This window comes from Thalassophryne amazonica, chromosome 9, assembly GCF_902500255.1.
Source record: "Thalassophryne amazonica chromosome 9, fThaAma1.1, whole genome shotgun sequence".
Taxonomy (NCBI): Eukaryota; Metazoa; Chordata; class Actinopteri; order Batrachoidiformes; family Batrachoididae; genus Thalassophryne; species Thalassophryne amazonica.
The window spans coordinates 88,497,363-88,565,545 of record NC_047111.1 but is presented as its reverse complement, the minus strand read 5'-3'; the positions used below and the strand labels follow the sequence as shown (position 1 = coordinate 88,565,545).

Sequence of the window (68,183 nt, the reverse complement as noted above, 5' to 3'; positions counted from 1 at the left end):
ATTTACAAAACAAGTCATGAGAAAACAAAATTTAAAACATATAGAACAAAACTCAAACAATTTACCAATTTAGTGCGGCTAAAAGGGTGTGGGCAGAAGCAAAAGCTTATAAACGCCCACTCCGTACATCAATTTCTGTGTACAAACAAAAATAAACACAAAAAACAATTACCAGTCAGCAATGTAACGCAGTGAAATATACAAAGTAATACAAACAAACAAAAAAATAGCCACACAGTCAGTTTACTTAATTATGCAAACTATAACAAGTTAATGTATTATTTTATACAGTCTTTTAAAACAAGCCATTGTACTGGATACTTTAATACAATCCAAACAGTCATTCCACACTCTAACACCCTTTACAGAAATGCAATGACTTTTAGCAGTAGTTCGAAATCTTTCTTCTATCAAACACCAAAGATCCACACAAATTATAACTGGAGTCTCTCATTTTAAACAGCTCCTGGACATGATGAGGCAAGAGTCCATTTTTAACTTTATACATTATCTGTATTGTAAAATAATCAACCAAGTCATAAAATTTCAAAAACTGAAGACGAACAAACAGTGAATTTGTTGGTTCACGATATGGTTTTTTACTTATCACTCTTATAGCTTTTTTTTTGTAACAGAAATATTGGATTAGTATTTGTTTTATATGTATTTCCTCAAACTTCAATGCAGTATGTCACATAAGGGACAAGTAATGAGTGATACAATGAAACCAACAGATGTTGGGGGAGAAAGTATTGTACTTTGTACAAGATAGCAATAACTTTTGATATTTTGGACTCATGTTTTATATGAGTTTTCCAACTAAGCCTGTCATCAACAAAAACTCCAAGAAATTTATACTCAACAAAAATATAAACGCAACACTTTTGGTTTTGCTCCAATTTTGTATGAGATGAACTCAAAGATCTAAATCTTTTTCCACATACACAATATCACCATTTCCCTCAAATATTGTTCACAAACCAGTCTAAATCTGTGATAGTGAGCACTTCTCCTTTGCTGAGATAATCCATCCCACCTCACAGGTGTGCCATATCAAGATGCTGATTAGACACCATGATTAGTGCACAGGTGTGCCTTAGATTGCCCACAATAAAAGGCCACTCTGAAAGGTGCAGTTTTGTTTTATTGGGGGGGATACCAGTCAGTGTGACCACCATTTGACTCATGCAGTGCAACACATCTCCTTCGCATAGAGTTGATCAGGTTGTCAATTGTGGCCTGTGGAATTTTGGTCCACTCCTCTTCAATGGCTGTGCGAAGTTGCGACGACGAACTGGAGTCAGGTCGAGACCCCGATGAGGACGACGAGCATGCAGATGAGCTTCCCTGAGACGTTTCTGACAGTTTGTGCAGAAATTCTTTGGTTATGCAAACCGATTGTTCCAGCAGCTGTCCGAGTGGCTGGTCTCAGACGATCTTGGAGGTGAACATGCTGGATGTGGAGGTCCTGGGCTGGTGTGGTTACATGTGGTCTGCGGTTGTAAGGCTGGCTGGATGTACTGCCAAATTCTCTGAAACGCCTTTGGAGACGGCTTATGGTAGAGAAATGAACATTCAATACACGACCAACAGCTCTGGTTGACATTCCTGCTGTCAGCATGCCAATTGCACACTCCCTCAAATCTTGCGACATCTGTGGCATTGTGCTGTGTGATAAAACTGCACTTTTCAGAGTGGCCTTTTATTGTGGGCAGTCTAAGGCACACCTGTGCACTAATCATGGTGCCTAATCAGCATCTTGATATGGCACACCTGTGAGGTGGGATGGATTATCTCAGCAAAGGAGAAGTGCTCACTATCACAGATTTAGACTGGTTTGTGAACAATATTTGAGGGAAATGGTGATATTGTGTATGTGGAAAAAGTTTTAGATCTTTGAGTTCATCTCATACAAAATGGGAGCAAAACCAAAAGTGTTGTGTTTATATTTTTGTTGAGTAGTTTGAGATACAATTTCAATTTCATCACCATCACCATCCCCAGCAACATTTTCTACCTATTGTTGAAATTTTACTTTGCCATTCTGTTGTGTATTTTGTCCGCGGTTGCTAGCTTGTTAGCTGATGCTAATGTAAAGGCGTGTGCCAGTGCACCCCTGACACACACAATGTGCACAGTGTGCAGCAGGTGACAGACAAACTACATGTAAATTCAGCCATTCGCCCTATTGAGGTTTCAAATCTCGCAAATTCTTGCAAATGTTCAGAGTTCGCCGCTCTGCGAGATGTCATTAACACTGAGAAATGCATTGAGATGGTCTGATCAGGCTGCACACAGACAACAGCATTAACATCGCAACATAAAACTCTTTGTATATTGTGCCTCAAACTCTGGTGAATATATTATCTGGGTTTTTAGACGTTGTTATTGTGTTCGTTTTATGTAAACACGTGAGAAGCTCAGGTTGTTCCTCCGGTATTTTCAATGGGAATCGCTGTGAGCCGTGATTGCTTCCTGTTGATGTTGTTCTGGGGGAAAGTGAAATTTGCTATTTAAAGCCCTGCTTATTGTTGTCCATTACAACACTGTTTGTCCTATTTGTTCCAGAGTAATATATATAAAATGTCTGAAATTCGGTTTGCGTTTATTAAATTCTACACAGATTAAACGTAACAGACATGGATTATTTGGAATATTTGTTTTAACAAGTTTTCAGGGTCTCATGCAGCAGTCTCTTAATAACATGATGAAAAGCATAAAAAAAATAATTTTGGTAGTATAATGTTCATTTGCAATTGTCGTCATGTGGATTCTCTATGTTGTTTAGACTGTAGTGACTCTCTGGCGTGCAAGGGATTACAGCCCGCTCTCACGTTTTTTTTCGTGCCCCCGCATTTCGTGGCCCTTTTTTTATTTTGCTATTTATAATCTTCCCCTCCTCCTTACTTTAACCATAACCATAGTGTAAGTGTGTACCCCCCCCCCCCCCCCCCCCGTTAACCATGTCTCCCACAGACCCCCCCTTCACCCCACATTTTGTGGCCCCCATCATAAAATGAATTTGTGTCTCTGTTACAAAAAGCACCCCATTGTCATAACCCTGTCACAAACCCATAGATTTATGTACTTTTTGTTCCCCAGTTCCACAACCTGCCGTGAGACTGGGTTGGGGACAGTGTTGTATAAAGTACCGGAAAATCACACTTAAGTAAAAGTACAGATACCCTTTAAAAAAATGACTTTGGTAAAAGTTCAAGTCACCGATTGAAATGCTACTCAAGTAAAAGTCTTAAAGTATCTAGTATTTATTGTACTTATGTATGACAAGTAATGTGCAACTAAATGTACTCAAGTATTGAAAGTAAAAGTACAAGTAAATGTTAATAAAAAATGGACTAATTTTTTTTTTAAATAAAAGTTTATCTAGGCTTGTAAATGACTGGTAGTATTAGTCAAAAGACTGAAAATTGTGCACATCACACAAAAACACTTCAGAAACAAGGTTTCAAAACCTGAACGAGAGTAGGCTACTCACTAGGTGTTCACAGGAAACAGTTATTTATTTCTATATGTATTTATTTATTTTCATTGTTACATGGTTTTATCTTTTCTGTTGTGTTTTGTTTCATTATGTTCTTTTTGTCTCTTTCTCTAAAATTGTATTGTAACATTATTAGTCTATTATTGACTATTATTGTCTATTATGTAGACTATTATTGTTGTTGCTATATGAATAAAAATAAATTAAAAAAATACAATTTGACTCTTTTACAACAATGAACGCTGAGCCAATAATTATACAGAAAACAAATCAACACAAACGTGCTGATGGAACAGCTTAATGCTAACTTTAACATTGAAAATGCCATAGACATGCTAACGCGTTAGCATCGGTCTTGTTTTTAAGTTATAAAATAATCTATCAACTGTTTCAGAAGACCATAACAGGTTGGTTTAACATAAAAATATTAAATATTACTCACAGACATATGCTCATATGGTTTTTAGCGGGCAAAAATTAGGATAAAGCGAAATTAAACAATCAATCCACGAATCATAGATCGAAGCACTGCTTCGACCTGTGAATCACTGCTGTGATTGGTTCAAGGTTCAAAGTAAAGCCGTGCTGCAGAAAAGTTGATTACAGACCTGCTGCAGGTCTGTAATCAATGTAGAGAAATGATCATTTTCCTGACAAACAAATGCGCAACTGCAAAAAAGCCTACTGGACATGTCTCATGACAAATCGGCCTGACTTCGTTGCAGTCACTAGTAATCAGTGGTGTCTCTGGGTGAAAACACGACTTTTTTCGTGTGTGTGTGTTTTGTAACGAGTAACGGCATGGCGAATAGAAAATGTATCGGAGTAGAAGTATGCAATTAAGGTCGGAAATGTAGTGAAGTAAAAGTGAAAGTAAGCTAAATTTAAAAAACTCAAGTAAAGTACAAAGTCTCCAAAATGTACTTAAGTACAGTAGTGAAGTATTTTTACTTCATTACTATACGTACAACACTGGTTGGGGATTATGGGATATCTCAATAGGGTGAATAGCTTTTTGCAATTACGTCCGGCAAGGATGTAATAAAATCATCAGCATTTATTTATTTATTCTGTCTGTTAGCAAGATTACATCAAAACTACTGCACGGATTTTGACAACATTTTCACCAAAGATAGATATTAGGGCATGGAAGACTCCACTGAATCATGGAGGTGATCCAGATCCAGAATGGTGAATGTCAGAAATTTCCGATTGCTCATGTTTACTGTAATCCATTCCGGGTTCCACTAACCACCCAGCAGGTGACAGACATGTCTATGGTATATTACATAGGCAAAATAAAGTTGCTCTTGCAATTGGCCTGGTGAATCAAAGTTCACGAGCACTGAATCACTTTATTCTCATTGTGTACTCATTTAATTTGAAGAGTTACAAGATCAGAACATTGAGTAATTGCTTACTGGCTGGGATGGACTAACTCACACACCCACTTGGCTACATTTTTTTTCAACAATCTCTACCACCAGCACAAGGAATAATAAAGAGAGCAGCCTCACAGCTGTTTCAGTGAAAGGAAACTGGAAACATGAGGGCTCGCACTTGTGGGTGCTGTTAAGCTCAAAGTGACGTAATGGCTAACTTTATTTTTAGTGCAGTGGTCTTTATTTATAGTTTAATGGAGACAATCTGTTGCACTGAAACAGGATTCATGGCAGTCAAAGAGCAAAGTGTGTGTTCAGGTTTTATTTTGCACTGCAGACCGGTTCCAGCCAGACCCCTGTCATGGGTACTTCTGCGTCATGAGAGATCACAGTGTGTTCTGATGACGCAGGTTTCCATGTTAGGGTGAAGACAATGGGGGAAGGAAACCAGCCCCGACTATTAAATATTAAAGATGCATTCCTCTGTCAATGCCTCCAAAATAAAACCCAAATACACAGTGACACCAACATAACATATAAAAGGCAAAGCCTTGGACTGAACATTGACGTAGCTTGATGTAAATATATCGTGCTGATTGTATGTGATTGTCATACACCATAGTTCAAAACTGCTTGGGTGTATGAATGTCTTTCTTGAGATGAAGGTACTTTAAATAGACACCATTTGTTAATGATAAACTATTGAAGGCTTTAATGGTACATATATGTGGGTTTATTAATAGTTCATTCATTAATGAATAGGGTTCATAGATAATTGGCAAAGCTTCTGGGGAAAACCTGGTCTTGTTAGGAGAGACGGCATCCATCCCACTTTGGATGGAGCAGCTCTCATTTCTAGAAATCTGGCCAATTTTCTTAAATCCTCCAAACCGTGACTATCCAGGGTTGGGACCAGGAAGCAGAGTTGTAGTCTTACACACCTCTCTGCAGCTTCTCTCCCCCTGCCATCCCCTCATTACCCCATCCCCGTAGAGACGGTGCCTGCCCCCAGACTACCAATAACCAGCAAAAATCTATTTAAGCATAAAAATTCAAAAAGAAAAAATAATATAGCACCTTCAACTGCACCACAGACTAAAACAGTTAAATGTGGTCTATTAAACATTAGGTCTCTCTCTTCTAAGTCCCTGTTGGTAAATGATATAATAATTGATCAACATATTGATTTATTCTGCCTTACAGAAACCTGGTTACAGCAGGATGAATATGTTAGTTTAAATGAGTCAACACCCCCGAGTCACACTAACTGTCAGAATGCTCGTAGCACGGGCCGGGGCGGAGGATTAGCAGCAATCTTCCATTCCAGCTTATTAATTAATCAAAAACCCAGACAGAGCTTTAATTCATTTGAAAGCTTGACTCTTTAGTCTTGTCCATCCAAATTGGAAGTCCCAAAAACCAGTTTTATTTGTTATTATCTATCGTCCACCTGGTCGTTACTGTGAGTTTCTCTGTGAATTTTCAGACCTTTTGTCTGACTTAGTGCTTAGCTCAGATAAGATAATTATAGTGGGCGATTTTAACATCCACACAGATGCTGAGAATGACAGCCTCAACACTGCATTTAATCTATTATTAGACTCTATTGGCTTTGCTCAAAAAGTAAATGAGTCCACCCACCACTTTAATCATATCTTAGATCTTGTTCTGACTTATGGTATGGAAATAGAAGACTTAACAGTATTCCCTGAAAACTCCCTTCTGTCTGATCATTTCTTAATAACATTTACATTTACCCTGATGGACTACCCAGCAGTGGGGAATAAGTTTCATTACACTAGAAGTCTTTCAGAAAGCGCTGTAACTAGGTTTAAGGATATGATTCCTTCTTTATGTTCTCTAATGCCATATACCAACACAGTGCAGAGTAGCTACCTAAACTCTGTAAGTGAGATAGAGTATCTTGTCAATAGTTTTACATCCTCATTGAAGACAACTTTGGATGCTGTAGCTCCTCTAAAAAAGAGAGCTTTAAATCAGAAGTGCCTGACTCCGTGGTATAACTCACAAACTCGTAGCTTAAAGCGGATAACCCGTAAGTTGGAGAGGAAATGGCGTCTTACTAATTTAGAAGATCTTCACTTAGCCTGGAAAAAGAGTCTGTTGCTCTATAAAAAAGCCCTCCGTAAAGCTAGGACATCTTTCTACTCATCACTAATTGAAGAAAATAAGAACAACCCCAGGTTTCTTTTCAGCACTGTAGCCAGGCTGACAAAGAGTCAGAGCTCTATTGAGCTGAGTATTCCATTAACTTTAACTAGTAATGACTTCATGACTTTCTTTGCTAACAAAATTTTAACTATTAGAGAAAAAATTACTCATAACCATCCCAAAGACGTATCGTTATCTTTGGCTGCTTTCAGTGATGCCGGTATTTGGTTAGACTCTTTCTCTCTGATTGTTCTGTCTGAGTTATTTTCATTAGTTACTTCATCCAAACCATCAACATGTTTATTAGACCCCATTCCTACCAGGCTGCTCAAGGAAGCCCTACCATTATTTAATGCTTCGATCTTAAATATGATCAATCTATCTTTGTTAGTTGGCTATGTACCACAGGCTTTTAAGGTGGCAGTAATTAAACCATTACTTAAAAAGCCATCACTTGACCCAGCTATCTTAGCTAATTATAGGCCAATCTCCAACCTTCCTTTTCTCTCAAAAATTCTTGAAAGGGTAGTTGTAAAACAGCTAACTGATCATCTGCAGAGGAATGGTCTATTTGAAGAGTTTCAGTCAGGTTTTAGAATTCATCATAGTACAGAAACAGCATTAGTGAAGGTTACAAATGATCTTCTTATGGCCTCGGACAGTGGACTCATCTCTGTGCTTGTTCTGTTAGACCTCAGTGCTGCTTTTGATACTGTTGACCATAAAATTTTATTACAGAGATTAGAGCATGCCATAGGTATTAAAGGCACTGCGCTGCGGTGGTTTGAATCATATTTGTCTAATAGATTACAATTTGTTCATGTAAATGGGGAATCTTCTTCACAGACTAAAGTTAATTATGGAGTTCCACAAGGTTCTGTGCTAGGACCAATTTTATTCACTTTATACATGCTTCCTTTAGGCAGTATTATTAGACGGTATTGCTTAAATTTTCATTGTTATGCAGATGATACCCAGCTTTATCTATCCATGAAGCCAGAGGACACACACCAATTAGCTAAACTGCAGGATTGTCTTACAGACATAAAGACATGGATGACCTCTAATTTCCTGCTTTTAAACTCAGATAAAACTGAAGTTATTGTACTTGGCCCCACAAATCTTAGAAACATGGTGTCTAACCAGATCCTTACTGTGGATGGCATTACCCTGACCTCTAGTAATACTGTGAGAAATCTTGGAGTCATTTTTGATCAGGATATGTCATTCAAAGCGCATATTAAACAAATATGTAGGACTGCTTTTTTGCATTTACGCAATATCTCTAAAATCAGAAAGGTCTTGTCTCAGAGTGATGCTGAAAAACTAATTCATGCATTTATTTCCTCTAGGCTGGACTATTGTAATTCATTATTATCAGGTTGTCCTAAAAGTTCCCTAAAAAGCCTTCAGTTAATTCAAAATGCTGCAGCTAGAGTACTGACGGGGACTAGAAGGAGAGAGCATATCTCACCCATATTGGCCTCTCTTCATTGGCTTCCTGTTAATTCTAGAATAGAATTTAAAATTCTTCTTCTTACTTATAAGATTTTGAATAATCAGGTCCCATCTTATCTTAGGGACCTTGTAGTACCATATCACCCCAATAGAGAGCTTCGCTCTCAGACTGCAGGCTTACTTGTAGTTCCTAGGGTTTGTAAGAGTAGAATGGGAGGCAGAGCCTTCAGCTTTCAGGCTCCTCTCCTGTGGAACCAGCTCCCAATTCAGATCAGGGAGACAGACACCCTCTCTACTTTTAAGATTAGGCTTAAAACTTTCCTTTTTGCTAAAGCTTATAGTTAGGGCTGGATCAGGTGACCCTGAACCATCCCTTAGTTATGCTGCTATAGACGTAGACTGCTGGGGGGTTCCCATGATGCACTGTTTCTTTCTCTTTTTGCTCTGTATGCACCACTCTGCATTTAATCATTAGTGATCGATCTCTGCTCCCCTCCACAGCATGTCTTTTTCCTGGTTCTCTCCCTCAGCCCCAACCAGTCCCAGCAGAAGACTGCCCCTTCCTGAGCCTGGTTCTGCTGGAGGCTTCTTCCTGTTAAAAGGGAGTTTTTCCTTCCCACTGTAGCCAAGTGCTTGCTCACAGGGGATAGTTTTGACTGTTGGGGTTTTAAAGCGCCTTGGGGCAACTGTTTGTTGTGATTTGGCGCTATATAAAAAAATTGATTGATTGATTGATTAAAAGGCATTCATGAAAACATCACTGCTAAGCAGAATATCAAAAACAGAAACTTCTGTATTCTTGAGATCGACAGATGTATTGAATGATCAGTGTAATTTACAACAACAGTAACTTTTATGTTGCCAGCATTAATGACTGAAGCTCCTCACCATCTCACCGGGTCATTTAGGTCCTTCAGACTTTTTTTTCAGTAAAATGGTTCTGGGGAGCATTAGCATGGCAAAAATCTTTCAGCCCCAACCAGGGATCTCTTGACCGAGCATTCTGTCTGTGATGTTTAGCAATGTGCTTAGCAATACCTGTAACTGATCTGATGCAGAAGCAAACAGGAAGTGATGTTCTCTTTTTTCTTTTTTTTTTGCTGCTACCGAATCAATTGTTCCCCAATGCTATTTTAGATCATATCATGTGACCTTCAGTTCTAGAGGTCCTTAAGGTGGATGAAGCAGACACTGAACTGACAAGGAAGCAAACCGGAAGTGATGTTGCCACGACCAAATCTTTTTTTTTTTTTTTTTGCCATGACCGAATCAGTTGTTCCTGAATGTTATTTTGGATCACATCATGTGACCTTCAGTTTGAGGGATCCTGGAGGTGGATGAAGCGGACACTGAACTGACAAGGAAGCAAACCGGAAGTGATGTTGCCATGACCAAATGTTTTCTTTTTTTTCTTTTTTTTTTTTTTTTGCCGTGACCGAATCAATTGTTCCCAAACGCTATTTTAGATCACATCATGTGACCGTCGGTTCTAGGGCTCCTTAAGGTGGATGAGGCCAACACTGATCTGACGAGGAAACAAACCAAAAGTGATGTTCCGCGATCTGATGTGGAAGGAAACCGGAAGTGACACTGTCGCAACCGGGTGCTCATGGTGGATAAAATGGATGGTGTGGCACATGTGACCATTCAAAATGGCGGCGCCCATGGTTCTAGCGGTCCTCATGGTGGATGATGCAGATGGCCCAGTTGGATTTATTTATCCTTTTGTCATCAACTTTGACCTTACTCGATGTTTGGTATTAACTGCATTTGGATTGTTTGGATTATTACCTGGAATTACACTGAAGGAATTTGAGGTGTAACCTAATATTCTTTGCATATATCATCAAATGACTTCAATATTAAGACACTGTATATGATTAAGCCTTCTGACAGTCATAAGATGGCTTATTGTATATATGTATGTACAAGTGTCTGTAAAAAATTGTATTTTTGTAAAATTTTTGAAGAAAAAAAAAGAAAGAAGATAAGAATGTACATTAGTTATGTCCTGCACAAGGATGGCTCCATTAACCTTTCAGGGTTGGGGATCAAAGGTCGAGATCATAGAACAATTACATGATTGCATGATGGAAAGTGTGGCCTTTCAAAATATACCATTGCATTTGACCTTGAGTGACCTTGAACGTCACAATGAAGGACGCTCAAGCTTTGATTGATTATGGTGGATAAACGTTTCCAAATACAGCCATAGTCATCATTAATCATAAGCAGGAGGTCACATGTGAGCTTTCAAAATATTTCATTGCATTTCACCTTGAGTGAACTTTTGTGACCTTAAAGGCCATATTCAAGAATGCTAAAACTTTGAAGTTAAATGTGGCTAAATGGAGCCCTTATCGTTTACATCCCGCCGTAGGCAGACGTGTCGCGGGCCAGTGACATCATCACCTCTGCGACAGTGAGGCTGCAAACGCTGCACCCAAGTGCTTTCATTACCATCTCTACCCACTTTCAAGCAGTTTGTTGAGTGTAAAACAAGAACAACTTGAGGGAGGAGTGGATGGGGATGAGAACCATTGCTGGTCATGTTAAGAAGACAGACCAGATGGTAGAAGGAGACCTACATGAGGCCAACGAGTTAAACCTGTCCTTCAACAGGCCACCCTTCCCCCTGCTCCTCTCATTGCTCCCCCCCTCCCCTGTGGACTCACCTCACACCCCTATTATTACCAGCACTCCCCTCCCTCCACTACTCCCTCATTCAACTTGACGCCTCCCATCACCTTCACTGCTGATGGTGATGGGAGGCGTGATGATGTGTGAAGAGAATTTAGTTGCCTGTGTCCAAAGCTGTGGATCCTGATGGCCTCAGCCACAGAGTACTGAAAGGATGTGCTATCCAGCTCTGTGGGATTTTCCGGCACATCTTCAACTTGAGCCTGAGCCAGATGGTTGTTCCTGAGCGGTGGAAACCCCAAACACACTTAATGACTACAGACCTGTGGCCCTAACATCACATGTTATGAAGTCACTTCAGAGGCTCGTCCAGAGGCACGTCTGCACAGTCATCGAATCATCATTGGACCCCCTGCAGTTTGCGTACCAGCCCAACAGGGGAGTGGAGGATGCCATCATCTTCTCACCTGGAGGAGGCAGACAGCACTGTGAGATGTTGTTCTTTGACTTCTCCAGTGCGTTCAACACCATCTGGCCTGACTTGCTTAGCGATAAGGTGGAGGCTGCACTGGTAGCCTGGATTACCAACTACCTCACAGGCCGCCCACAGTATGTGAGGCTTCGTGGCATTACATCCAACAATCATCAAGAGCAGCATGGGGGGCACCACAGGGGATGGACCTGTCTCTCTTCCTGTTCACACTCTACACCTCTGATGTCAGCTTCTAGTCACAGTCCTGTCACCTATAGAAGTTGTCAGATGACTCTGCCATTGTGGGCCACATCGGTATTGACCAGGAGGCTGAGTACAGGAGTGTGGTGGACAGGTTTATGGAATGGTGTGGACTCAACCACCTGCAGCTAAATGTATCTAAGACCCAGCAGCTGGCAGTGGACTTCAGAAGACGGAAGACCCGTCCGAACCCTGTTACCATCAATGGAACAGAGGTGAACATTGTGGACTACCACAAGTACCTGGGTGTCCACATAGACGACAAGCTGGACTGGACTGTAAGCGCAGATGCTGTGTATAAGAAAGGTCAGAGCCGACTGAACTTCCTCAGGAGGCTCAGATCTTTTAATGTCTGCAGAAATATGTTGCTGATGTTTTATCACTCAGTGGTCTCCAGCGTCATCTTCTACGCTGTAGTTTGCTGAGGCAGCAGGTTGAAGGCAGCTGGCACAAACAGACTCAACAAGCTCATGAGAAGAGCTGGCTCTGTACTGGGGGTCGAACTGCATGGAGTCCATGGTGGAGGTGTCAGAGAGGAGGATGCTGAGGAAATTGTGCAGCCATCTGGGACAACACCTCCCACCGCCTGCATACCACAATGACGTCCTGTCAGAGCACCTTTAGCTACAGACTGAGACCACTGAGGTGCACCAAAGAACACCACAGGATGTGAATGAATGAATGAATGAATGATTTTTATTCAGCACGCACGCACAGACAAAATCTCTCATTTACAAAACAAGTCATGAGAAAACAAAATTTAAAACATATAGAACAAAACTCAAACAATTTACCAATTTAGTGCGGCTAAAAGGGTGTGGGCAGAAGCAAAAGCTTATAAACGCCCACTCCGTACATCAATTTCTGTGTACAAACAAAAATAAACACAAAAAACAATTACCAGTCAGCAATGTAACGCAGTGAAATATACAAAGTAATACAAACAAACAAAAAAATAGCCACACAGTCAGTTTACTTAATTATGCAAACTATAACAAGTTAATGTATTATTTTATACAGTCTTTTAAAACAAGCCATTGTACTGGATACTTTAATACAATCCAAACAGTCATTCCACACTCTAACACCCTTTACAGAAATGCAATGACTTTTAGCAGTAGTTCGAAATCTTTCTTCTATCAAACACCAAAGATCCACACAAATTATAACTGGAGTCTCTCATTTTAAACAGCTCCTGGACATGATGAGGCAAGAGTCCATTTTTAACTTTATACATTATCTGTATTGTAAAATAATCAACCAAGTCATAAAATTTCAAAAACTGAAGACGAACAAACAGTGAATTTGTTGGTTCACGATATGGTTTTTTACTTATCACTCTTATAGCTTTTTTTTTGTAACAGAAATATTGGATTAGTATTTGTTTTATATGTATTTCCTCAAACTTCAATGCAGTATGTCACATAAGGGACAAGTAATGAGTGATACAATGAAACCAACAGATGTTGGGGGAGAAAGTATTGTACTTTGTACAAGATAGCAATAACTTTTGATATTTTGGACTCATGTTTTATATGAGTTTTCCAACTAAGCCTGTCATCAACAAAAACTCCAAGAAATTTATACTCAACAAAAATATAAACGCAACACTTTTGGTTTTGCTCCAATTTTGTATGAGATGAACTCAAAGATCTAAATCTTTTTCCACATACACAATATCACCATTTCCCTCAAATATTGTTCACAAACCAGTCTAAATCTGTGATAGTGAGCACTTCTCCTTTGCTGAGATAATCCATCCCACCTCACAGGTGTGCCATATCAAGATGCTGATTAGACACCATGATTAGTGCACAGGTGTGCCTTAGATTGCCCACAATAAAAGGCCACTCTGAAAGGTGCAGTTTTGTTTTATTGGGGGGGATACCAGTCAGTGTGACCACCATTTGACTCATGCAGTGCAACACATCTCCTTCGCATAGAGTTGATCAGGTTGTCAATTGTGGCCTGTGGAATTTTGGTCCACTCCTCTTCAATGGCTGTGCGAAGTTGCGACGACGAACTGGAGTCAGGTCGAGACCCCGATGAGGACGACGAGCATGCAGATGAGCTTCCCTGAGACGTTTCTGACAGTTTGTGCAGAAATTCTTTGGTTATGCAAACCGATTGTTCCAGCAGCTGTCCGAGTGGCTGGTCTCAGACGATCTTGGAGGTGAACATGCTGGATGTGGAGGTCCTGGGCTGGTGTGGTTACATGTGGTCTGCGGTTGTAAGGCTGGCTGGATGTACTGCCAAATTCTCTGAAACGCCTTTGGAGACGGCTTATGGTAGAGAAATGAACATTCAATACACGACCAACAGCTCTGGTTGACATTCCTGCTGTCAGCATGCCAATTGCACACTCCCTCAAATCTTGCGACATCTGTGGCATTGTGCTGTGTGATAAAACTGCACTTTTCAGAGTGGCCTTTTATTGTGGGCAGTCTAAGGCACACCTGTGCACTAATCATGGTGCCTAATCAGCATCTTGATATGGCACACCTGTGAGGTGGGATGGATTATCTCAGCAAAGGAGAAGTGCTCACTATCACAGATTTAGACTGGTTTGTGAACAATATTTGAGGGAAATGGTGATATTGTGTATGTGGAAAAAGTTTTAGATCTTTGAGTTCATCTCATACAAAATGGGAGCAAAACCAAAAGTGTTGTGTTTATATTTTTGTTGAGTAGTTTGAGATACAATTTCAATTTCAATACCATTCAACAATAATTTACTGCTTACATTTCTAGGCTTATTTCCAAATATAATGCACTTAGTTTTACCAAAATTGATAATTTATTAGAGTCAAACCAGTATTTAAATTTTTACAGTTCCCTCTCCACCAAGTCCAAGAGCTGTCTCAAATTATCTCCACTACCAATCACAGTTGTATCATCAGCAAACAAAATACAACTCAAAGACTTAGAAACCAAACCTATGTCATTAATATACAGCAAAAACAATAATGGCCCGAGAACTGACCCCTAGGGCACTCCACATGTAATCCTCAAAAATTCTGATTTTATCCTACCAAGGTGAACACACTGATATCTATTACGTAAATAACTAGCTGTCCAGTTAAAGGCCAGTCCTCTAATACCATACATCTGTAATTTTTCCAATAATACCATATGATCAATAGTATCAAATGCTTTCGGTAAATCAAAAAAAACCCCAACAGTGTATTGCTTCTTCTCTATTGCATTTGTAACTTGTTCCACGGTTCCACTTGTTCCATGAACATAATAGTTTTGAGTTTGTAGCATCAGCAGTAGATGCTACTATTATTGTGAACACCCCCTTTTCTACTTTTTTTTACTAATAGCCCAATTTCATAGCCTTAAGAGTGTGCATATCATGAATGCTTGGTGTTGTTGGATTTGTGAGAATCTACTTAATCTACTGGTACACACAAAATATTCCTCCATTTCTCTTTAGGCCAGTTGATGTGTTCTTTGGCAAATTGTAACCTCTTCTGCACGTCTTTTATTTAACAGAGGGACTTTGCGGGGGATTCTTACAAATAAATTAGCTTCACACAGGCGTCTTCTAACTGTCGCAGCACTTACAGGTACCTCCAGACTGTCTTTGATCATCCTGGAGCTGATCAATGGGTGAGCCTTTGCCATTCTGGTTATTCTTCTATCCATTTTGATGGTTGTTTTCCATTTTCTTCCACATGTCCCTGGTTTTTTTTTGTCCATTTTAAAGCATTTGAGATCATTGTAGATGAACAGCCTATAATTTTTTGCACCTGCGTATAGGTTTTCCCCTCTCCAATCAACTTTTTAATCCAACTACGCTGTTCTTCTGAACAATGTCAAAGAGAAAAGCATGTTCAACAGGTGCTGGCTTCATCCTTACATAGGGGACACTTGATTCACACCTGTTTGTTCCACAAAATTGATGAACTCACTGACTGAATGCCACACTACTATTATTGTGAACACCCCCTTTTCTACTTTTTTTACTAATAGCCCAATTGCATAGCCTTAAGAGTGTGCATATCATGAATGCTTGGTCTTGTTGGATTTGTGAGAATCTACTGGTACCTTGTTTCCCATGTAACAATAAGAAATATACTCAAAACCTGGATTAATCTTTTTAGTCACATAGCACTACTATTATTCTGAACACTACTGTATATTCAAAATCAGACCCAAGTTGCTGTAATAAAGCAGACTGTACTTTCCCACTGATACAATATCCCTGTGGCAGCACACATTGCACAAGTGAGTCTCACTACCTCACAGAAAATGCATTCAGTTGTGGTTTTTCAAAACTGTGCAAGTACAAGAAAAGAATGAACATAATAATTATTAATAATTTAATGAACCACCATAACATTTAAAGTACAGGTCTCACATTGAAAAATCGAAACCTTCACTTCCACACACTCAAGACTATGTCGAATACTTTTTCTTTTATTGTTGTTTCTTTGTATTTATAACATTGTTGCTTGGTATCTAATGGTTTCAGTAATTACAGGCAGATTCTCTGCTCTTCTAATACTGAGGATCACCAAAAAGGTTTAGCTGTTCCTTTGATGAGGATATGTTGCAAGAGGAGTGGGAAGGAATTCCTGCAACCTTTCGGGGTTAAGATGAAGACAGATCAACAAGTGCTCAAATGGCCGGCTGTGTCCGGCAGACACTGGTAAACAGATTCACATAACATGTGTGACCTCTGTACACAAAGTGCCGGGTGGGAGTCATGTGCAAAACGATGCCTATAAATTGAGAGGTATATTCAACACTTAAGCAGTCACCGTAGAGTGGGAGAAAAGGACACTACAGATTTATTACCACCGTGCTGGATTATACCTTGACTACAAAAACACTCAGGTAAACATGGATACAAATTTTACGAAGGTAACTTCATGCATTTTAAAGATACATGAAATTAAGACTAATGACACACTCTTAAAAAAGTAATTTGGAGGAGCTATTAAGTAAATGCATGGTTGCAACATTAAAAATGCAAATTTCTTAATTTGAATAAAACGTCTAAGTGGCAAATATTTTGATGAAATGTGATGACATAATAATGTCTAAGTGTGTGTAATTTATACTCAGATTTCTTTGTTCATTAACTTATAACAAAACACAAGATGTAATAAGTTAATAAATGCAACTAAATAAATCTGTTTATCATTACTATTATAATTTTAAATTTGTTTTAGCTAGTCAACTTAAAACCTTTAAAAACATGTTCATAATTATGGAAATTATGTAAATAAGACTTAAAATACCTTTTAAATAGTGAAAAATAAATAAAGAATGGAACATCTGAATTTTACAGTCACCACTTTATCATTATTATTGATGCTAACAATCATTAAATAAGTGGTAATTAAAAATACATTTAATTGTGGAGGAAACAGTAATCCTCCTCTAACTCGAGAGACCGTCATTTCTCAAAAAGATTGATGCAAACTATTACAATAATTTTTGTTGTTGAGCCAAAACATTTGTATTTAAAGTGTGAAATGCATAAAGTTTTAAAGTGTAATACTTTTCATGGATGTACAAATGATAAACACACACACACACACACACACACACACACACACACACACACACACACACACACACACACACACACACACACACACACACACACACACACACACACACACACACACACACACACACAAACACACACACACACACACACACTTTGGGCACCATGTTGTTTTTTTTCCACTTGGGGTTTTATAGGTGCAGACAAAATTTGAACTCAATCAGATAAGATTTAGAGGTCCCCCAGAGTGACACATTTTCCTCTCCCTCCGCTGGCAAGGCAACGCCACCCTAACTGGAGAAGACTCTGATCCCATTATTTTTCTTTTACATGTACATGTGATGACTTCTAATCGCAAAAAATGGTGATTGATTGGTCACCCAGAGGAGAACATTACTGGAATTACTGGATTACTATAGTTGTATGCAAAATTATGATTTTCCTTTATAAATCATTGGTTAGATGAGCACACTGATATTTGAGAAGTGAAATGAAGTTTCTAATTACAGAAAGTGTGCAAGAATTTTTTAAACAAAATTGGACAGCTGCATAAATTTGGGCACCCTTGTCATTTTATTGGTATGAATACATTTAACACTAATTATTGGAACACAAAATTGGTTTGGTAAGCTCATTGACCCTTGACCTCTTTACACAGGTGCATCCAATCATGAGAAAGGGTATTTAAGGTGGCCAATTGCAAATGTTTCCCCTCTTTACATCATCGTTTCGGGGAAGGATACAAAAAGCTATCTCAGTGATTTCAGCTGTCAGTTTCCACTGCGAGGAACATAGTGAGGAAATGTTAGACCGCAGGCACAGTACTAGTTAAGGCTTGAAGTGGCGGGCCAAGAAAAATCTCAGATACGCTGAAGCGAAGGATGGTGAGAACAGCCATAGTCAACCCACAGACCTGCTCCAAAGACCTACAACGTGATCTTACTGCAGATAGTGTCTCTGTTTATTGTTCAGCTATACAACGAACTTTACACAAAGAGATGTTTTATGATGCTGTAATGCAGAGGAAGCCTTTTCTGTGTACACGCCACAAATAGAGTTGCTTGATGTATGCTAAAGCACATTTGGACAAGCCAGCTTCATTTTGGAATAAGGTGCTGTGGACTGATGAAACTATAATTGAGTTATCTGGACATAACAAGGAGCGGTATGCATGGTTGAAAAAGAACACAGTATGTATTTCAAGAAAAACACTTGCTACCTACAGTAAAATTTGGAGGTGGTTCCATCATGCTGCGGGGCTGTGTGGCCAGTGCAGGTACTGGGAATCTTGTTAAAGTTGAGGGTCACATGGATTCCAGTCAATATCAGGAGATTCTTGAGAACAATGTTCATGAATCAGTGACAAAGGTGAAGTGCCGAGGTTGGATCTTTCAACAAGACAACACACCTGGCCAGTAGATGGCAGTAGAGACCCTGAAAACTTGCCAAAACAAATATTCCAAATAAATAATCCATCCGTGTCTGCTACGTTTAATCTGCATGGAATTTATTAAACAGAAACCGAATTACAGACATCTTATATATATTACTCTGGAATAAAGATGACACCAGTGTTGTAAAGGACAATAAGCAGGACATTATAGAGCAAACAGTGTTGTGAAAGTGTAGGAACACGGACCCACAACAGGGGGCGCAAATGAACGGACAATGGAGGAGTCGAATAACACTGCTTTTACTGTTGTGAAACAGGCACAACAAATACAACCGGTTACAATATCGAAATGGAGTCCAATTACAACGGTGTCGTGTGGGCAGGCTCGACGATAGGAGACGTCTGTCCAAGTCGAACCGGAACCAACCCGATTTCCTCTGCCACCGAACCCCGGGAATACTGGAGCCGCCAAGTCCCGAATTCCCAGGTGGCCACTGCCTCCGCTCGTCGGATCCGGTACTGCTGGCAAGAAACAGAAACAGTCAGGTGTGGATGCGGCTGCACCCAGTAACACGGAGGGTGGAGAGTCCACCTCCACCTCTCGTCAACAACAATGTAGGAAGGTGAGTACTTATCCGAATGTTGTCTAGTAGTCAGCTGTCCTATAGACAATCAAACAAGAATACAAGTAAAGACACACGTATGTGCAGGCTGAAATGGTTACCTCTTTGGTAAGGCGATATCTCGGCAAATGAGGTGGAGATGCCGTCCTGCTGATATAACTCCGTATTGATTGGGATCAGCTGTCTCCGGTGATGGGTGACAGCTGTCATCCTGGCTGCTCCTGTAAGGCGGCAGCGCCCTCCGGTGCCTGGAGCCCGCACTCCAGGCAGGGCGCCCTCTAGTGGTGATGGGCCAGCAGTACCTCCTCTTCAGCGGCCCACACAACAGGACCCCCCCCTCAACGGGCGCCTCCTGGCGCACGACCGGGTTTGTCAGGGTGGCGACGGTAGAAGTCGGCCAGGAGGGCCGGGTCCAGGATGAAGCCCTTCTTCACCCAGGAGCGTTCTTCGGGGCCGTACCCCTCCCAGTCCACCAGATACTGAAAACCCCGGCCCATTCGTCGGACGTCGAGGAGCCGGCGCACGGTCCAAGCCGGCTCTCCGTCGATGATCCGGGCAGGAGGTGGCGCCGGACCCGGAGTGCAGAGGGGTGAGGTGTGATGGGGTTTAATCCTTGACACATGGAATACCGGGTGAATCCGCAGTGAGGCCGGAAGCCGGAGCCTCACTGCGGCGGGATTGATGACCTTGAGTATTTTGTAGGGGCCGATGTATCGTTCTTGCAGTTTCGGGGAGACCACTTGAAGGGGAATGTCTTTGGTGGACAACCAGACCTCCTGCCCTGGACGATACGTGGGAGCCGGGGCCCGCCGCCGGTCTGCATGGTTCTTCGCCCTCGTCCGGGCCTTCAACAAAGCAGAACGGGCGGCACGCCACACCCGATGGCACTTCCGTAGGTGGGCCTGGACCGAGGGCACACCGACCTCCCCCTCAACCACCGGAAACAATGGGGGTTGATACCCCAAACACACCTCAAAGGGGGAGAGGCCGGTGGCGGACGACACTTGACTGTTGTGCGCGTACTCGATCCAGGCCAGGTGGGTACTCCAGGCCGTCGGGTGCGCGGCTGTCACACAGCGCAAGGTTTGCTCCATCTCCTGGTTTGCCCGTTCTGCTTGTCCGTTGGTCTGGGGATGGTACCCGGACGAGAGACTGACCGTGGCCCCCAGTTCCCGGCAAAAGCTCCTCCAAACCTGCGAGGAGAACTGGGGACCGCGATCGGAGACGATGTCTGATGGTAGCCCATGCAGACGGACGACGTGGTGGACTAGGAGGTCCGCTGTCTCCTGGGCCGTTGGGAGCTTCGGGAGGGCCACGAAGTGGGCCGCCTTGGAGAATCGGTCCACTATCGTGAGGACGACGGTGTTTCCCTGGGACGGCGGGAGACCCGTGACAAAATCCAGGCCGATGTGGGACCAGGGGCGATGAGGCACGGGCAGCGGCTGTAGCAATCCCGGTGTCTTACGGTGATCCGCCTTGCCCCTGGCACAGGTGGTACAGGCCTGGATGTAACCCCGGACGTCGGCCTCCAGGGACGCCCACCAGAAGCGCTGCCGGACGACTGCCACGGTTCTTCGCACCCCAGGGTGACAGGAGAGCTTAGAACCGTGACAGAAGTCCAGAACTGCAGCCCTGGCTTCTGGTGGGACGTAGAGTTTGTTCTTCGGTCCGGTTCGGGGTCCGGGTCTCGTGTCAGGGCCTCCCGGACGGTTTTCTCCACGTCCCAGGTGAGGGCGGCCACGATAGCGGACTCCGGGATGATGGGTTCCGGGGGATCCGACGGCTCCGTTTTGACCTCATCTTCGTGTACCCGGGACAAGGCATCCGATCTTTGGTTTTTGGTCCCGGGACGGTAGGTGATCCGGAAGTCAAAACGGCCGAAGAACAGTGACCAGCGGGCTTGCCTGGGGTTCAGTCGCTTGGCGGTCCTGATATACTCCAGGTTCCGGTGGTCAGTGAAAACCGTGAATGGCACGGACGTTCCCTCCAACAGATGTCTCCACTCCTCAAGAGCCTCTTTCACCGCAAGGAGCTCTCGATTGCCGACGTCATAGTTCCGTTCGGCTGGGGTCAACCTGCGGGAAAAATAGGCACACGGGTGAAGGACCTTATCGGTCTTCCCGCTCTGGGACAGCACGGCTCCTATCCCTGAGTCCGAGGCGTCCACTTCAACCACTAACTGGCGACTAGGATCGGGCTGCACCAGAACGGGTGCAGACGAGAAGCGCCGTTTCAACTCCTTAAACGCGGCATCGCACCGATCCGACCAGGTGAAGGGAACTTTTGGTGAGGTCAGGGCTGTCAGGGGGCTAACTACCTGACTGTAGCCCTTAATGAACCTCCTGTAGAAATTAGCAAAGCCTAGGAACTGTTGCAACTTCCTACGGCTTGTTGGTTGGGGCCAGTCTCTCACCGCCGCAACCTTGGCCGGATCAGGAGCGACGGAGTTGGAGGAGATGATGAACCCCAGGAAGGACAAAGAAGTGCGGTGGAACTCACACTTCTCGCCCTTCACAAACAGCCGGTTCTCTAACAACCGCTGCAGGACCTGACGTACATGCCGGACATGAGTCTCAGGATCCGGAGAAAAGATGAGTATATCGTCTAGATATACGAAGACGAACCGGTGCAGGAAGTCCCGCAATACGTCGTTAACCAAGGCTTGGAACGTCACGGGGGCGTTTGTGAGGCCGAACGGCATGACCAGGTACTCAAAGTGACCTAAGGGGGTGTTGAATGCCGTCTTCCACTCGTCTCCCTTCCGGATCCGAACCAGATGATACGCGTTTCTAAGATCAAGCTTGGTAAAAATCTTGGCTCCATGCAGGGGCGTGAACACCGAATCCAACAGGGGTAACGGGTATCGGTTGCGAACCGTGATTTCGTTCAGCCCCCTATAATCGATGCATGGACGAAGTCCGCCATCTTTTTTACCCACGAAAAAAGAAACCTGCGCCCATCGGGGAGGTGGAATTTCGGATCAACCCGGCAGCTAACGAGTCCCGGATGTAGGTCTCCATTGATTCGCGCTCAGGCCGTGAGAGGTTGTACAGTCTACTGGACGGGAACCCACTGCCTGGAACCAAATCGATGGCACAATCGTACGGACGGTGGGGGGGGGAGTGTGAGCGCCAGATCCTTGCTGAACACGTCGACAAGGTCGTGGTACTCCCCCCCACCGTCCCCAGATTGGGCGGGACTCTGACCTCCTCCTTAGCTTGGGAGCCGGGAGGAACCGAGGAACCTAGACACACCCGATGGCAGGTCTCGCTCCACTGAACCACTACCCCGGACGGCCAATCAATCCGGGGATTGTGCTTCAACATCCAGGGAAAGCCTAAAACCACACGGGAAGTGGCCTGAGTCCACAAAAAACTCGATCACCTCCCGGTGGTTTCCTGACACCACCAGCGTTACAGGTGGTGTCTTATGTGTGATCGGAGGGAGCAGGGAGCCATCTAGTGCTCGAACCTGCACAGGCGAGGTAAGCGCCACCAGAGGGAGCCCTATCTCCCTGGCCCATCTGCAGTCAACAGATTCCCCTCAGAGCCCGTGTCCACCAGTGCTGGTGGCCTTCAGGGTTAAATCCTCATACAGGATCGTGACTGGGAGTCGTGTAGCAATGTGGGTGTGTCCCACGTGAATGTCTCGGCCACCCCTAGCCCAGTCTCTAGGGGCGGGCGTTGGTGTTGTAACCGCTCGGGGCAGTCTCTCACATGGTGCTCTAGTGCACCACAAACAAAACAAGCTCCATGGGCCCGTCTCCTCTGTGCAGCTGGTGCCCTAAATGTTTGCCCTACTCGTGTCCATAGCTTCGTCAGTAGGGGGAGCTGTGGCCCCACGGAGCGCAGGGGCCGTGGAGCGTGGGGAAGGCGGAGCGCGGTCGGAAACCGGAAGGGAGAGGGACGGCGCGTGCCCGGCTACGCCCTTCGTCTCGTTCCCCGCCGACGTTCTTCTAACCGTTGTCCAACCGTATGACAAGATCGATAAGCCCGTCTAAATCCCGCGGTTCGTCCTTAGCCACCAGGTGCTCCTTGAGAACCAAAGACAGTCCGTTTACAAAGGCGGCGCGGAGGGCAGCGTTATTCCAGCCGGATCTCGCAGCCGCGGTGCGGAAGTCAACTGCATAAACAGCTGCGCTCCGGCGCCCCTGTCTCATTGACAGTAGCCCGGTTGAAGCGGTTTCTCCTCTATTAGGGTGATCGAACACGGTTCTGAGCCCCCTCACAAACCCATCGTAAGTCAGAAGGAGCCGTGAATTCTGCTCCCAGAGCGCTGTAGCCCAAGCGCGTGCCTCACTGCGAAGCAGGTTTATGACATAAGCTACTTTACTAGCATCGGTCGTGTACATAACGGGACGCTGTGCGAAGACGAGCGAACACTGCATCAGAAAATCCGCGCACGTCTCCACACAGCCTCCGTACTGCTCTGGAGGGCTTATGTATGCCTACGGGGAAGGAGGGAGAGGTCGTTGAACAACCAGTGGAACGTCAACGTTACGCACAGGATCTACGGGAGGGAGAGCCGCAGCGGCGCCCGGAGGGCGCGCTTCCACCTGCGCGGCGAGAGCCTCTACCCTGCGGTTCAGGAGGACGTTCTGCTCGGTCATGAAATCCAACCGAGTCGTGAAAGCGGTGAGGATCCGCTGCAACTCACCGATTACCCCTCCCGCGGACGCCTGTGCGTCCTGTTCTTCCATTGGCCGTTCAACAGCCGGTTGACGCCCCTCGGGATCCATGACGCTGGCCGAGATATCCTGTTGTGAAAGTGTAGGAACACGGACCCACAACAGGGGGCGCAAATGAACGGACAATGGAGGAGTCGAATAACACTGCTTTTACTGTTGTGAAACAGGCACAACAAATACAACCGGTTACAATATCGAAATGGAGTCCAATTACAACGGTGTCGTGTGGGCAGGCTCGACGATAGGAGACGTCTGTCCAAGTCGAACCGGAACCAACCCGATTTCCTCTGCCACCGAACCCCGGGAATACTGGAGCCGCCAAGTCCCGAATTCCCAGGTGGCCACTGCCTCCGCTCGTCAGATCCGGTACTGCTGGCAAGAAACAGAAACAGTCAGGTGTGGATGCGGCTGCACCCAGTAACACGGAGGGTGGAGAGTCCACCTCCACCTCTCGTCAACAACAATGTAGGAAGGTGAGTACTTATCCGAATGTTGTCTAGTAGTCAGCTGTCCTATAGGACAATCAAACAAGAATACAAGTAAAGACACACGTATGTGCAGGCTGAAATGGTTACCTCTTTGGTAAGGCGATATCTCGGCAAATGAGGTGGAGATGCCGTCCTGCTGATATACCTCCGTATTGATTGGGATCAGCTGTCTCCGGTGATGGGTGACAGCTGTCATCCTGGCTGCTCCTGTAAGGCGGCAGCGCCCTCCGGTGACTGGAGCCCGCACTCCAGGCAGGGCGCCCTCTAGTGGTGGTGGGCCAGCAGTACCTCCTCTTCAGCGGCCCACACAACAAACAGGAAGTGATTGCAGCGCACAGTGATTCCAACTGAAAATAATGGAGAAGCAACCTGAGCTTCTTCTGGCATTTTTACATAAAACAAACACAACAACGTCTATAAACCCAGAGAATAGATTCACGAGAGTTTCAGGCACAATATACAAAGGGTTTAATGCTGTTGTCCGTGTGGAGCCTGATCAGAGTGTCTCAAATGCATTTCTCCTGTCGTGAACATTTACAGTACCCATAATGCACTGCACACACCATGTTCACACTAAAACCTTCAAAATTAGTGCAATACTTTAAAACTAAAACATATAAGATAAGATAAGATAAGATAAGATAAACTTTACTGATCTCACAGAGGAGAAATTCACATGTTACAATCACTCTTAAAAAAACACAAGATGGGTGCAAGTAGAGGAAAATGTTCATCAAACAGCATGTGCAAGGATAAGCAATAATAATAATACTTGTAACAGTACAGGACATAAGAAAATGAGGTAGAAATAGAAATAGAATATGTATGTATATATATATATATATATACATACACACATATACATACACATACATATACGCATACACACATGCACACACATACCTATACACATACACATATACATATGCATGTATATATGTACGTACATATGTAAGTACATATGCATATATATAAACATGATTGGGATTGAAAGAGATAGGAGCATCTTATTTACAATATGTGAGATGGAGTTTAGATGTGGTAAGGTGACACTAGTGCAGGGATTTGTAAATGAGTTGTTATTGCACACGATTTGTGGACATATTAATAATGCACATGATTTGTGGACATATTATTGCATGTGGTTATTTCACAGTGTTATTGTAGAGTCTGACAGCAGCTTGGAGGAACGACCTGCGGTATCGTTCCTTCTTGCATTGAGGGCACCTCAGCCTGTCACTGAACGAGCTGTTCAGCTCCACTACAGTCCGGTGCAGAGGGTGAGAGGAGTTGTCCATGATGGATTTGAACTTGGCTAAAATCCTCCTCTCAGCCACCTCCTCCAGAGACTCCAGAGGACAGCCCAGGACAGAGCTGGACTTCCTGACCAGCTTATTCAGTCTCTTTCTCTCCCGCTCTGTGCTGCCCGGGGCCCAACAGACGACAGCATAGAGGAGAGCAGAGGCTACAACAGAGACATAGAAGGTCTTAAGCAGAGGCCTGCTCACTCCAAAGGATCTCAGTCTCCTCAGGAGGTGGAGGCGACTCTGGCCTTCTTTGTACAGGGTGTCGGCATTGTCAGTCCAGTCCAGTTTGCTGTTGAGGTGAACACCCAGGTATTTGAAACTGTCTTTATGTCCTCCCCCTGGATGTTCACCGATGGGTGAGGTGGTGGTTTCCTCCTGAAGGAAATCACCATCTCCTTCGTCTTACTGGTGTTGAGACAGAAGTGGTTGTGCTCACGCCAGTCCATGAAGTCTGTGATGACCGACCGGTACTCCAGCTCATTCCCCTCAGACATGCGACCCACAATGGCGGAGCCATCAGAGAACTTCTGGAGGTGGCAGCTGTCCGTGTTGTAGGTGAAGTCCGAGATGTAGAGGGTGAAGAGGAAAGGCGAGAGGACTGTGCCCGGGGGGCCCCGGTGCTGCACCTTACCACCTCAGACTGACAGCCGCACAGCCACACATACTGCGGGCGGTCAGTGAGGCAGTTGATGGTCCAGGCGGCAAGATGTCCATCCACACCTGCATCCTCCAGCTTCCCCCGCAGCAGCGCCAGCCTGATGGTGTTGAAAGCGCTGGAGAAATCAAAGAACATGACTCTCACAGCACTCCTGCCAGTCTCCAGGTGGGTGAGCACTCGCTGCAGCAGGTAGATGACAGCGTCATCTACCCCGATGTTGGGCCTGTAGGCGAACTGCAGTGGGTCCAGGATGTCGCTCACCACAGTGCGGAGGTGAGACAGGACGAGCCGTTCCATGGTCTTCATGAGGTGCGAGGTCAGGGCAACTGGTCTGTAGTGGCTCCTTGGCGTGCGGGTGTTTTGGGAACCGGGACCGCACAGGATGTCTTCCACAGGGTGGGGACCACCCCCAGGCTGAGGCTCATGTTGAAGATGTGGCTGAGGATCTCACAGAGCTCATCTGCACAGGTCCTCAGCAGCCTCGGGGAGATCCCATCAGGTCCTGCTGCTTTCCTCTGCTTCAGCTGCAGGAGCTGGCCTCTCACCTCGGTTGGAGTCACAGTGAGGGGGGAGGGAGGGGGAAGCTGAGGTGTGAGCTGAGGTGGGCTGGTGCTGAATACAGTCCCGGGGGAGGAGGGACAAGGTCTGGGGTGCAGTGAAGGTGACCGGGGGGTAGAAGGTGAGGGGTCGGAGGGACTGGAGGGCTGGCTGCTGGAGACATGTGGAAGGCCCGGAGCAGGCAGGGGGGCAGGTGTGGAGCCAAAACGGTTAAAGTAGCTGTTTAGCTCCTCTGTGAACCAAGAATCTCCATCTGCAGTCCTGCTGGTACTCTGCCCAAATCCGAAGGCGGTCTTGAGGCATCTCCACACATCTCTGATGTTGTTCCTGGCCAGCTGCTCCATCTTCCCTCCATACAGCTTCTTGGCTGCACGGATCTTCCACTGGAGCTCTTGTTGGACTCTACGCTGCTCCTCTCTGTCTCCCGAGTTGAAAGCCCTCTTCTTCTGGTTCATCAGGACCTTCAGCTCGGGGGTCACCCAGGAGTGGTTGTTGGGAAAGCACCGTACACTCCGGGTGGGCACAGTGCTCTCCACATAGAAGTTCATGTAGTCAGTGACACACTGGGTCAAGCCATTGATGTCTTCACCATAAGAATTTTGAAACATGCTCCAGTCTGTGGTTCTGAAACAGTCTCTGAGCCTCTCAGTGGCCTCTTCAGTCTAGAGTTTCACTGACCTTTTATGTATTGGTTCTTTCATCACCCTGGGTGTGTATTGGGGGAGCAGATAGACGAGATTGTGATCCGAGCGTCCCTAAACTGCAGGACTGTCTTACAGACATAAGGACATGGATGACCTCTAATTTCCTGCTTTTAAACTCAGATAAAACTGAAGTTATTGTACTTGGCCCCACAAATCTTAGAAACATGGTGTCTATCTCACCCATATTGGCCTCTCTTCATTGGCTTCCTGTTAATTCTAGAATAGAATTTAAAATTATTCTTCTCACTTATAAGGTTTTGAATAATCAGGTCCCATCTTATCTTAGGGACCTCATAGTACCATATCACCCCAATAGAGCGCTTCGCTCTCAGACTGCAGGCTTACTTGTAGTTCCTAGGGTTTGTAAGAGTAGAATGGGAGGCAGAGCCTTCAGCTTTCAGGCTCCTCTCCTGTGGAACCAGCTCCCAATTCAGATCAGGGAGACAGACACCCTCTCTACTTTTAAGATTAGGCTTAAAACTTTCCTTTTTGCTAAAGGTTATAGTTAGGGCTGGATCGGGTGACCCTGAACCATCCCTTAGTTATGCTGCTATAGACTTAGACTGCTGGGGGGTTCCCATGATGCACGGAGTGTTTCTTTCTCTTTTTGCTCTGTATGCACCACTCTGCATTTAATCATTAGTGATTGATCTCTGCTCCCCTCCACAGCATGTCTTTTTCCTGGTTCTCTCCCTCAGCCCCAACCAGTCCCAGCAGAAGACTGCCCCTTCCCTAAGCCTGGTTCTGCTGGAGGTTTCTTCCTGTTAAAAGGGAGTTTTTCCTTCCCACTGTCGCCAAGTGCTTGCTCACAGGGGGTCGTTTTGACCATTGGGGTTTTTACGTAATATTGTATGGCCTTGCTTACCAATATAAAGCGCCTTGGGGCAACTGTTTGTTGTGATTTGGCGCTATATAAATAAAATTGATTGAATTGATTGACGAGGTAGCTCCATGTCCGAGGAGCAGATCTGATCTTCACGTGAATATGAGCTGGGCTGCACCATCTGTCACTCACATAAAAGGCGAGCCCCCTCCTCTCTTTTTTCTGCTCTTCGCCAGCGTCCTGTCTACGCGGATGTGTAAAGCCGCCATGTTAATGACCGAGTCTGGTACATGTTCATCCAAGCACGGCTCCGTGAAGCACAAGACTGCAGACCCTTATACATCCTCTGGGAACGGGTTAGCGCAGCTAGCTCCTCGGCTCTTGTTGTAGAGAAACCTTACATTCCCCATGACCACAGACAGAATATATGTCCTTCTCCACTTCGTCCAGCCACCCCTGCAGCTCTCCATTTCTTCTGTATGTCTGCAGGTATGTCCAGGTGCTCAGCCATAGCGGGGACCCGGCCCACTGTACATTGAGTCTCTTAGTCGAAGCAGCTGATCCCGCTATAAACAATGGACATCTGGAGCTGGAGACAAAGGGATTTCCCCGCACTGCCTCAAATAGTGAGAAAGCAGCATAAAAAATAAGCACAAGGTAACAAAAGTGGTTTCCCATGTGCATATTTGCACAGGGTACCACCCACTGCAAAGAAAGACAAATACGCACTATTAAAAAGTATTAAAAAATAGCGAAAGTGGAAAAAGGGGGCAGAGCTGAAATAACAGGCAGCTGCATCAACAGTGCCATCTTGAAAAAAAATAGAGCTGATATTTTCACTTATCAAACTTCAGATGTGACGTTAAATTTAAATAACTTGTCAAAATTAGTTTGGTTAAATTTCAACCATAAGTTCAAACCTGTATGCCTCTGGATGACTTGGGTGATATTGCCGGCAGTTAGTAGGACGTCAAGAAATGGATTTTTTTTTTTTGGCTCTCATTTTGTTTTTTTCTGTGACCAGCTCTTTTCTGATTGCAGAGGATAGGGCAGTTCTCCTTAAACCAGCCTCTCTTCTGTCTGTAGAGTATAGAACTGTACATCTACTACAAACATTAACAGGTAGGCTCTAAAATCTGTTTATTAACTGTTAAAGATTTATTCACTAAACTTGTGGTTTGTGTTAGTGGTCGAAAAATTATCGGACCAAAATTTATCGGAAGATAATTGATCCAATGATGGTTATTGTTGAGGAAAAAAACACCTTCCTGGCAAAAATAACCTTTACTCAAAACAGAAAATCTCAGGTTTCCCCTCGTGAGTCCGTGGGCAGTGCAAGAGAACACAGAACAACAATAATTAAATTCAAGTTTAATCCTCCAGGTTTATTAAAACAGCAGAGCAGATCAGTCGTCAAAAATCATTCATCTTTGCACCAAAAATGGGTTCAGAATGCATACACATCTTGAATGCCACAAAAAACCTTTACCCACAGCATGTGCAGCAAAAAGAACACTCTTCTTTCAAAAACAGAGTTTTTAAGCTTGCAGTTCAGAAATCTGTCCGGGCGGGGCTCCCAGTCCCACACGTCCTCAGTCTCAGCACAAAACATGTAAGTCCATGGAATAAAGCAGGCATTGTTGTTAATCCTTAATGTCCAATGCTGTGATGGGAACTGATTTGGCAGAGATTTGGTAGAGATTGCCAGTATGTACTGGCAGAGATTGCCAGTACATACACCCCCAGTTTCTGCCTTTTATGGCAAAGTGTAACTAATTAATTAAAGAATCACTGTTTTCTTGTTTTCAGCTCCGTATGAGAACAGGTCCATGTGTTCAGTTTTAGTGGCGTTAATGTCTCTACAGACACTTTCAAGGTTGCCTCCCCGGTAACACATAATCCAGTCATTGTTCTTCCCTGTGGAAACAAAGTTCTTTCACAGTCAAAATATGAAATCACTCACATTTTACAGAATGCAGAAGCAGCAATTAATTTTGAACAATACAGTCATTCAACTGTTCATTATTTGATCAGCATAGTTCAAACATAAATGTGCAAACCATTGATTATAAACAGAGGCAACAACATTATTTGCAGTACATATCTGACTCATGACCTTTTGAACATATCATGAAACATCATGTCAGGGCATTACTCACGACTTTATTAAAATGGTCAATGTCTGGACATGTTTTAAACCAACAGTTACAACCGACTTAAGCATATGTTATTTATGAAAACCTTAAAACCAAAACACTTTAACCGATTGAGAGTCAGCACACCTGTCAGCAGTTTAACATGTTTCAATACATTCATCATAAGCACATATTTCAATCATTAATCAACCGTATAATATTGTATCATTTCAAAACCATCATAAATCAGCTGAAAACCTATCAAAGCATAGGCATCACATTTTCAATCATTTGACATCATGATAAACCCTTAAACACATTAGGGCACAAGTAATACACTCTATTCAACTTCATTCATTCAATACAATATCTAGTTCATTTAAATCGGCATGGTGTACATACTTCTAAACATTTGTTACTTTTTGAAAATAATGAACACAAAACCTTTTATTCAGTTTGGTAACTTTTAGCATTGTTAGCATGCAAAGCTAATTATGAGTAAAATAGCATATATTTCATTTATTCTTAACATTATCAAAGTTATCTGAAAAGCTAATCTGATAATGAAAACATTAACTTCGATAATTAGAGGTTAGCGGATCTGTGCCCACCACTGAATATATACTCAACAAAAATATAAATGCAACACTTTTGGTTTTGCTCCCATTTTGTATGAGATGAACTCAAAGATCTAAAACTTTTTCCACATACACAGTATCACCATTTCACCTCAAATATTGTTCACAAACCAGTCTAAATCTGTGATAGTGAGCACTTCTCCTTTGCTGAGATAATCCATCCCACCTCACAGGTGTGCATATCAAGATGCTGATTAGACACCATGATTAGTGCACAGGTGTGCCTTAGACTGCCCACATAAAAAGGCCACTCTGAAAGGTGCAGTTTTATCGCACAGCACAATGCCACAGATGTCGCAAGATTTGAGGGAGCGTGCAATTGGCATGGCTGACAGCAGGAATGTTAAATCAGAGCTGTTGCTCGTGTATTGAATGTTCATTTCTCTACGATAAGCCGTCTCCAAAGGTGTTTCAGAGAATTTGGCAGTACATCCAACCAGCCTCAACAACCGCAGACAACGTGTAACCACACCAGCCCAGGACCTCCACATCCAGCATGTTCACCTCCAAGATCGTCTGAGACCAGCCACTCGGACAGCTGCTGAAACAATCGGTTTGCATAACCAAAGAATTTCTGCACAAAGTGTCAGAAACCGTCTCAGGGAAGCTCATCTGCATGCTCGTCGTCCTCATCGGGTCTCGACCTGACTCCAGTTCATCGTCGCAACTTCACACACAGCCATTGAAGAGGAGTGGACCAAACATTTCACACGCCACAATTGACAACCTGATCAACTCTATGCGAAGGAGATGTGTTGCACTGCATGAGGCAAATTGTGGTCACACCAGATACTGACTGGTATCCCCCCCACCCCCAATAAAACAAAACTGCACCTTTCAGAGTGGCCTTTTTATTGTGGGCAGTCTAAGGCACCCTGTGCACTAATCATGGTGTCTAATCAGCATCTTGATATGGCACACCTGTGAGGTGGGATGGATTATCTCAGCAAAGGAGAAGTGCTCACTATCACGATTAGACTGGTTTGTGAACAATATTTGAGGGAAATGGTGATATTGTGTATGTGGAAAATGTTTTAGGTCTTGAGTTCATCTCATACAAATGGGAGCAAAACCAAAAGTGTGCGTTTATATTTTTGTGAGTCTATAGATGTAAGGAGTCCAACATAGAGAAATACTGGATGAAGACATTTCTGAATCCAATATTTCTCTATGTTGGACAACTTGCATCCTCAGTTGTTATGTTCTCCGCCCGTTCCCTGTCTTTTCATGACAAAAACTCCTGTAACAGTGGAATGTGCCGTTCATTTCCAAAGTAAACGCTGTGTTGATCCGGGATGGCGTCTGGGCTAACAGAGAAATGGCAGAAGAGGTGGAAATAGCACTTTTTCGCACATTGAGACAAACGTGTGGAGGAATTTGCGTGTCGGACAGAGCCGCATGGCGCAGAACAAAAAGCACACGGCCGTGAGAGCCTCACAGGACGTTGTGGCATGTCCAGCTCGTCCACAATTTCTCGAGATAGTCACACGACTGAAAAGCCACGAAAGCCGTCTGAATCTTCTGAATGGTGCAAGAGCTGGGCATGTTACAACATGTCCTGTGAGCCAACACGGAGGTGCTTTTGTCCCACGCCATTAGTGTCTCCGTGGCGAATTCCTCCGCTCCTCTTTCCATGACAAAAAACTCCTGTAACAGTGGAATGTGCCGAAAAAAGTGCTATGTCCACATCTTCTGCCATTTCTCTGGTAGTCAGACGATGTCCTGGATCAACACAGCGTTCACTTTCGAATGATCTGGTCGTTTCAGTCCTGTCAATCGCCGCTCATGGTGCGGCGCACCCTCATGCCATTAGTACGCCGTCTTTAAACCGGTGTTAACACTCCTTATCTGTGGTAATCCCCATAGAATCGTCCCTGAAAGCCGTCTGAATCTTATGAATGGTTTCCACCTGGTTGTTTCTGAAAAATTTGATGCAGCAAAGCTCCAAATAGTTCAGACATTTCCTCGCAATGAAAATCCGACTGAGGGGGGTGGACCACTGCTCACTCAAAGCTGCTCACAGGCGAATGACGCAACTGACAGGCATGAAAAAAACTCACGCATGCGCACGAAGGTTCAAGCTTGGCTGATGCACGCACACATGATTCAAATCCATAAGGTTGTTGCAAAAAATAAAAGGTCAGATACCTTTTCTAACAGACCTCTTATATATACACTCAGCAAAAAATATAAACGTAAGGCACAACAATTGCCTCAGGATCTCGTCACGGTATCTCTGTGCATTCAAAATGCCATCAATAAAATGCACCTGTGTTCTTCGTCCATAACAGACGCCTGCCCATACCATAACCCCACCACCACCATGGGCCACTCGATCCACAACATTGACATCAGAAAACCGCTCACCCACACGACGCCACACACGCTGTCTGCCATCTGCCCTGAACAGTGTGAACCGGGATTCATCCATGAATTGAACACCTCTCCAACGTGCCAAACGCCAGCGAATATGAGCATTGCCCACTCAAGTCGGTTACGATGACGAACTGGAGGTCAGGTCGAGACCCCGATGAGGACGACGAGCATGCGATGAGCTTCCCTGAGACGGTTTCTGACAGTTTTGTGCAGAAATTCTTGGTTATGCAAAACCGATTGTTTCAGCAGCTGTCCGAGTGGCTGGTCTCAGACAATCTTGGAGGGAACATGCTGGATGTGGAGGTCCCAAAAGTGTTGCGTTTATATTTTTTGTTGAGTGTATATATATATATATATATATATATATATATATATATAATATATATATATATTATATATATTCTTGTCCATGCGGCTTCTACCGTTTGTTCGACGTTGCCACACGGGATACAACCAGATCCACATTGGTCTTTGGCACAAGTTGTACGCCGGATGCCCTTCCTGACATAACTTCCAGTACAACCTGGAGAGACACACAGCTGCTGGTGTTCCAAAGAGGTCTCCTATCCATGTACTAACCAGGCCCCACACTGCTTAGCTTCTGATATATAATATATAATATATATATATATGATGTACTTCCCAGCCCATCCAACCTCCACTGCTGTGTTTGGTTGATAAACCAGCATGCCCTCTTTGCCAGAGAAAGGGGACCCTCAAGCACATACTGAGTTGCTGCCCAAAAGCTCTGGGGGAAGCTAGATACTGATGGCGTCATGATCAGGTGCTCAAGACCATTGCAGAGAGCATCTGTAGTGGCATCGCCAGCTGTCGGAGGTCAAAGCCCACGAAGAAAGCCATCAACTTCATCAGAGCTGGGGAGAAGCCAAAAACAACATTGAGGGCAACATCAGGGCTTCTCAATGCTGCACAGGACTGGCAGCTGCCAGTGGACCTGGGCAGCCAACTCAAGTTTCCCCCAGCATGTTGCTAAGACCACCCTCAGACCTGAAACTGTTCTGGTGCCAGAGGCAACGAAGAATGTTGTCATGCTGGAGCTCACTGTACCGTAGGAATAATGAATGAGGGAGGCCTTTGAGTGGAAGAGGGAGAAGTATGATAGTCTAGTCAGCGACTGCCACAGACAAGGCTAGAAGGCTTAGGTGCTTGCCCATGGAGGTAGAGTGCAGAGGCTTTGCTGGACAGTCTCTGTGCAGGACCTACACGGCACTCAGCATCACAAGAGAGAGAAGGAAGAGGGCCATCCAACACAGAGGCAGCAGTCTCAATGTGGCTCTGGATAAAGAGGGTGGATCCGTGGTTGAGTGCTGCTTGGGCACAAGTTAAGGCCTGATCAACCTCAGCTGGGTCACCTGAGAGAGGGTGTCTGATGTTCGAAAGACCCGAAACACCCAATGACCTCAGGTACATCACTGATGATGTGCCCTAGCTACGCATCAGAAGATGTTCATTACCAACTCATGTGTCAACTCAAATACAAAAAAAAAGTGATTAAAGGTTTAGTTGGGTCTGAGCAAATTTTCTCATTTCCAGGTGGGCTGCAGTGCTCTTAAATTTAGGAATGGTTGCTCTAGCAGATGTCAAGAGGGTGAAGATGAAAGCATCCTTGTATTATTGCACTTTTTCACAATTATGGGGTGCATAAGATTGTTAATCAGCATCATATGTGATATATATATTGAATAAAGTCTAAGACTTTCATGCTTTATAATGGTACACACTCACAGAATGCTTACTATGCCACTGATTTGTCTTAACTGTATTTGTTCAGCTTATCTTCATGAGCTCGGTGATGTTTTTCTGTGTGTGATATAGATATACTGAGTCGTGTGCAGATACAGTTGGTCCACTGCTGTGGCATTTAGAGCAGATCTTCAGAAATATGCCAACAACCTCACAGTTGGTATGAAACCCAAAGATGCGGTGCCCTCAGTGACAGTTAAGATCTTCGGTGCAGGCACCGCTGCCTGCATTGCTGACCTTGTCACTTTTCCATTGGATACGGCTAAAGTTAGACTACAGGTCAGAACCAAAATGTTCCAAAAGGCTTGGCATGCTTTACTGGTGGATGTGAATTTTATTCCAAATAAACCGTATTTGTCTTCAGTGTTCAGAATCCTCAAATGTAGTCATGTATTTCAGATTCAAGGAGAGTCACAGAAAGCTGAAGGGGCCAAAGCTATGAAGTATCGTGGAGTTTTTGGCACCATTTCCACAATGGTGCGAACAGAAGGGCCTAGGAGCCTTTACAATGGACTGGTGGCAGGACTCCAGAGGCAGCTAAGCTTTGCTTCCATCCGAATTGGTCTTTATGACTCCATGAAGCAATTTTACACCCGAGGCTCTGACAGTGAGTGTCATAACCTCAGCGATATTGGGGCAGCACAAGAGGGGAATGTTTTGTTATTAATGCAGCATGTTCTGTAGGTGCGGGGATTGGTATTCGGCTCATGGCAGGCTGTACCACAGGAGCCATGGCAGTGGCTGTTGCCCAACCAACAGATGTGGTGAAGGTGCGTTTCCAAGCTCAGATACGATTGGTTGACGGCGGGAAGAAATACAATGGGACCTTGGATGCCTACAAGACGATTGCCCGAGATGAGGGAGTGCGTGGCCTTTGGAAAGGTACCTGCTGTTTCTAACCTCTTAAGCCCCTTTCACACTGGCGCAAACATAGAGCTGCGTATTGTGGCGTACCGTTTATGCTGAGTTCTACACCCACTTTTTTTCTCCCTACGCAGCAGTATGTTAGCTACATGCTGCGTAGGAGAAATAAATGAATGAATGAAATAAATGTTTAATTTATTCCCGCTGTGACGGAATAAATTAAACATGTTTAATTTTTTGGCATAGAGCTCTGGACACAGAAAAATACAGTTTAAGCAGGTCCTGTGCAGCACAGTGTTACTGCATGCAAGTCTGTGCAACACTGCGCTCCGATACACATGCCAAAAACTGAGTGCGTGCACAACATCTGTGTGCTCAGAACAGCGATCTGATTGGATGTGTGTGTGCTCAAAACAGGGAATCAAACCTCAACTCAGAAATCCAGAAACAGGAACAGAAACAGCAGGTCGCTCACTTTCTCTCCCTCTCTGTGTTACTCTCTCTCTCTCAGTCGCTCTCTATCTGTCTCTCTCTCTCTGTTGCTCCCTCTTTCTCTCTGTGTCTCTCTTTCTCAGTCTCTGTCTTCTCTTTCTCTCTCAGGTCTGATCAAAACCTGAATAAGCGTTGTGACTCTTTAAATAAAGCGCCGGTCGCTGCATGTCAGTGCGCTCATCAGACGCCCTGATCAATCAGGTCTGATCAAACCTGAATAAGCACTGTGTTGGGAAAGTGTAGTGACACGGACCCACAACAGGGGGCGCAAATGAAACGGTCAATAGATGAGCCAAAAAGTAACAATTTATGTTGTGAATGTGCACACGAACATACAGACAATCACAGAATATCATAACAGTCAATACCACATAACAGTCAATACACAAAGGTGGACTGTGGGCAGGCTCGAGGATAGAAGACGTCTGTCCTGAGAAGAGCCGGAACCACACGATTTCCGCCGCCCCAGAACCTGGTGAATACTGGAGCCGCCAAGTCCCGAATTCCCAGGTGATCACCCGTCCCCGACTGTCGGATCTGGTACTGCTGGCGAAGAACAAAGACAGTCAAGTGTGGGTGTGTGTACACCCAGTAACAACAACGGTGGGAATGCCACCTCCACCTCTCATTCAATATGTTGCAGCGGTCTCAGCTGAAAAGGAGCGCCGTCTTGCACAGCCTCCTCACAAACGACCGGTTCTCCTGCAAATTCTCACAATAACAGAGTTACAAATCTCACAAAAAGGCTGAGAGTATTACCTCCTATGAAGTATGATATCTCGGCAACGAGGTGGAGATGACGTCTGGTCCTTTATGGAGTGAGATGATGTTGAGTAGATGGGTGACAGCTGTCAAGAGGTAATGAGCGACAGCTGTCACCCCCGGCTGTGTCCATGGCGGCAGCGCCCTCTCATGCCTGAAGCCCGCACTTCAGGCAGGGCGCCCTCTGGTGGTGGGCCAGCAGTACCTCCTCTTCTTGGCGGCCACACAACAGGACCCCCCCTCAACGGGCGCCTCCTGGCGCCCGACCAGGTTGTCGGGGTGTCGGCGGTAGAAGTTCGGCCAGGAGGGCCGGATCCAGGATGAAGCTCCTCTTCACCAAGGAGCGTTCTTCGGGTCCATACCCCTCCCAGTCCACCAAGTACTGGAACCCCCGACCCATCCGACGGACCGTCCAGGAGCCGGCGCACCGTCCAAGCCGGCTCCCCGTTGATGATCCGAGCAGGAGGCGGCGCCGGTCCGGGAGCACAGAGGGGTGAGGTGTGGTGAGGTTTGATGCGGGACACGTGGAAAACCGGATGGATCCGCAGTGAAGCCGGGAGTTGGAGCTTCACTGCGGCAGGACTGAGGACTTTGAGGATCCTGAAGGGGCCAATGTACCTGTCCTGAAGTTTTGGGGAGGTCCACCTGGAGGGGATGTCCTTCGTGGAAAGCCACACCTCCTGCCCGGGCTGGTAAGCAGGGGCCGGGGATCGCCGGCGGTCTGCATGGGTCTTCGCCCTCGTCCGGGCCTTCACAAGGCAGAACGGGCGGAGCGCCACCACCCGACGGCACTTCCGCAGGTGGGCCTGGACCCGAGGGCACACCGACCATCTCCCTCCACCACGGAAACAACGGGGGCTGATACCCCAAACACACCTCAAATGGGGAGAGCCGGTGGCAGAAGGACACTGGCTGGTATGCGCATACTCGATCCAGGCCAGATTGGTTACTCCAGGCCATCGGGTGCGCGGATGTGACGCAGCGGAGGGTCTGTTCCAAGTCCTGGTTGGCCCGCTCTGCCTGTCCGTTGTCTGTGGATGGTACCCTGACCGAGAGGCTCACGGTGGCCCCAGTTCCCTGCAGAAGCTCCTCCAGACGTGTGAGGAGAACTGGGAACCAGATCAGAGACGATGTCGGAGGGTATCCCATGCAGACGGACGACGTGGTGGGACCAGGAGGTCTGCTGTCTCCTGGGCTGTTGGGAGCTTCGGGAGGGCCACGAAGTGGGCCGCCTTTGGAGAATCGGCCACTATCGTGAAGATGGTGGTTTGCCCTTGGACGGCGGGAGGCCCGTGACGAAATCCAGGGCCGATGTGGGACCAGTGGCGATGAGCACCGGCAGCGGCGGGAGAGTCCTTGGGCTTCTTATGTACTGCTTGCCCCTGGCACAGGTGGTTGCAGGCCTGGATATATTCCCGGACGTCGGCCCTCCATAGACTCCCACAGAAGCGCTGCCGGACAACTGCCACGGTCCTTCGCACCCCTGGATGACAGGAGAGCTTGGAACTGTGACAGAAGTCCAAGACTGCAGCTCTGGCCTCGGTGGGACATACTGACGGTCTTCGGACCGGTTCCAGGGTTCCGGGCTCGTGCCAGGGCCTCCCGGACGGTCTTCTCCACGTCCCAGGTGAGGGTGGCCACGATAGTGGACTCCGGAATGATGGGCTCCGGTGGATCCGACAGCTCTGTTTTGACTTCGTCTTTGTGTACCTGGGACAAGGCATCCGATCTCTGGTCTTGGTCCCGGGGGATAGGTGATCCGGAAGTATAAACGCTCCGAAGAACAGTGACCAGCGGGCTTGCCTGGGGTTCAGCCGCTTGGCGGTCCTGATATACTCCAGGTTCCGATGGTCAGTGAAACCGTGAATGGCACAGACGCTCCCTCCAACAGGTGTCTCCACTCCTCAAGAGCCTCTTTCACCGCAAGGAGTTCTCGATTGCTGACGTCATAGTTCCGTTCAGCCGGGGTCAACCTGCGGGAAAAGTAGGCACACGGGTGAAGAACCTTATCGGTCTTCCCGCTCTGGGACAGCACGGCTCCTATCCCTGAGTCAGAGGCGTCCACTTCAACCATGAACTGGCGGCTAGGGTCGGGCTGCACCAAAACTGGCGCAGTAGAGAACCGTCGTTTCAACTCCTTGAACGCGGCTTCGCACCGATCCGACCAGGTGAAGGGGACTTTTGGAGAGGTCAGGGCTGTCAGGGGGCTAACTACCTGACTGTAGCCCTTAATGAACCTCCTATAGAAATTAGCAAAGCCGAGGAACTGTTGCAGCTTCCTACGGCTTGTTGGTTGGGGCCAATCTCTCACCGCCGCAACCTTGGCCGGATCAGGGGCGACGGAGTTGGAGGAGATTATAAACCCCAGGAAGGACAAAGACGCGGGTGAAACTCGCACTTCTCGCCCTTCACAAACAGTCGGTTCTCTAACAACCGCTGCAGGACCTGACGTACATGCTGGACATGGGTCTCAGGATCCGGAGAAAAGATGAGAATATCGTCCAGATATACGAAGACGAATCGGTGCAGGAAGTCCCGCAAGACGTCGTTAACCAAGGCTTGGAATGTCGCGGGGGCATTGGTGAGGCCGAACGGCATGACCAGGTACTCAAAGTGACCTAACGGGGTGTTAAATGCCGTCTTCCATTCGTCTCCCTTCCGGATCCGAACCAGGTGATACGCATTCCTAAGATCCAGCTTAGTAAAGATTTTGGCTCCACGCAGGGGGGTGAACACGGAATCTAACAATGGCAACGGGTATCGGTTGCGAACCGTAATCTCATTCAGCCCCCTGTAATCAATACATGGACGAGTCCGCCATTTCTTGCCCACAAAAAAGAAACCTGCCCCCATCGGGAAGGTGGAGTTCCGGATCAGCCCGGCAGCTAATGAGTCCCGGATGTAGGTCTCCATTGATTCGCGCTTAGGTCGTGAGAGGTTGTACAGCCTGCTGGACGGGAACTCAGCGCCTGGAACCAAATCAATGGCACAATCGTACGGACGGTGCGGGGGAAGGGTGAGTGCCAGATCCTTGCTGAAGACGTCAGCAAGATCGTGGTACTCAACCGGCACTGCCGTCAGATTGGGAGGGACTTTGACCTCCATAGCCTGTGAACCGGGAGGAACCGAGGATCCTAAACACCCCCGATGGCAGGTTTCGCTCCACTGAACCACCACCCCAGACGGCCAATCAATCTGGGGATTGTGCTTCAACATCCATGGGATGCCCAAAATCACGCGGGAGGTAGAAGGAGTCACAAAAAACTCAATCTCCTCCCGATGGTTTCCAGACTACCAGAGTTACTGGTTGTGTCTTGTGTGTGAGTAAAGGGAGGAGGGTGCCATCTAGTGCCTGCACCTGCAATGGCGAAGGAAGCGCCACCAGAGGGAGCCCTACCTCCCTTGCCCATCTGCTGTCTAGCAGATTCCCTTCTGACCCCGTGTCCACCAGTGCTCGGGCTTGAAGGGTTAAATCCCCGCTCAGGATTGTGACTGGGAGTCGTGTGGCAATTTGGGTGTGTCTCACTTGAATGGTTTGACCCCTCCTTAGCCCAGTCTCTAAGGGCGGTTGTTGTCGTTTGGCCGTTTGGGGCAGTTTCTCTGTGTGTGCTCAGTTGAGCTGCAGAGAAAACACTCTCCACGGATCAGCCTCCCCATTTTGGCCATGTGCTTTCCCTAACAACGTCAGCAGGGGAGCTGTTGCCCCACAAAGCGCTGCGGCTGTGGAGCGTGGGGAGGGCGGCGCCTTATCGAACCCAGAAGGGAGAGGGGCGGCGCGTATCCGGTCACGTCCTTCGCCTTGCTCCCGACGGCGTTCCTCCAACCGATTGTCTAACCGTATAACAAGATCGATAAGCCCATCTAAATCCCGCGGTTCCTCCTTAGCTACCAGCTGCTCCTTCAGAACCAACGACAGTCCGATTACGAAGGCGGCGCGGAGCGCAACATTATTCCAGCCGGACCTCGCAGCCGCGATGCGGAAGTTGACTGCATAAGCGGCTGCGCTCTCGCGTCCCTGTCTCATTGACAGCAGCACAGTTGAAGCGGTCTCTCCTCTGTTAGGGTGATTAAACACTGTTCTGAACTCCCCCACAAACCCAGTGTATGCTGATAACAACCGTGAGTTCTGTTCCCAGAGCGCCGTAGCCCAGGCGCGTGCTTTACCCCGAAGCAGAGCAATCACATAAGCTATTTTACTAGCATCTGACGCGTACATGACGGGACGTTGTGCGAAGATGAGCGAACACTGCATAAGAAAGTCTGCGCACGTCTCCACACAACCTCCGTACGGCTCAGGAGGGCTTATGTATGCTTCAGGGGATGGTGGGAGGGGTTGTTGAACCACCACTGGAACGTTTATATCCTGCACAGGGTCGGCAGGAGGACGAGCCGCAGCAGCGCCCTGAGCGCTCGCCGCCATCTGTGCGGAGAGAGCCTCCACCTGCGGTTCAGGAGGATGTTTGCTCAGTCATTTGATCCAACCGAGCCGTAAAGGCGGTGAGAATGTGCTGCAGCTCACCAATCAGTCTCCTGCAGACGCCTGCGCTCCTGCTCTCCATTGGTCGTTCAACAGCCGGGTGATGCCCCTCGGAGTCCATGACGCTGGCCGAGATATCCTGTTGGGAAAGTGTAGTGACACGGACCCACAACAGGAGGCGCAAATGAACGGTCAATAGGAGCCAAAAAGTAACAATTTAATGTTGTGAATGTGCAAACGAACATACAGACAATCACAGAATATCATAACAGTCATACACATAACAGTCAATACACAAAGGTGACGTGTGGGCAGCTCGAGGATAGAAGACGTCTGTCCTGAGAAGAGCCGGAACCACATGATTTCCGCCGCCCCAGAACCTGGTGAATACTGGAGCCGCCAAGTCCCGAATTCCCAGGTGATCACCGTCCCCGACTGTCGGATCGGTACTGCTGGCGAAGAACAAAGACAGTCAAGTGTGGGTGTGTGTACACCAGTAACAAACGGTGGGAATGCCACCTCACCTCTCATTCAATATGTTGCAGCGGTCTCAGCTGAAAAGGAGCGCCGTCTTGCACAGCCTCCTCACAAACGACCGGTTCTCCTGCAAATTCTCACAATAACAGAGTTACAAATCTCACAAAAAGGCTGAGAGTATTACCTCCTATGAAGTATGATATCTCGGCAACGAGGTGGAGATGACGTCTGGTCTTTATGGAGTGGATGATGTTGAGTAGATGGGTGACAGCTGTCAAGAGGTAATGAGCGACAGCTGTCACCCCGGCTGTGTCCATGGCGGCAGCGCCCTCTCGTGCCTGAAGCCCGCACTTCAGGCAGGGCCCTCTGGTGGTGGGCCAGCAGTCCTCCTCTTCTGGCGGCCACACACAACACTGTGACTCTTTAAAACCGCCGTCGCTGCATGTCGGCGTGATCATCAGATGACCTGATCGATCAGGTCTGATCAAATCAGCAGACCTGATCGGAGCAACTGGAGCTTTAAAAGTTTAAAGAGTCACACGATTCATTCACGGCAGCCTTTACCACAGCCAGACTCAGCAGCATCTGTACACAATGAAAATGATCTACCAAGGCAAAAAAAAAAAATAAAATAATGTTACTCTGTTTCTGACCCGTACCACACTGTGCAGTAGAGAACAGAGTGCACTTCCAGAGGCAGAAAATAGCAGCTATGGCTACATACATGGCAGTATGCAGCTGTAAAAACCTCATGATACAGTCCATTGTTTCCAACCACAACGATGTGTTCTGCACAACGGGAGGAATGAACTGAAAAAAAGTTGAATTGTTTTAAAATAGCGGCAAGGGCTACACGCGACTGTGCGCACACATTAAAACGCAAACACACGCAGCTACAAGCATATCTACGAAAGCAATGAACATGGAAAAAGGGTGAGTATGCATGCATTTCGGGCGTACTTAAACAAAACACAATGCGACAATACGCTGCTCTACATTTGCGCCAGTGTGAAAGGGGCTTTACCTCCGTCAAACATCAACATGATCAGCTTTCCACTTTGTTTTCTAAGTACTTGTTTATCAGTAGGATATTTCAACATGTGGGGAAAAGGTGGGGAAGTAGAACTTGGGTCAAGAAAGCTGTTACATTTTGGTGAGGCTATGTTCAAATTGGCAGGACCTGCTTGAACTTTGATCCTGAATCAGTGATGAGGGTCAAAAGCAGTGCTGATCAGCTGATCAGCAGGATTCCTCAAAAGACCTTTGAGGAATCCTGCTGACAAACTAAAAATCCTGACGAAGCGCCAGCTGCAGGAACGAGGCTGCGCGAAGGTTAAACGATGCCAACGACAGTCAACGAAAGTCCAGATTTCTTGTTTCGTCAGGGCTTCGTCACCCTTCGTTAAGTGCCGTGTGACTGGGCCTTAATAGACAAGCAGTAAAGAAAACATAATTTCTGACTTCAAGGTTATGCTTGCACTAATCAGGATCAAAGGTCAACAACATGACCATAGATGAGTGATCAGAATCATGCATCAGGATCAAATAGAGCAAAATGTCAACAGGTATCATGTAAACAGAGGACTGTTGTACGGTGGCTGATAGAGGCCATGCAGAAAACACGAAAAAAATACATAAATAAATAAATTGGCATCAATTCAACAACAGGTTGTTACATCAAAATAACATTGCAAATTGAAAAAGGATTATGCAGTACATAAATAACTTACAGCAATTCAGACAAAACACAAAAACATTTGCAAGGCTTCACAATACAACAGAAGTACTGTACTAACAACACAAATGTTTCTGCCTGGAGGACATAGACTTCTACTCTTCAATGCATTGCAAAGAAAACAATGTGAAAATGTCACTAACCCAAGCGGAAACTTACCCATACAGTAAATAAACTTACCCAGCTCTGTTGTCCAGGTAAAGCTCACCCATATAGTCTATAAACTTAGCTCTGTTGTCCAGGTAAAGAGAAAAATGCACTGAGATAAAGTCCTCTTTTTGTGTTGTTAGTGCTTCTGTTATGTTGTGAAGCTTTGCAGCACGTTTGGAGTTTTGGAAGCGTTGTGTGAACTTGCAGCAGGAGCTTAATGAAATTAAATGATTGCATGTTTGTTTTCTCTGTTTCCAAGTAGTTTCTCAATTTGCAAGATGTTTTTGATGCAAGTACTTGATATAGCTGTTTTTGTGTACATAAAAATGTTTTCTGTATTTTGTCTTAATTTGTTAGTGCGTGGCCCCCATTGGCCACCATGCTTTGGACCCTGGCAGAGGTATCTTCCTCTCCTGGTTATGACACATCCCTGTGGTTTGGAATTAATCATGCTCTATTCTGTTGTAGGTTGTATGCCCAATATTAGCCGCAATGCTATTGTAAACTGTGCGGAGCTGGTAACCTATGACATGATCAAAGACCTCATCTTGAAGTATGATCTAATGACATGGTGAGGTGAAAAAACCAGAATAATTTATTCCAGAAATTGGAAATGGTGCAGCATTTTCAACACAAATGTGACATCAACCTCCCCTCTGCAGATAACCTGCCGTGCCACTTCACAGCTGCCTTCGGCGCCGGCTTTTGCACTACAGTTGTGGCGTCTCCGGGATGTAGTTAAAACACGGTTCATGAACTCAGGGATGTGCCAGTACAGCGGTGCTGGGAACTGTGCGATCATGATGCTGAGAAATGAAGGACCCATGCCTTCTATAAAGGGTAAATGCACCACAAACTTATAATTCCTGCATCAATAAAAAGAAGCTCTTTGGGATATTTCTCTTTTCCTACTTTTGTCTGATTTAGGTTTATGCCTTCTTTCCTCCGACTGGGGTCCTGGAACATCGTGATGTTTGTGACATATGAGCAAATTAAACGTGGTATGACCAGGATGCAGCACTCTGGGAGTCACCATTCTGACCTCGGCTGTCAGTCAGGATTCAGTACCTTGATTCATCTGAACGTGGGTGAACACCCAGGTATTTGAAACTGTCTTTATGTCCTCCCCCTGGATGTTCACCGATGGGTGAGGTGGTGGTTTCCTCCTGAAGGAAATCACCATCTCCTTCGTCTTACTGGTGTTGAGACAGAAGTGGTTGTGCTCACGCCAGTCCATGAAGTCTGTGATGACCGACCGTACTCCAGCTCATTCCCCTCAGACATGCGACCCACAATGGCGGAGCCATCAGAGAACTTCTGGAGGTGGCAGCTGTCCTGTTGTAGGTGAAGTCCGAGATGTAGAGGGTGAAGAGGAAAGGCGAGAGGACTGTGCCCGGGGGGCCCCGGTGCTGCACCTTACCACCTCAGACTGACAGCCGCACAGCCACACATACTGCGGGCGGTCAGTGAGGCAGTTGATGGTCCAGGCGGCAAGATGTCCATCCACACCTGCATCCTCCAGCTTCCCCCGCAGCAGCGCCAGCCTGATGGTGTTGAAAGCGCTGGAGAAATCAAAGAACATGACTCTCACAGCACTCCTGCCAGTCTCCAGGTGGGTGAGCACTCGCTGCAGCAGGTAGATGACAGCGTCATCTACCCCGATGTTGGGCCTGTAGGCGAACTGCAGTGGGTCCAGGATGTCGCTCACCACAGTGCGGAGGTGAGACAGGACGAGCCGTTCCATGGTCTTCATGAGGTGCGAGGTCAGGGCAACTGGTCTGTAGTGGCTCCTTGGCGTGCGGTGTTTTGGGAACCGGGACCGCACAGGATGTCTTCCACAGGGTGGGGACCACCCCCAGGCTGAGGCTCATGTTGAAGATGTGGCTGAGGATCTCACAGAGCTCATCTGCACAGGTCCTCAGCAGCCTCGGGGAGATCCCATCAGGTCCTGCTGCTTTCCTCTGCTTCAGCTGCAGGAGCTGGCCTCTCACCTCGGTTGGAGTCACAGTGAGGGGGGAGGGAGGGGGAAGCTGAGGTGAGCTGAGGTGGGCTGGTGCTGAATACAGTCCCGGGGGAGGAGGGACAAGGTCTGGGGTGCAGTGAAGGTGACCGGGGGGTAGAAGGTGAGGGGTCGGAGGGACTGGAGGGCTGGCTGCTGGAGACATGTGGAAGGCCCGGAGCAGGCAGGGGGGCAGGTGTGGAGCCAAAACGGTTAAAGTAGCTGTTTAGCTCCTCTGTGAACCAAGAATCTCCATCTGCAGTCCTGCTGGTACTCTGCCCAAATCCGAAGGCGGTCTTGAGGCATCTCCACACATCTCTGATGTTGTTCCTGGCCAGCTGCTCCATCTTCCCTCCATACAGCTTCTTGGCTGCACGGATCTTCCACTGGAGCTCTTGTTGGACTCTACGCTGCTCCTCTCTGTCTCCCGAGTTGAAAGCCCTCTTCTTCTGGTTCATCAGGACCTTCAGCTCGGGGGTCACCCAGGAGTGGTTGTTGGGAAAGCACCGTACACTCCGGGTGGGCACAGTGCTCTCCACATAGAAGTTCATGTAGTCAGTGACACACTGGGTCAAGCCATTGATGTCTTCACCATAAGAATTTTGAAACATGCTCCAGTCTGTGGTTCTGAAACAGTCTCTGAGCCTCTCAGTGGCCTCTTCAGTCTAGAGTTTCACTGACCTTTTATGTATTGGTTCTTTCATCACCCTGGGTGTGTATTGGGGGAGCAGATAGACGAGATTGTGATCCGAGCGTCCCTAAACTGCAGGACTGTCTTACAGACATAAGGACATGGATGACCTCTAATTTCCTGCTTTTAAACTCAGATAAAACTGAAGTTATGTACTTGGCCCCACAAATCTTAGAAACATGGTGTCTATCTCACCCATATTGGCCTCTCTTCATTGGCTTCCTGTTAATTCTAGAATAGAATTTAAAATTATTCTTCTCACTTATAAGGTTTTGAATCAGGTCCCATCTTAGGGACCTCATAGTACCATATCACCCCAATAGAGCGCTTCGCTCTCAGACTGCAGGCTTACTTGTAGTTCCTAGGGTTTGTAAGAGTAGAATGGGAGGCAGAGCCTTCAGCTTTCAGGCTCCTCTCCTGTGGAACCAGCTCCCAATTCAGATCAGGGAGACAGACACCCTCTCTACTTTTAAGATTAGGCTTAAAACTTTCCTTTTTGCTAAAGGTTATAGTTAGGGCTGGATCGGGTGACCCTGAACCATCCCTTAGTTATGCTGCTATAGACTTAGACTGCTGGGGGGTTCCCATGATGCACGGAGTGTTTCTTTCTCTTTTTGCTCTGTATGCACCACTCTGCATTTAATCATTAGTGATTGATCTCTGCTCCCCTCCACAGCATGTCTTTTTCCTGGTTCTCCCTCAGCCCCAACCAGTCCCAGCAGAAGACTGCCCCTCCCTAAGCCTGGTTCTGCTGGAGGTTTCTTCCTGTTAAAAGGGAGTTTTTCCTTCCCACTGTCGCCAAGTGCTTGCTCACAGGGGGTCGTTTTGACCATTGGGGTTTTTACGTAATTATTGTATGGCCTTGCCTTACAATATAAAGCGTCTTGGGGCAACTGTTTGTTGTGATTTGGCGCTATATAAATAAAATTGATTGAATTGATTGACGAGTAGCTCCATGTCCGAGGAGCAGATCTGATCTTTCACGTGAATATGAGCTGTGCTGCACCATCTGTCACTCACATAAAAGGCGAGCCCCCCTCCTCTCTTTTTTCTGCTCTTCGCCAGCGTCCTGTCTACGCGGATGAGTGTAAAGCCGTCCATGTTAATGACCGAGTCTGGTACATGTTCATCCAAGCACGTCTCCGTGAAGCACAAGACTGCAGCCCTTATACATCCTCTGGGAACGGGTTAGCGCAGCTAGCTCCTCGGTCTTGTTGTAGAGAAACCTTACATTCCCCATGACCACAGACAGAATATATGTCCTTCTCCACTTCGTCCAGCCACCCCTGCAGCCTCTCCATTTCTTCTGTATGTCTGCAGGTATGTCCAGGTGCTCAGCATAGCGGGGACCCGGCCCACTGTACATTGAGTCTCTTAGTCGAAGCAGCTGATCCCGGCTATAAACAATGGGACATCTGGAGCTGGAGACAAAGGGATTTCCCCGCACTGCCTCAAATAGTGCAGAAAGCAGCATAAAAATAATCACAAGAGTAACAAAAGTGGGTTTCCCATGTGCATATTTGCACAGGGTACCACCCACTGCAAAGAAAGACAAATAAGCACTATTAAAAAGTATTAAAAATAGCGAAAGTAGGAAAAGGGGGGCAGAGCTGAAATAACAGGCAGCTGCATCAGCAGTGCCATCTTGAAAAAAATATAGCTGATATTTTCACTTATCAAACTTCAGATGTGACGTTAATTTAAATAACTTGTCAAAATTAGTTTGGTTAAAATTTCAACCATAAGTTCAAACTGTATGCCTCTGGATGACTTGGGTGATATTGCCGGCTAGTTAGTAGGACGTCAAGAAATGATTTTTTTTTTGGCTCTCATTTTGTTTTTTTCTGTGACCAGCTCTTTTCTGATTGCAGAGGATAGTGCAGTTTCTCCTTAAACCAGCTCTCTTCTGTCTGTAGAGTATAGAACTGTACATCTACTACAAAACATTTAACAGGTAGGCTCTAAAATCTGTTTATTAACTGTTAAAGATTTATTCACTAAACTTGTGGTTTGTGTTAGTGGTCGAAAAATTATCGGACCAAAATTTATCGGAAGATAATTGATCCAATGATGGTTATTGTTGAGGAAAAAACACCTTCCTGCAAAAATAACCTTTACTCAAAACAGAAAATCTCAGGTTTCCCCTCGTGAGTCCGTGGGCAGTGCAAGAGAACACAGAACAACAATAATTTAAATTCAAGTTAATCCTACCAGGTTTATTAAAACAGCAGAGCAGATCAGTCGTCAAAAATCATTCATCTTTGCGCAAAAATGGGTTCAGAATGCATACACATCTTTAATGCCACAAAAACCTTTACCCACAGCATGTGCAGCAAAAAGAACACTCTTCTTTCAAAAACAGAGTTTTTTAAGCTTGCAGTTCAGAAATCTGTCCGGGCGGGGCTCCCAGTCCCACACGTCCTCAGTCTCAGCACAAAACATGTAAGTCCATGGAATAAAGCAGGCATTGTTGTTAATCCTTAATGTCCAATGCTGTGATGGGAACTGATTTGGCAGAGATTTGGTAGAGATTGCCAGTATGTACTGGCAGAGATTGCCAGTACATACACCCCCAGTTTCTGCCTTTTATGGCAAAGTGTAACTAATTAATTAAAGAATCACTGTTTTCTTGTTTTCAGCTCCGTATGAGAACAGGTCCATGTGTTCAGTTTTAGTGGCGTTAATGTCTCTACAGACACTTTCAAGGTTGCCTCCCCGGTAACACATAATCCAGTCATTGTTCTTCCCTGTGGAAACAAAGTTCTTTCACAGTCAAAATATGAAATCACTCACATTTTACAGAATGCAGAAGCAGCAATTAATTTTGAACAATACAGTCATTCAACTGTTCATTATTGATCAGCATAGTTCAAACATAAATGTGCAAACCATTTGATTATAAACAGAGGCAACAACATTATTTGCAGTACATATCTTGACCTCATGACCTTTGAACATATCATGAAACATCATGTCAGGCATTACTCACGACTTTATTAAAATGGTCAATGTCTGACATGTTTTAAACCAACATGTTACACCCGACTTAAGCATATGTTATTTATGAAAACCTTAAACCAAAACACTTTACCGATTTGAGAGTCAGCACACCTGTCAGCAGTTTAACATGTTCAATACAATTCATCATAAGCACATATTTCAATCATTAATCAAACCGTATAATATTGTATCATTTCAAAACCATCATAAATCAGCTGAACACCTATCAAAGCATAGGCATACACATTTTCAATCATTTGACATCATGATAAAACCCTTAAACACATTATGGCACAAGTATACACTCTATTCAACTTCATTCATTCAATACAATATCTAGTTCATTTAAATCGGCATGGTGTACATACTTCTAAACATTTGTTACTTTTTGAAAATAATGAACACAAAACCTTTTATTCAGTTTGGTAACTTTTAGCATTGTTAGCATGCAAAGCTAATTATGAGTAAAATAGCATATATTTTCATTTATTCTTAACATTATCAAAGTTATCTGAAAAGCTAATCTGATAATGAAAACATTAACTTCGATAATTAGAGGTTAGCGGATCTGTGCCCACCACTGAATATATACTCAACAAAAATATAAATGCAACACTTTTGGTTTTGCTCCCATTTTGTATGAGATGAACTCAAAGATCTAAAACTTTTTCCACATACACAGTATCACCATTTCCCTCAAATATTGTTCACAAACCAGTCTAAATCTGTGATAGTGAGCACTTCTCCTTTGCTGAGATAATCCATCCCACCTCACAGGTGTGCCATATCAAGATGCTGATTAGACACCATGATTAGTGCACAGGTGTGCCTTAGACTGCCCACAATAAAAGGCCACTCTGAAAGGTGCAGTTTTATCGCACAGCACAATGCCACAGATGTCGCAAGATTTGAGGGAGCGTGCAATTGGCATGCTGACAGCAGGAATGTTAATCAGAGCTGTTGCTCGTGTATTGAATGTTCATTTCTCTACGATAAGCCGTCTCCAAAGGTGTTTCAGAGAATTTGGCAGTACATCCAACCAGCCTCACAACCGCAGACAACGTGTAACCACACCAGCCCAGGACCTCCACATCCAGCATGTTCACCTCCAAGATCGTCTGAGACCAGCCACTCGGACAGCTGCTGAAACAATCGGTTTGCATAACCAAAGAATTTCTGCACAAAGTGTCAGAAACCGTCTCAGGGAAGCTCATCTGCATGCTCGTCGTCCTCATCGGGGTCTCGACCTGACTCCAGTTCATCGTCGCAACTTCACACAGCCATTGAAGAGGAGTGGACCAACATTTCACACGCCACAATTGACAACCTGATCAACTCTATGCGAAGGAGATGTGTTGCACTGCATGAGGCAAATTGTGGTCACACCAGATACTGACTGGTATCCCCCCCCCCCCAATAAAACAAAACTGCACCTTTCAGAGTGGCCTTTTATTGTGGGCAGTCTAAGGCACACCTGTGCACTAATCATGGTGTCTAATCAGCATCTTGATATGGCACACCTGTGAGGTGGGATGGATTATCTCAGCAAAGGAGAAGTGCTCACTATCACAGATTTAGACTGGTTTGTGAACAATATTTGAGGGAAATGGTGATATTGTGTATGTGGAAAATGTTTTAGGTCTTTGAGTTCATCTCATACAAAATGGGAGCAAAACCAAAAGTGTTGCGTTTATATTTTTGTTGAGTATATAGATGGTAAGGAGTCCAACATAGAGAAATACTGGATGAAGAAATTTCTGAATCCAATATTTCTCTATGTTGGACAACTTGCCATCCATCAGTTGTTATGTTCTCCGCCCGTTCCCTGTCTTTTCATGACAAAAACTCCTGTAACAGTGGAATGTGCCGTTCATTTCCAAAGTAAACGCTGTGTTGATCCGGGATGTCGTCTGGCTAACAGAGAAATGGCAGAAGAGGTGGACATAGCACTTTTTCGGCACATTGAGACAAACGTGTGGAGGAATTTGCGTGTCGGGACAGAGCCGCATGGCGCAGAACAAAAAGCAACGCCGTGATGAAGCCTCACAGGACGTTGTGGCATGTCCAGCTCGTCCACAATTTCTCGGATAGTCACACGACTGAAAAGCCACCGAAAGCCGTCTGAATCTTCTGAATGGTGCAAGAGCTGGGCATGTTACAACATGTCCTGTGAGACCAACACGGAGGTGCTTTTGTCCCACGCCATTAGTGTCTCCGTGGCGAATTCCTCCGCTCCTCTTTCCATGACAAAAACTCCTGTAACAGTGGAATGTGCCGAAAAAGTGCTATGTCCACATCTTCTGCCATTTCTCTGGTAGTCAGACGATGTCCTGGATCAACACAGCGTTCACTTTCGAAATGATCTGGTCGTTTCAGCCTGTCAATCGCCGCTCATGGTGCGGCGCACCCTCATGCCATTGTACGCCGTCTTTAAACCGGTTGTAACACTCCTTAATCTGTGTAATCCCCATAGAATCGTCCCTGAAAGCCGTCTGAATCTTATGAATGGTTTCCACCTGGTTGTTTCTGGAAAAATTTGATGCAGCAAAGCTCCAAATAGTTCAGACATTTCCTCGCAATGAAAATCCGACGAGGGGGGTGGACCACTGCTCACTCAAAGCCTGCTCACAGGCGAATGACGCAACTGACAGGCATGAAAAAACTCACGCATGCGCACGAAGGTTCAAGCTTGGCTGATGCACGCACACATGATTCAAATCCATAAGGTTGTTGCAAAAAATAAAAAGGTCAGATACTTTTCTAACAGACCTCGTATATATACACTCAGCAAAAAATATAAACGTAAGGCACAACAATGGGCCTCAGGATCTCGTCACGGTATCTCTGTGCATTCAAAATGCCATCAATAAAATGCACCTGTGTTCTTCGTCCATAACAGACGCCTGCCCATACCATAACCCCACCACCACCATGGGCCACTCGATCCACAACATTGACATCAGAAAACCGCTCACCCACACGACGCCACACACGCTGTCTGCCATCTGCCCTGAACAGTGTGAACCGGGATTCATCCATGAATTGAACACCTCTCCAACGTGCCAAACGCCAGCGAATATGAGCATTTGCCCACTCAAGTCGGTTACGATGACGAACTGGAGTCAGGTCGAGACCCCGATGAGGACGACGAGCATGCAGATGAGCTTCCCTGAGACGGTTTCTGACAGTTTGTGCAGAAATTCTTTGGTTATGCAAACCGATTGTTTCAGCAGCTGTCCGAGTGGCTGGTCTCAGACAATCTTGGAGGTGAACATGCTGGATGTGGAGGTCCCAAAAGTGTTGCGTTTATATTTTTTGTTGAGTGTATATATATATATATATATATATATATATATATATATATATATATATATATATATATATTCTTGTCCATGCGGCTTCTACCGTTTGTTCGACGTTGCCACAGCGGATACAACCAGATCCACATTGGTCTTTGGCACAAGTTGTACGCCGGATGCCCTTCCTGACATAACTCCAGTACAACCTGGAGAGACACACAGCTGCTGGTGTTCCAAAGAGGTCTCCTATCCATGTACTAACCAGGCCCCACACTGCTTAGCTTCTGATATATATATATATATATATATATATATGATGTACTTCCCAGCCCATCCAACCTCCACTGCTGTGTTTGGTTGATAAACCAGCATGCCCTCTTTGCCAGAGAAAGGGGACCCTCAAGCACATACTGAGTTGCTGCCCAAAAGCTCTGGGGGAAGCTAGATACTGATGGCGTCATGATCAGGTGCTCAAGACCATTGCAGAGAGCATCTGTAGTGGCATCGCCAGCTGTCGGAGGTCAAAGCCCACGAAGAAAGCCATCAACTTCATCAGAGCTGGGGAGAAGCCAAAAACAACATTGAGGGCAACATCAGGGCTTCTCAATGCTGCACAGGACTGGCAGCTGCCAGTGGACCTGGGCAGCCAACTCAAGTTCCCCCAGCATGTTGCTAAGACCACCCTCAGACCTGAAACTGTTCTGGTGCCAGAGGCAACGAAGAATGTTGTCATGCTGGAGCTCACTGTACCGTAGGAATAATGAATGAGGGAGGCCTTTGAGTGGAAGAGGGAGAAGTATGATAGTCTAGTCAGCGACTGCCACAGACAAGGCTAGAAGGCTTAGGTGCTTGCCCATGGAGGTAGAGTGCAGAGGCTTTGCTGGACAGTCTCTGTGCAGGACCTACACGGCACTCAGCATCACAAGAGAGAGAAGGAAGAGGGCCATCCAACACAGAGGCAGCAGTCTCAATGTGGCTCTGGATAAAGAGGGTGGATCCGTGGTGAGTGCTGCTTGGGCACAAGTTAAGGCCTGATCAACCTCAGCTGGGTCACCTGAGAGAGGGTGTCTGATGTTCGAAAGACCCGAAACACCCAATGACCTCAGGTACATCACTGATGATGTGCCCTAGCTACGCATCAGAAGATGTTTCATTACAACTCATGTGTCAACTCAAATACAAAAAAAAAGTGATTAAAGGTTTAGTTGGGTCTGAGCAAATTTTCTCATTTCCAGGTGGGCTGCAGTGCTCTTAAATTTAGGAATGGTTGCTCTAGCAGATGTCAAGAGGGTGAAGATGAAAGCATCCTTGTATTATTGCACTTTTTCACAATTATGGGGTGCATAAGATTGTTAATCAGCATCATATGTGATATATATATTGAATAAAGTCTAAGACTTTCATGCTTTATAATGGTACACACTCACAGAATGCTTACTATGCCACTGATTTGTCTTAACTGTATTTGTTCAGCTTATCTTCATGAGCTCGGTGATGTTTTTCTGTGTGTGATATAGATATACTGAGTCGTGTGCAGATACAGTTGGTCCACTGCTGTGGCATTTAGAGCAGATCTTCAGAAATATGCCAACAACCTCACAGTTGGTATGAAACCCAAAGATGCGGTGCCCTCAGTGACAGTTAAGATCTTCGGTGCAGGCACCGCTGCCTGCATTGCTGACCTTGTCACTTTTCCATTGGATACGGCTAAAGTTAGACTACAGGTCAGAACCAAAATGTTCCAAAGGCTTGGCATGCTTTACTGGTGGATGTGAATTTTATTCCAAATAAACAGTATTTGTCTCAGTGTTCAGAATCCTCAAATGTAGTCATGTATTTCAGATTCAAGGAGAGTCACAGAAAGCTGAAGGGGCCAAAGCTATGAAGTATCGTGGAGTTTTTGGCACCATTTCCACAATGGTGCGAACAGAAGGGCCTAGGAGCCTTTACAATGGACTGGTGGCAGGACTCCAGAGGCAGCTAAGCTTTGCTTCCATCCGAATTGGTCTTTATGACTCCATGAAGCAATTTTACACCCGAGGCTCTGACAGTGAGTGTCATAACCTCAGCGATATTGGGGCAGCACAAGAGGGGAATGTTTTGTTATTAATGCAGCAGTTTCTGTAGGTGCGGGATTGGTATTCGGCTCATGGCAGGCTGTACCACAGGAGCCATGGCAGTGGCTGTTGCCCAACCAACAGATGTGGTGAAGGTGCGTTTCCAAGCTCAGATACGATTGGTTGACGGCGGAAGAAATACAATGGACCTTGGATGCCTACAAGACGATTGCCCGAGATGAGGGAGTGCGTGGCCTTTGGAAAGGTACCTGCCTGTTTCTAACCTCTTAAGCCCCTTTCACACTGGCGCAAACATAGAGCTGCGTATTGTGGCGTACCGTTTATGCTGAGTTCTACACCCACTTTTTTTCTCCCTACGCAGCAGTATGTTAGCTACATGCTGCGTAGGGAGAAATAAATGAATGAATGAAATAAATGTTTAATTTATTCCGCTGTGACGGAATAAATTAAACATGTTTAATTTTTTTGGCATAGAGCTCTGGACACAGAAAATACAGTTTTAAGCAGGTCTGTGCAGCACAGTGTTACTGCATGCAAGTCTGTGCAACACTGCGCTCCTATACACATCCAAAAACTGAGTGCGTGCACACATCTGTGTGCTCAGAACAGCTGATCTGATGGATGTGTGTGTGCTCAAAACAGGGAATCAAACCTCAACTCAGAAATCCAGAAACAGAACAGAAACAGCAGGTCGCTCACTTTCTCTCCCTCTCTGTGTTACTCTCTCTCTCTCAGTCGCTCTCTCTCTGTCTCTCTCTCTCTGTTGCTCCCTCTTTCTCTCTGTGTCTCTCTTTCTCAGTCTCTGTCTCTCTTTCTCTCTCAGGTCTGATCAAACCTGAATAAGCGTTGTGACTCTTTAAAATAAAAGCGCCGTCGCTGCATGTCAGTGCGCTCATCAGACGCCCTGATCAATCAGGTCTGATCAAACCTGAATAAGCACTGTGTTGGGAAAGTGTAGTGACACGGACCCACAACAGGGGGCGCAAATGAACGGTCAATAGATGAGCCAAAAAGTAACAATTTAATGTTGTGAATGTGCACAACGAACATACAGACAATCACAGAATATCATAACAGTCAATACACATAACAGTCAATACACAAAGGTGACGTGTGGGCAGGCTCGAGGATAGAAGACGTCTGTCCTGAGAAGAGCCGGAACCACACGATTTCCGCCGCCCCAGAACCTGGTGAATACTGGAGCCGCCAAGTCCCGAATTCCCAGGTGATCACCGTCCCCGACTGTCGGATCTGGTACTGCTGGCGAAGAACAAAGACAGTCAAGTGTGGGTGTGTGTACACCCAGTAACAACAACGGTGGGAATGCCACCTCCACCTCTCATTCAATATGTTGCAGCGGTCTCAGCTGAAAAGGAGCGCCGTCTTGCACAGCCTCCTCACAAACGACCGGTTCTCCTGCAAATTCTCACAATAACAGAGTTACAAATCTCACAAAAAGGCTGAGAGTATTACCTCCTATGAAGTATGATATCTCGGCAACGAGGTGGAGATGACGTCTGGTCTTTATGGAGTGAGATGATGTTGAGTAGATGGGTGACAGCTGTCAAGAGGTAATGAGCGACAGCTGTCACCCCCGGCTGTGTCCATGGCGGCAGCGCCCTCTCATGCCTGAAGCCCGCACTTCAGGCAGGGCGCCCTCTGGTGGTGGGCCAGCAGTACCTCCTCTTCTGGCGGCCCACACAACAGGACCCCCCCCTCAACGGGCGCCTCCTGGCGCCCGACCAGGTTTGTCGGGGTGTCGGCGGTAGAAGTCGGCCAGGAGGGCCGGATCCAGGATGAAGCTCCTCTTCACCCAGGAGCGTTCTTCGGGTCCATACCCCTCCCAGTCCACCAAGTACTGGAACCCCCGACCCATCCGACGGACGTCCAGGAGCCGGCGCACCGTCCAAGCCGGCTCCCCGTTGATGATCCGAGCAGGAGGCGGCGCCGGTCCGGGAGCACAGAGGGGTGAGGTGTGGTGAGGTTTGATGCGGGACACGTGGAAAACCGGATGGATCCGCAGTGAAGCCGGGAGTTGGAGCTTCACTGCGGCAGGACTGAGGACTTTGAGGATCCTGAAGGGGCCAATGTACCTGTCCTGAAGTTTTGGGGAGTCCACCTGGAGGGGGATGTCCTTCGTGGAAAGCCACACCTCCTGCCCGGGCTGGTAAGCAGGGGCCGGGGATCGCCGGCGGTCTGCATGGGTCTTCGCCCTCGTCCGGGCCTTCAACAAGGCAGAACGGGCGGAGCGCCACACCCGACGGCACTTCCGCAGGTGGGCCTGGACCGAGGGCACACCGACCTCTCCCTCCACCACGGAAAACAACGGGGGCTGATACCCCAAACACACCTCAAATGGGGAGAGGCCGGTGGCAGAAGACACCTGGCTGTTATGCGCATACTCGATCCAGGCCAGATGGTTACTCCAGGCCATCGGGTGCGCGGATGTGACGCAGCGGAGGGTCTGTTCCAAGTCCTGGTTGGCCCGCTCTGCCTGTCCGTTCGTCTGTGGATGGTACCCGGACGAGAGGCTCACGGTGGCCCCCAGTTCCCTGCAGAAGCTCCTCCAGACGTGTGAGGAGAACTGGGAACCACGATCAGAGACGATGTCGGAGGGTATCCCATGCAGACGGACGACGTGGTGGACCAGGAGGTCTGCTGTCTCCTGGGCTGTTGGGAGCTTCGGGAGGGCCACGAAGTGGGCCGCCTTGGAGAATCGGTCCACTATCGTGAAGATGGTGGTGTTGCCCTGGGACGGCGGGAGGCCCGTGACGAAATCCAGGCCGATGTGGGACCAGGGGCGATGAGGCACCGGCAGCGGCTGGAGGAGTCCTTGGGCCTTCTTATGTACTGCCTTGCCCCTGGCACAGGTGGTGCAGGCCTGGATATATTCCCGGACGTCGGCCTCCATAGACGCCCACCAGAAGCGCTGCCGGACAACTGCCACGGTCCTTCGCACCCCTGGATGACAGGAGAGCTTGGAACTGTGACAGAAGTCCAAGACTGCAGCTCTGGCCTCTGGTGGGACATACTGACGGTTCTTCGGACCGGTTCCAGGGTCCGGGCTCCGTGCCAGGGCCTCCCGGACGGTCTTCTCCACGTCCCAGGTGAGGGTGGCCACGATAGTGGACTCCGGAATGATGGGCTCCGGTGGATCCGACAGCTCTGTTTTGACTTCGTCTTTGTGTACCTGGGACAAGGCATCCGATCTCTGGTTCTTGGTCCCGGGGCGATAGGTGATCCGGAAGTCTAAACGCCCGAAGAACAGTGACCAGCGGGCTTGCCTGGGGTTCAGCCGCTTGGCGGTCCTGATATACTCCAGGTTCCGATGGTCAGTGAAAACCGTGAATGGCACAGACGCTCCCTCCAACAGGTGTCTCCACTCCTCAAGAGCCTCTTTCACCGCAAGGAGTTCTCGATTGCTGACGTCATAGTTCCGTTCAGCCGGGGTCAACCTGCGGGAAAAGTAGGCACACGGGTGAAGAACCTTATCGGTCTTCCCGCTCTGGGACAGCACGGCTCCTATCCCTGAGTCAGAGGCGTCCACTTCAACCATGAACTGGCGGCTAGGGTCGGGCTGCACCAAAACTGGCGCAGTAGAGAACCGTCGTTTCAACTCCTTGAACGCGGCTTCGCACCGATCCGACCAGGTGAAGGGACTTTTGGAGAGGTCAGGGCTGTCAGGGGGCTAACTACCTGACTGTAGCCCTTAATGAACCTCCTATAGAAATTAGCAAAGCCGAGGAACTGTTGCAGCTTCCTACGGCTTGTTGGTTGGGGCCAATCTCTCACCGCCGCAACCTTGGCCGGATCAGGGGCGACGGAGTTGGAGGAGATTATAAACCCCAGGAAGGACAAAGACGCGCGGTGAAACTCGCACTTCTCGCCCTTCACAAACAGTCGGTTCTCTAACAACCGCTGCAGGACCTGACGTACATGCTGGACATGGGTCTCAGGATCCGGAGAAAAGATGAGAATATCGTCCAGATATACGAAGACGAATCGGTGCAGGAAGTCCCGCAAGACGTCGTTAACCAAGGCTTGGAATGTCGCGGGGGCATTGGTGAGGCCGAACGGCATGACCAGGTACTCAAAGTGACCTAACGGGGTGTTAAATGCCGTCTTCCATTCGTCTCCCTTCCGGATCCGAACCAGGTGATACGCATTCCTAAGATCCAGCTTAGTAAAGATTTTGGCTCCACGCAGGGGGGTGAACACGGAATCTAACAATGGCAACGGGTATCGGTTGCGAACCGTAATCTCATTCAGCCCCCTGTAATCAATACATGGACGGAGTCCGCCATCTTTCTTGCCCACAAAAAAGAAACCTGCCCCCATCGGGAAGGTGGAGTTCCGGATCAGCCCGGCAGCTAATGAGTCCCGGATGTAGGTCTCCATTGATTCGCGCTTAGGTCGTGAGAGGTTGTACAGCCTGCTGGACGGGAACTCAGCGCCTGGAACCAAATCAATGGCACAATCGTACGGACGGTGCGGGGGAAGGGTGAGTGCCAGATCCTTGCTGAAGACGTCAGCAAGATCGTGGTACTCAACCGGCACTGCCGTCAGATTGGGAGGGACTTTGACCTCCTCCTTAGCCTGTGAACCGGGAGGAACCGAGGATCCTAAACACCCCCGATGGCAGGTTTCGCTCCACTGAACCACCACCCCAGACGGCCAATCAATCTGGGGATTGTGCTTCAACATCCATGGGATGCCCAAAATCACGCGGGAGGTAGAAGGAGTCACAAAAAACTCAATCTCCTCCCGATGGTTTCCAGACACTACCAGAGTTACTGGTTGTGTCTTGTGTGTGAGTAAAGGGAGGAGGGTGCCATCTAGTGCCTGCACCTGCAATGGCGAAGGAAGCGCCACCAGAGGGAGCCCTACCTCCCTTGCCCATCTGCTGTCTAGCAGATTCCCTTCTGACCCCGTGTCCACCAGTGCTCGGGCTTGAAGGGTTAAATCCCCGCTCAGGATTGTGACTGGGAGTCGTGTGGCAATTTGTGTGTGTCTCACTTGAATGGTTTGACCCCTCCTTAGCCCAGTCTCTAAGGGCGGTTGTTGTCGTTTTGGCCGTTTGGGGCAGTTTCTCTGTGTGTGCTCAGTTGAGCTGCAGAGAAAACACTCTCCACGGATCAGCCTCCCCATTTTGGCCATGTGCGTTTCCCTAACAACGTCAGCAGGGGGAGCTGTTGCCCCACAAAGCGCTGCGGCTGTGGAGCGTGGGGAGGGCGGCGCCTTATCGAACCCAGAAGGGAGAGGGGCGGCGCGTATCCGGTCACGTCCTTCGCCTTGCTCCCGACGGCGTTCCTCCAACCGATTGTCTAACCGTATAACAAGATCGATAAGCCCATCTAAATCCCGCGGTTCCTCCTTAGCTACCAGCTGCTCCTTCAGAACCAACGACAGTCCGTTTACGAAGGCGGCGCGGAGCGCAACATTATTCCAGCCGGACCTCGCAGCCGCGATGCGGAAGTTGACTGCATAAGCGGCTGCGCTCTCGCGTCCCTGTCTCATTGACAGCAGCACAGTTGAAGCGGTCTCTCCTCTGTTAGGGTGATTAAACACTGTTCTGAACTCCCCCACAAACCCAGTGTATGCTGATAACAACCGTGAGTTCTGTTCCCAGAGCGCCGTAGCCCAGGCGCGTGCTTTACCCCGAAGCAGAGCAATCACATAAGCTATTTTACTAGCATCTGACGCGTACATGACGGGACGTTGTGCGAAGATGAGCGAACACTGCATAAGAAAGTCTGCGCACGTCTCCACACAACCTCCGTACGGCTCAGGAGGGCTTATGTATGCTTCAGGGGATGGTGGGAGGGGTTGTTGAACCACCACTGGAACGTTTATATCCTGCACAGGGTCGGCAGGAGGACGAGCCGCAGCAGCGCCCTGAGCGCTCGCCGCCATCTGTGCGGAGAGAGCCTCCACCCTGCGGTTCAGGAGGATGTTTTGCTCAGTCATTTGATCCAACCGAGCCGTAAAGGCGGTGAGAATGTGCTGCAGCTCACCAATCACGTCTCCTGCAGACGCCTGCGCTCCCTGCTCTCCCATTGGTCGTTCAACAGCCGGGTGATGCCCCTCGGAGTCCATGACGCTGGCCGAGATATCCTGTTGGGAAAGTGTAGTGACACGGACCCACAACAGGAGGCGCAAATGAACGGTCAATAGATGAGCCAAAAAGTAACAATTTAATGTTGTGAATGTGCACAACGAACATACAGACAATCACAGAATATCATAACAGTCAATACACATAACAGTCAATACACAAAGGTGACGTGTGGGCAGGCTCGAGGATAGAAGACGTCTGTCCTGAGAAGAGCCGGAACCACATGATTTCCGCCGCCCCAGAACCTGGTGAATACTGGAGCCGCCAAGTCCCGAATTCCCAGGTGATCACCGTCCCCGACTGTCGGATCTGGTACTGCTGGCGAAGAACAAAGACAGTCAAGTGTGGGTGTGTGTACACCCAGTAACAACAACGGTGGGAATGCCACCTCCACCTCTCATTCAATATGTTGCAGCGGTCTCAGCTGAAAAGGAGCGCCGTCTTGCACAGCCTCCTCACAAACGACCGGTTCTCCTGCAAATTCTCACAATAACAGAGTTACAAATCTCACAAAAGGCTGAGAGTATTACCTCCTATGAAGTATGATATCTCGGCAACGAGGTGGAGATGACGTCTGGTCTTTATGGAGTGAGATGATGTTGAGTAGATGGGTGACAGCTGTCAAGAGGTAATGAGCGACAGCTGTCACCCCCGGCTGTGTCCATGGCGGCAGCGCCCTCTCGTGCCTGAAGCCCGCACTTCAGGCAGGGCGCCCTCTGGTGGTGGGCCAGCAGTACCTCCTCTTCTGGCGGCCCACACAACACTGTGACTCTTTAAAACCGCCGTCGCTGCATGTCGGCGTGATCATCAGATGACCTGATCGATCAGGTCTGATCAAATCAGCAGACCTGATCGGAGCAACTGGAGCTTTAAAAGTTTAAAGAGTCACACCGATTCATTCACGGCAGCCTTTACCACAGCCAGACTCAGCAGCATCTGTACACAATGAAAATGATCTACCAAGGCAAAAAATAAAAAATAAAATAATGTTACTCTGTTTCTGACCCGTACCACACTGTGCAGTAGAGAACAGAGTGCACTTCCAGAGGCAGAAAATAGCAGCTATGGCTACATACATGGCAGTATGCAGCTGTAAAAACCTCATGATACAGTCCATTGTTTTCCAACCACAACGATGTGTTCTGCACAACCGGGAGGAATGAACTGAAAAAAAGTTGAATTGTTTTAAAATAGCGGCAAGGGCTACACGCGACTGTGCGCACACATTAAAACGCAAACACACGCAGCTACAAGCATATCTACGAAAGCAATGAACATGGAAAAAGGGTGAGTATGCATGCATTTCGGGCGTACTTAAACAAAACACAATGCGACAATACGCTGCTCTACATTTGCGCCAGTGTGAAAGGGGCTTTACCTCCGTCAAACATCAACATGATCAGCTTTCCACTTTGTTTTCTAAGTACTTGTTTATCAGTAGGATATTTCAACATGTGGGGAAAAGGTGGGGAAGTAGAACTTGGGTCAAGAAAGCTGTTACATTTTGGTGAGGCTATGTTCAAATTGGCAGGACCTGCTTGAACTTTGATCCTGAATCAGTGATGAGGGTCAAAAGCAGTGCTGATCAGCTGATCAGCAGGATTCCTCAAAAGACCTTTGAGGAATCCTGCTGACAAACTAAAAATCCTGACGAAGCGCCAGCTGCAGGAACGAGGCTGCGCGAAGGTTAAACGATGCCAACGACAGTCAACGAAAGTCCAGATTTCTTGTTTCGTCAGGGCTTCGTCACCCTTCGTTAAGTGCCGTGTGACTGGGCCTTAATAGACAAGCAGTAAAGAAAACATAATTTCTGACTTCAAGGTTATGCTTGCACTAATCAGGATCAAAGGTCAACAACATGACCATAGATGAGTGATCAGAATCATGCATCAGGATCAAATAGAGCAAAATGTCAACAGGTATCATGTAAACAGAGGACTGTTGTACGGTGGCTGATAGAGGCCATGCAGAAAACACGAAAAAAATACATAAATAAATAAATTGGCATCAATTCAACAACAGGTTGTTACATCAAAATAACATTGCAAATTGAAAAAGGATTATGCAGTACATAAATATAACTTACAGCAATTCAGACAAAACACAAAAACATTTGCAAGGCTTCACAATACAACAGAAGTACTGTACTAACAACACAAGATGTTTCTGCCTGGAGGACATAGACTTCTACTCTTCAATGCATTGCAAAGAAAACAATGTGAAAATGTCACTAACCCAAGCGGAAACTTACCCATACAGTAAATAAACTTACCCAGCTCTGTTGTCCAGGTAAAGCTCACCCATATAGTCTATAAACTTAGCTCTGTTGTCCAGGTAAAGAGAAAAATGCACTGAGATAAAGTCCTCTTTTGTGTTGTTAGTGCTTCTGTTATGTTGTGAAGCTTTGCAGCACGTTTGGAGTTTTGGAAGCGTTGTGTGAACTTGCAGCAGGAGCTTAATGAAATTAAATGATTGCATGTTTGTTTTCTCTGTTTCCAAGTAGTTTCTCAATTTGCAAGATGTTTTTGATGCAAGTACTTGATATAGCTGTTTTTGTGTACATAAAAATGTTTTCTGTATTTTGTCTTAATTTGTTAGTGCTGTGGCCCCCATTGGCCACCATGCTATTGGACCCTGGCAGAGGTATCTTCCTCACTCCTGGTTATGACACATCCCTGTGGTTTGGAATTAATCATGCTCTATTCCTGTTGTAGGTTGTATGCCCAATATTAGCCGCAATGCTATTGTAAACTGTGCGGAGCTGGTAACCTATGACATGATCAAAGACCTCATCTTGAAGTATGATCTAATGACAGGTGAGGTGAAAAAACCAGAATAATTTATTCCAGAAATTGGAAATGGTGCAGCATTTTCAACACAAATGTGACATCAACCTCCCCTCTGCAGATAACCTGCCGTGCCACTTCACAGCTGCCTTCGGCGCCGGCTTTTGCACTACAGTTGTGGCGTCTCCTGTGGATGTAGTTAAAACACGGTTCATGAACTCAGGGATGTGCCAGTACAGCGGTGCTGGGAACTGTGCGATCATGATGCTGAGAAATGAAGGACCCACTGCCTTCTATAAAGGGTAAATGCACCACAAACTTATAATTCCTGCATCAATAAAAAGAAGCTCTTTGGGATATTTCTCTTTTCCTACTTTTGTCTGATTTAGGTTTATGCCTTCTTTCCTCCGACTGGGGTCCTGGAACATCGTGATGTTTGTGACATATGAGCAAATTAAACGTGGTATGACCAGGATGCAGCACTACTGGGAGTCACCATTCTGACCTCGGCCTGTCAGTCAGGATTCAGTACCATTTTGATTCATCTGAACGTGGAACCGATGGGTACAAGCAACCTGACAAGTCTGCTTTCAGGGTTTACCTGGTGTTATAATGAAGGCTGGACTCAGAAGTGGACTCACGTGTATTTAATTAATTATATCTTGTCCAATGATTCCGAAATGAACTCTGACTTTTTGGATTTTGCTGCACTGGCACAATGACTTTTTTGGATTTACTCAAAAGTAAACATTTTACCCTTTATACTGAGCACTTCCATGAACAAAAAGTAATGATTCCACAAGATATTATTCTATCTCTAATTAAATTTGCTAAGCTGGCTCTTAGCTGAGAATAAGGATGTTTATGTTTACAAGACTGAACTGTAAAATGAGAAAAAAGTGCTACATTTTGTAAAAGTAGTGATTAGAGTTAATTAACCAGCACTTATTGCAGTGTTTCCTCCATTATGCAGATTGTTTACAATGTTTACTGTTTGTTTGAAACCAGACATTTATTTGTTTCAAATCAGATCTCTACAAATATTGAATGCATCAAACGAGGCTACAACTATCAGCTTATGGTCATTAGGTCATAAAGTTGAAAGGTTATACTCTATTATGTAATCTATTTACTTAAGGGGTGAGTGCACTGGTGGGGCAGCTTTCCTGTTCCCTCTTTGATCCCTGATTTGTGCTGAAGTGCCCTTGAGCACGACACTCAACCTTTAGGCCACCTCAATCCTAGATAAACAAGCTTTTAATCACCCGTGCTGGGTGATTAAAAGCTTAGACAACACATATGGGGACATACCTATGGGCATATTTGGCATGTACTGGCTATGTGAATTAGCAGAAGCGCTCGTATACAGGGCCTGATGCCCATTGGTGCTGGTGCTTGTCCCAGGATTCTGTAGTGGGAAGTGGATGAGAGCCTAGGACCCCCCTGTATGGGACCTCAGTCCATCACAGTTGCTTCCCCAGCCAAGCCCAGTACCTGCTGACAGATCGGACTGAGCTACAGTACCTGTTCTGCTAGGAGAATCAATTTAGACTCAGTCATGCAGTTCATTGACAGATGATTGTGTTGAAGTCACAAGATGTTCCCAATGAGCACTGGGACAAACCTGACACTGACTTGCACAACCCAGTCTCACGGCATGTCGTGATTTAGCAGCACAAAATATACATTAATCTATTGGTTCGTGATATTGTCACAAAAAGTGCAAAATGAAATGTTCGTCATGGAAGCACAAATTTTTTCTAATACACTCCGTGACGGTTGCACAAAATGAAAAGGCGCGGGGGGTGGTTCAGGGGGTGGTTATGGTTAGGGTTGGTGGTAGGGTTAGTAATAGTGAGTTAAAAAAAAAACCCTGTCAAGAAATTTGAATCATTTCGTGACGGGAGCACAAAAAAAAAAACCCCATGAGACTGGGCTGGACTTGCACTGTAACACTGATCAACCTCTCTACACCACTCACTCCCTCTCTCTCTTACTGTGGGGTCTGCATCTGTGTTGATCACAACATGGACTACCAGCCCAGTCTCAAGTTTTTTCGTCCTCCCGTCATGAAATGAGTCAAATTTCCGTCTTTTTTTTTTTAACTCACTATTACTAACCCTACTCCTACCCCCCACCCTAAACATAACCATCCTCGACCCCCCCCACTTCACTTTTAATTCCATGCAGCCATCACAGAATGAATTAGAATGGATGAGGCGCTTTTCGTCACAATATCACAAACCAACAGATTAATGTATATTTCGTGCTGCTGAATCACAACTCGCTGTGAGACCAGGTTGGGACTACAGTGGTTATGGATCTTAGGGTGACAACTCGTACAATTTAAAGTTGAATAAGTCTTAAATATTTTGTGGAGAATGAGACACGATGCTAAAATCTACTTTAAAAATGTCAATTTGTAATTTGTGTCTGCTTTTTTTGTACTACATAATCCAAGTTTCAAAGTTAAATGGTAACAAGGTAGAAATAAAAAACTGACATACCATATTGTCTACACTTTCAAATTTTTCCTTACAAACTAATTTGAGAAAAACAGTAAAAAGTGAGGCATGACTAAGTCATCAAACAAACAACTGGTCAATTATCCAGCTGGTATTTGTACCCTCCTATGTGGTGAACCATGTACAATAAATGCTTTAATTTCTAAACTGTTTATCTGATTTTAAGGCAAATATCTACATATTAAAGACAAAACTCTGTAATTTAAAGCCTTTCAACAATATGTTGCAATAGGTGGACATAGTACAACCCCAATTCCAATCAAGTTGGGATGTTGTGTAAAATGTAAATAAAAACAGAATGCAATGATTTGCAAATCCCCTTCAACCTATATTCAATTGAATACACCACAGAGACAAGCTATTTAATGTTTAAACTGATAAACCTTATTGTTTTTGTGCAAATATTTGCTCATTTTGAAATGGATGCCTGTAACACATCTCAAAAAAGCTGGTACAGTGGTATGTTTACCACTGTGTTACATCACCTTTCCTTCTAACAACACTCAATAAGTGTTTGGGAACTGAGGACACTAATTGTTGAAGCTTTGTAGGTGAAATTCTTTCCCATTCTTGCTTGATGTATGACTTCAGTTGTTCAACAGTCTGGGGTCTCTGTTGTCATATTTTGCACTTCATAATGCGCCACACATTTTCAATGGGCGACAGGTCTGGACTGCAGGCAGTCCAGTCTAGTACCCGCACTCTTTTACTACGAAGCCACGCTGTTGTAACACGTGCAGAATGTGGCCTGGCATTGTCTTGCTGAAATAAGCAGGGACGTCCCTGAAAAAGACGTTGCTTGGATGGCAGCATGTGTTGCTCCAAAACCTGGATTTTCCTTTCAGCATTGATGGTGCCATCACAGATGTGTAAGCTGCCCATGCCATGGGCACTAACACACCCCCATACCATCACAGATGCTGGCTTTTGAACTTTGCGCTGGTAACAATCTAGATGGTCTTTTTTCCTCTTTTGTCTGGAGGACACAACATCCATGATTTCCAAACACAATTTGAAATGTGGACTCATCAGACCACAGCACACTCTTCCACTTTGCATCTGTCCATTTCAAAAGAGCTCGGACCCAGAGAAGGCGGCGGAGTTTCTGGATGTTGTTGATGTATGGCTTTCGCTTTCCATGGTAGAGTTTGAACTTGCACTTGTAGAT

The 68,183-nt window shown here is 46.3% G+C and overlaps 1 protein-coding gene and 1 pseudogene across 1 annotated transcript; both read left to right on the top strand.

The window, feature by feature from the left end:
• Positions 1-16,634: 16,634 nt before the first annotated feature.
• On the top strand, positions 16,635-45,563 carry LOC117517616 (mitochondrial uncoupling protein 2-like). Its single transcript, XM_034178709.1, is given in 10 exon segments — positions 16,635-16,732; positions 35,638-35,844; positions 35,965-36,172; positions 36,250-36,447; positions 44,991-45,098; positions 45,185-45,251; positions 45,253-45,344; positions 45,347-45,362; positions 45,450-45,541; positions 45,544-45,563. Coding segments are annotated over 9 exon segments (918 nt in total). The 5' UTR covers positions 16,635-16,732; positions 35,638-35,727.
• Positions 45,564-54,366: 8,803 nt separating this feature from the next.
• Positions 54,367-66,139, top strand: LOC117517980 (annotated as a pseudogene).
• The last annotated feature ends 2,044 nt before the right edge of the window (positions 66,140-68,183 follow it).